Source organism: Martes martes (genome assembly GCF_963455335.1).
Source record: "Martes martes genome assembly, chromosome: 9".
Taxonomy (NCBI): domain Eukaryota; kingdom Metazoa; phylum Chordata; class Mammalia; order Carnivora; family Mustelidae; genus Martes; species Martes martes.
Genome location: NC_137896.1, coordinates 102704965 through 102775336, shown reverse-complemented (window position 1 = coordinate 102775336; position 70372 = coordinate 102704965). Strand labels below are relative to the sequence as shown.

The window sequence follows — 70372 nt, the reverse complement described above, 5'->3', positions numbered from 1 at the left end:
GTGAGCTTCAGTGCCCATCCATCCCCGTATGTGGGTGATGGCAAGCAGTAGTGGCCTTTGGACAAGATTGTGGGAGCAGAGTTGGGTCTGAGTGCCCTCCCAGTTTGGAGGGACTCTCCCTCTGCCTCCATGACCCCAGACCCAGCAGAAGTTCCAGCTCAGGAAACAGGTCAAACCACAGTCTCTTATCTCGCAAGTCAGATTGACTGTAGCCAGACTAATCCTGACTCATGAAAGTCAGGACCTTTGTGACTTCTCCTGGTCAATGGCAAAAACAAGTGAGAACTTCTGCTGAGTCAATGGGAAAAGAATGGACCCAAAAATAAACCAGCTATGACAGCAACTTAACTTCTCTGAAGACATTGAGTTACCCTAGGTGACAAATGAAAAAATGGGAAGTTTTGTTTTCTTTAATGAACATTTCTGTAAATCATGATGTTTCTACATGTAGATTTTATCCTCTCTTTTAAAGCTCCCAGAACAGAAGTAAAACTGCCCTTCTGTTTAATGTAAGCCTGTCTAAATTACCTAAATTAATTATATTTAAATGTAATGAGGGGTGCCTGAGTGGCTTAGTTGATTAAGCGTGGGACTTGGTTTCGGCTCAGGTGGGGATCTCAGTGTCCCCGGATTGTTGGGCTCCACGCTCAGTGTAGACCATATTTGTCCCTCTCACTTCCCGCTCTGCTCCTTTCCACCTACCCCAGTAAATAAATAAAATCTTTAAAACAAAAACTTTTTTAAAAATAATGTTTAGGAGAGGCTGGGTGGCTCAGTCGTTAAGCGTCTGCCTTCGGCTCAGGTCATGATCCCAGGGTCCTGAGATTGAGCCCCGCATCGGGCTCCCTGCTCAGCGGGAAACCTGTTTCTCCCTCTCCCGCTCCCCCTGTGTGTGTTCTCTCTCTTGCTGTGTCTGTCTGTCAAATAAATAAATAAAATCTTTTTTAAAAAAGGTAACGATTATTTCTAGATGCTGTAACCCAAAGACCACTACCTCAGAATATTTTCATGTACATCATCTACTGAAATGGGATTCCATGTGTAGATACTTGAAAGAGCAACTTGATTGTTCTATACACTAACCCTTCCTACCTCTTAAGGACATGAGAATATGAAATTAATTCGTGGACTTATTGAGACTGCACAGTTATAAATTCTAACCAAGGCAGTGTTTTCAAACAACAGGACTGTGAGGCCACATATAATCAATTTATCCATTTACTAATATTCCCTGAGAAGGCTTTTTTCTGGACATTGGGATTTGCAAAGAACAGCCTTGCTGTCTTGAATAACAGTCTAGAGGAGGGAACACAGGGCTTTAGATGAATACTTTCTTTTAAGAAATATTCCTCAGAATGCTCTGACTTGCACATTTTGTTGAAGCCAAGCCTGCAGATGATGTTTAGACTCTAACAAACCTCAGAACTAGAGAACATGTGCTTTCACTGGAAGCAGGCCCTCAGGCCCTGCCCTGTCAAACTTAAAATTAAAGGGCCATTTGCAGGAGTTTGAAAACCAAAGTTCCATTATACCGCAATGGTTTGGGCAGTACAAGGGAATGTAGACTGCCACTTAAACTCCACAAGTCCTGATGGCTTCTTTTAACATAGTTTCTCCAAGGATAGAAAATAATTTATTACATAAATCCGTAGTTTTCCCAATCTTTTTCTTTCTATACTTCATGTTAGAGTATCTCTACTGATCTATCTTCAGATTCGCTTGTTCTTTCTTCTGCTGGCTCACATCTGCTCTTGAGTCCTTCTGGAGAGTTTTTCATCTCGGTAATTGTACCTTTAAAAAAAATTTTTTTTGTTTTTATGTTAACTCTGCCCCCAGTGTGGGGCTTGAACTCACGACTCCAACATCAAGAGCTGCATGCTCTACCAACTGGGCCAGCCAGGTGCCCCTCAGTAATTGTACTTTTAACTCCGAATGTACCACTTTTTCTTTTAATAACTTGTATTTCTTTGTATTCTCTAGTTGATTTCTAGTTAAAAAATTTTAAGCATAATTTTCTTTAGTTCTTTGAACATATTTATAAATAGATGCTTTTTAAAATAATAAAATGCCTACCAAATCTGTCATCTGGGCCTCTTCAGGGGCAATTCCTACTGACTACTTCTTTTTCTGTGTATGAGTTAACTTGTTTATTTGCATGTTTCACATATTTTTTGTTGAAACTGGATATTTCAGATTATGTATAACAGCAACTATAGATTCTAATTTGTTCCTCCTTCCAGAGGTGGTTGTTATTACTATGTGTTTTCTTATTTGTTTAGTGGCTTGCCTGAATTAATCCTACAGACTGTTTCTCCTCCAATGCTTGACTACTGATGCCTCTGCTTAGTTAATTTTTAAAAATTATTCTTGTTTTCATTTTCTAAGTCTGGTTTTAAGGGATGTCAGCCCTGGGTCAGCATGGTTTAGATTACTAAACATTGCTGTACTTAAACATCTTGTGGCAATAAAGCCTCTACCTTTTGTAGAAAGGTATTTGTTTATATACATATATATAATATGTATATAAATATATAAAACAATATTTGTTTGTAGATCCGTCTACAGCTTATAGAATATATTCCAAATTCAGGAAATTTACAAGTCTGCCCTGCATTCACAGTGTTCCCTGTTCAGCCAGTGATAAGTACTTCACCAAATGTGAGTGGATTAAACATTCTAATTGAAAAGACAGAGATCATTAGGCTGGATAAAAAGGGACTTACATCTAGAAATATAAATAATTCTTACAACTCAACAATACAAAGACAACATAATTTTTAAAAGGGAAAAAATACACAATTTTTAAAAGGGCAAAGGATTTGAATATATACTTTTCCTAAGAAAATATATAACAGCCAATGAACACATGAAAACATATTCAACATCATTAGTCATTAGGAAAATGTAAATCAAAACCACAGTGAGGGGCACCTGGCTGGCTCCATTGGTGGAGCATGCAACTCTTGATCTCAGGGTTGTAAGTTCAAACCCCACACTGGGTGTAGAGATTACTTACAAATAAAACATTTAAAAAGGAAACAATGGTAAGATACCATCACACAGGTACTAGAATGGCTATACTCCAAAAGACAGTTAATGAAAAGTGTTGGTAAGGATGTGGAGAAATTGGAACCCTTGTACATTGCTGATGAGATTACAAAATACTACAGCAGCTTTAAAAAACAGTTTGGCAGTTCCTCAAATAGTTAAAATATAGATTTACATTTTGACCCACCAATTGCATTCCTAGGTGTATATCCAAGAGAATTGAAAACAGGTTCACACAGTAACTTTATACACAAATATTCATAGCAGTGCTACTCATAATAACCAAAAGGTGGAAACAACCTGAATGCTCATTAGTGGATGACGAATGGATAAACAAAATGTGGAATACCTATACCATGGAAGATTATTCAGCCATAATGTACTGATATATGATGCAATGTGGATTAACTCTGAAAATAAGTTGAGTAAAAGAAGCTAACCACAAAGGACCACATATTGTGTGATTCCATTTATGTGAAATATCCACAATAGGCAAATCCATAGAGACAGAAAGTAGATTAATGTTTGCCTGGGTCTGGCAGAGGAGAGGAAAAAAAGTGACTGTTAACGGATTCAAGGTTTCTTTTGGGGTTGACTATAATTATGATTATAATTATGGGTGTTTATAGATTTCCATCTAGTTCTTCCTTCATTCATTTTAAACTCTGTTATTAGGTGCATAAGTATATAGGATTATTGTTTCCTTCAGATGAAGTGACCCCTTTAACATTACAACATTACCTTCCTTATATCCCTGATAATATTCTCTGCTGTGAAATCTACTTTGTCTGATGTTAGTGTAGTCATTATAGCTTTCCTCTTTATATGGTTAGCACATCATACAACTTTTCATGCTTTTCAATTTTAACCTATTTGTGATTTTATATTTAAAGTGCCTTCCATGTAGGCAACATATAGTTGGTTTTTCTTTTTTTTTTTAAACCGATCTGACATCACTGTCAGATTTAGACCACTGGCATCTAATATGCCACTTAATTAGACCACTGGCATCTAATGTGATTATTGATACTGTTGGGTTTCAAGCAACCATCTTGCTATTTGTTTTGTATTTGTCCTATCTGTGTTTTATTCCCTTTATCTATTTTTTCTGCCTTCTTTTGGAATAATAAAATACTTTTTATAATTCCATTTCACCTCCCATCAGTTTTTGTTCTTCTAGTGACTATTTTAAGATTTATAGTTATATGCTTAACTTATCAGTCTCTGTTCAAGTGATATATCATGTAACCCATATAATAATATATTTCCACTTCTCCACTCCTGGGTATTATGCTATTGAGCCAAAATCAACAGTTGCCACTTAACTGACTGAACCACCCAAGTGCCCCCTTTTTCTTTGTTTTTAAAATCTTTTTCTTTATCACTGATTTTATGCATTTGCTTATGATATACTTTGGTGTAATCTTTGGATTTCTTTTGTTTGTCTTTAATTATCTTCTTGGATCTGTGAGTTTATAGTTTTTATCAAGTTTGAGAAAATTTCAGCCATTATTTATTCAAAATTTTTTTCTGACCCTCCCTTCTTTTGGGATTCCAATTACACATATATTGGGCCACTTGACTACACACTGATCCTCGCTGCTCACTGATGTTTAATATTTTTTCATTCTTTTTTCTTTTCTAAGATTTTGATTAGTTTTTATTCCTATGTCTTGAAGTTCACTAATGTTTCCTTCTACAGTAGCCAATCGGTCATTAATTCCATCCAGTATATTTTTTATCTCATGCATTGTATTTTGCATTGCCAGAAACTTAATTTGGTCTTTTTTCTATTTTTCATGTCTCTACTTAACTTTTGAACATATGGAATTAAGTTACAGTAACTTTGGGGGAGCCTGGGTGGCTCAGCCGGTTGGTTGTCTGCCTCTGGTTTAGGTCATGGTCCCAGCGTCCTGGGATTGAGTTCTGCATTGGGCTCCCTGCTTGTCAGGGAGGTCCACTCCTCCGTCTCCTATGCCCCTGCTGTGTGCTCTCTCTCTCACACTGTCTCTCAAATAAATGGATAAAGTCTTTTTTAAAAAAGTTACAATAATTTTTAATATTCTTTTCTGCTCATTTTGACATGTCAGTTCTAGATCAGTTTCAATTTTTTTTTCTCCTCTTATGTCTTATATTTTCCTGATTCTTTGCATACCTGGTAACTTTTTTTTTTTTTAAAGATTTTGTTTATTTATTTGGCAGACAGCGATCACAAGTAGGCAGAGAGTCAGGCAGAGAGAGAGGAGGAAGCAGGCTCAATCCCAGGACCCTGAGACCATGACCTGAGCCGATGGCAGAGGCCTTAACCCACTGAGCCACCCAGGCGCCCCACATACCTGGTAACTTTTTTTTTTTTTAAGATTTTATTTATTTATTTGACAGAGAGAGAGATCACAAGTCGCCAGAGAGGGAGGCAGAGGGAGAGGGGGAAGCAAGCTCCCTGCTGAGCAGAGAGCCGATGTGGGTCTCGATCCCAAGACCCTGAGACCATGACCTGAGCTGAAGGCAGAGGCTTAACCCACTGAGCCACCCAGGCGCCCCTACCTGGTAACTTTTTTTTTTTTTTTAAAGATTTTATTTATTTATTTGACAGACAGATTACAAGTAGGCAGAGAGGCAGGCAGAGAGAGAGGGAGGGAAGCAGACTCCCCGCTGAGCAGAGAGCCCGATGCGGGGCTTGATCCCAGGACTCTGGGATCATGACCTGAGCTGAAGGCAGAGGCTTAACCCACTGAGCCACCCAGGCGCCCCCTACCTGGTAACTTTTAATTGGATGACAAACATTGTGATTTGATCTTCTAGGGTGCTGGAAATTTTTTTTATACCTATAAATATCCTTAAGCTCTGTTCTTGGACACACTTTCTTGGAAACTATTTGACCTTTTAGGTCTTGCTTTTAAGATTTGTTAATTGGGTTTAAGAGCCTTATCTAATTTGGGACTGTTAGTCTCCAATGTCAGGGCAAAAAAATTTTGAGAACTCTAGAAAATGCCCTATAAATCTATGAAATTTCCTAGGTTAGCTGATCAGAACAGGCACTATTCCCAGCCTTTCTGGTACTGTTCCTTCTTGGTGAATCTTTTCTTGGCATCAGGCAGTTTCTTCACATGTAGAAACTGATCAGTTCTTGCTGAAGATTTGAGGGGAACCATCTAGAGATCCCAAGGTTCCCTCATTGTACAGCTCTTTCCTTTCCATATTCAGTCCTACAAACTAGCATTGGATCCCATCTTCTAACCTCTGGGAATCTGCTAGGTCTGCTTTGGTTTCTCTTCCCCGTATTTTGATCTGGAAACTTTCTTAAGCTAGTAAGCTGGACCAATAAGAGAGCCTGAATTAATTAATCTATGTATTTATTTAATTCTTATGGAATGTGATAGTTGTCCATTACCTGCTGTCCAGTGTCTTGAAAACTGTTGTTTCATATATTTGGTCTGTTTATTGTTGTTGTTTTAGGCAGGAGGGTAAACTTGGTCCCTACTGCTCCATCTAGCAGAAGTCTCTAATGAATTTTTTATAAACTTTTTTTTTTAAGATTTTATTTATTTATTTGAGAGAGATAGCAAGAGAGAGCATAAGCAGGGAGGAGAGGGAGAAGCAGGCTGGGGCTGGATCCCAGGATCATGAGATCATGACCCGAGCTGAAGGCAGCCACTTAACTGACTGAACCACCCAAGCACCCTAAAAACTTTTTATTACGGAAAATTTCGAACTTACACAAAAATAGGATAGTCATGTAAATATCCCTGTATCCATCTCCAGGTCTTAGAAAATGTTCAACTCATGGCCAATCTTGTTTTATCTGTGTCCCCACTCACTTCTCTCCTTCTTATATTTTAAAGAAAATCCCAGACATCATATAAACTTATGTTAATATATCAGGGTGAGTTTCTGCAGTGGTTCCTGTCAGTGCCCTGCCCACATTCCTCCTGTTCTTTCACTTCAGTGTGCCTGAACTGACTCTAGCTCTCATTGCCTGCATCTCTTTGCTTAAAGGCTTTCCTCAAAAGTGGGGAGAACTACTGTGTCCTGCTCATAGTAGACTGGAACTGCCAGTGTCATTGGTGCACCCCTCCCCGCACAGGGACAGACCATAACCAAGGACTAACAGGTATGAAGATATGGATATCTCAGCTCCTTCATCCCTTGTGAGATGATTACGAGGTATGCGTTTCACACTTTCTCCTAAGTTTCTCAATGAGATTACATTCCCTTTGCCCACAGTAGTAGCTGATGTGATAATGCCCCCTTTATTATCTGTATCATCTCTGTGTCACATTTGCTCACTCCCTGTATCAGTTTTTCCGGGCTGCCATAATAAAGTACCACAGACTGGGCGACTTAACATAATTTATATTTTCATGATTGTAGAAACTAGAAGTCTGACATCAAGGTGTCAGAGTTCAAGGTGTCAGCAGGCTTGGTCTCTTCTGAACCTCTCTCCTCGGCTTATAGATAGATGACTGTCTTCTCCCTGTGTCTTCACGTGGTCTTTGTGTGTAGGTGCGCACCCCTGTGTGCGCAGAGGCACACGCACGCGCATATCTTAATTTCCTCCTCTTATAAGAATGCCAGTCATACTGGAGTAGGGCCCACACATACAACCTCGTTTTCACCTTAATTACCTCTTTTAAGGCCCTATTTCCAAATACAGTCACATTCTGAGGTATTGGGGGTTAAGACTTTAGCATATGAATTTTGGGGGGAAATTCAGTCCATAACACTCTCCTACTGGTGTTTCTTGCATCTCTCAAATGAGCTACTTCTCAAATCTTTACCTCAGGGTCTGCTTTTGGGCAAACTCAAAGGAAGGAAATCTCTAAAAGATAAAGGACTCTTGAAAAAAATAACCAAATTACCCCCATACACTTTTAATATCCATGCTTCAAGGCTTTACCTGTTCTGCCTCATATAATTGGTTTTTTACATGTGCACATCTTTTTACATTTTTACATCCTCACCAGTGATGGCAGAGACTATGTTGCATTGATCTTATCCCTATCCAGGCAGTGCCTTGGATGCAGGAGATACCAATGCTGCTTGATTTGCTCAAGTCAATGACAGTAGTTGTTTTTTTTTTTTTTTAAGATTTAATTTAATTTATTTATTTGACAGATAGAGATCACAAGTAGGCAGAGAGGTAGGCGGGTGGGGGGCGGGGAGCAGGCTCCCTGCCAAAGCAGAGAGCCTGATGTGGGGCTCGATCCCAGGAACCTGAGATCATGACCTGAGCCGAAGGCAGAGGCTTAACCCACTGAGCCACCCAGGCGCCCCAGTGACAGTAGTTCTAGTCTGCCTTGGAAGCTAAGTTTTAATAGAATAGCCACAAAATCTAAATGACAAAAGTACTTGTACTTTAATAATGTAAAATCCTTGCTGAGTCTATTATCAGCAATCTGTACAAATGTGCAATACCTAACACTAAGGCACACAACATTTGTTGACTGAATTAAGGTTTTAATTATTTTAATCACATATATATGTATACATACATATATATATATAGAATCATCAATTGAAGTTGGAAGTTAAAGACTGGATTACAAAGACATTTATAGTAGACATGAATTTACAGCAAATATCTTTCAAACTGCTAGTGCCACCTACTGGGGAGGATTGGCCAGTGTTCCAGACACCTATCTCCGTGCTCTCGAATTCTGATGGTTGTATAACAAGGGACCTATATGAAGCATTAGTAAACAATAAAAATCTGACACAATAAAAAACATTTATATATAATTACAAGTTTCTTGTGAAAAGGAGCTATCACAAATTCAATCTTCACATTTATATATGCACATGAACCTCAACTCAGAACTCTGGACTAGACCCTCAGTAATTACTGGCTGAGTAAGTGACTAGAGTGACTGATAAGGCAGAGAGAGCCTCTTCACTATAAATCAGCTCTATTTTTAGTTATACCAATATTAATCCGGGATTGTATTCTCCCTCTGGACCTTACTTACATTTGATAATAAAGGAGTTCTCTTTGACAGCAAGCTTTCAAAGATGAAAACGCTGGGCGAAGTACACAATAAGACAGACGTAAGCCCTGCCCCTTTCAGCTTTAAGTAACCAGGAGGCTTTATTTGTCTGAAAATTACTAACTGTGCTACCGACGTTACGCTTACAACACAGTGCCTTGGGTTCAGCTGACCCTGACCTCAAAGTACTTTCCAGACCACTTTCCATGAATTTAGAGAACAGTTTGTTTCCCTTGAGCTGAGAGGACTGGGGTAGGAGCATGTGCAGACGATGCAAGAAACTGAGACACAAAGAGAAGAAGTTTGACATGAAACCGCCCCATACTCTCCACTAAGCTCGGACCACAACCACAGCGAAATCTAGGACCTGAATTTTCGGCTTCAGGCTGGCCCTGCCTCCCAGCCCGCCCGGGACCCATTATGGTCCCGCCCACACCCCCGCCTATTCCCGCGGCCCCGCCTCCACACTCGGGCCCGGCCCTGAGTCCCGCCTCCTCTCCCGGCCCCGCCCCAAATCTAGCCCCGCCTCCCCACTCCGGCCCGGCCCCGAGGCCCGCCTCCACTCTCTGACCCGCCCACGCCTCCTAGCCTTTAGCTTCTTTAGCTCCACGCCTGGGCCCAGGCCTCAGCCCCGCTTCGCGGGCCCGAACCGCGCCTCCTCGCCCAAGCCCAAACCCCTCGTCCACCTCCCAGTCAGAGACACACCACCCGACCCGAACCCGCCTCCCGGGGGCGGAGCTCACCAGGTGCGGACCCGGGGCGTGGCGGGCGTCTCGGAGCGCCAGGTGCGGCTTCCGTGTCAAGATGGCCGCCGCCTGCCGCATCGGAGCCCGGCTCCAGCCCGGACGCCGCCTTCTTGTCGGGGCCCCGCTGCTTCGCGTCGCCCTCTACCTCCTGTGCTGGGCGCCGGCGGCTGTGGGCGCCGTCCCGGAGCCCGGGCTCTGGGCAGCGACGGTCAACGACGTAAGTGGAGCGTGGAGACCGAGGCGTGGCGCGTCTCGGGCCCTACGGGTCCTCGCGGAGCTCGCTGTGACCCCCAGGCCCGGCCGGGGACTTGTTCATTTGGTCTGTACCCGGCCTGCTCCGGCTTGGTGATACGGTCCCTGAGTTTTTCGTCCGTTATGGACGGGGAGAGACCCCTTCTCCGGCCCGACCTAGGCTGTGGGGAAGCCTGTGCATGAGGACGGCTCTCCCTTCTGAGCGCTGGAACTGTTCCTAAGGATCGCCTTCCCGAAGTCCTGGCTCCTGTTGGGCTCTGACGCGTTCTGGCTCGCCCAAGTTCTTGTTTATTCAGACCCGAGACCCAGATCCCTTGGCACTCGCTCGGGCCCGCATCTTTGCCATTTGACCCCACCTCGGGCCCGGGTGCAGCCGCAGGGCCACACCCGTGAGGCCACTTTAGACAGGACTTTCCCAGGCTTCACTCAGCATAAACTTAAAAGCCTGTGTGCCGTTTTTGTTTTGTTTTTTGTTTGTTTGTTTCTTTAAATAAGGAGGAAACATGGAGCAGCCACCCCACCCCTTTTTCGCTCTTCTGGGGTTCCTGAATTTCTCTAGGGCTCCTATCATAGTTCTGGGAATGTGTGTGGAGATGAGGTGGGATGGGTGATTAAGGAGTGCTTGAAAGGCTAGTCTGGAGGCGTGAGTGTATGGAAACTTCCTTTCCAGGACAGGCCATTTGAGAACTTGGTATCCAGGAGTCACATGAGATGATGTAGGAACGACGCAGGAGTAGAATTTTGGAAAGCCTTGCTGAAGAGAGACAGGAAATCAGGAAGAGGCCTTATCCCTTGCTTTTCTAGTCGGATGATTCAACCAGCTCTGTTTTAAGATGACTATTTTCCACATGCATTGCAATGATGTTTGAGCCTTAAAGGCAAAAGTTACATTTTGATTTACTCAAACAGAAGAAATTAGTACCAGAGGCCGCAAATAATTCCTAAAGCATAGAAACTGTACAGGAAGGAGAGTAAGTTTCTTTCTGAATTTTAAAGACCGGTGCTACCATTTCTTCCAGGATTCTTCTGGGTTGGCGTCCCATTATATGTGTCAGTGACAGAGCGTGCACATCTCTATTATTGAATTTCTCTGAACAGTAAAAAGCAAAACTCAGAGAACCACACTTGTGGTTTCATGCTGCTTCTTTAGTGAATGACAATATCATGAACTTAAACAATACTGGAAGTGAACGAGCCATGCACAGATTGTTAAACTACTTGACCATTATCTGCAAAACTCTTTGCCAGCTATACTTTGGGTGGTGAAACTCCAAAGGCCCTGAAGAAAAAATGACTTTACTTTCTGCATTAGGAAGGTAAATTTTTCCTTGGGTCCTACATCAGATCAGTAGCAGTCCATCAATTTCTTCTTTGTGGAGAATACACTGATTCCCCCCCACCCCATTTCAAGCTGTTAGAATTTGTCCTTAAGAATAAGAAAGGAGAGGGAGGCTCTTATTTATTTGTATTGCGAATGTATCAAGAAGTGCTTCTTTCAATTGTAAAGCCAACAAATAGTTTGATCATCTGCTGTGCACAGTGTACTAGACTGGCCATTGCTGTTGCAAAGATGAATTTAAACAACAGTCTCTTCTCTCAAGAAGCTCCCATAGTAGTAGAGACAACAGATTCATGAGTAGTTATATACATGGCAGCATTCTTGGACTATTAGTGGAGCACTGGGGGCGGGGTGGGGGGGGAGTGTCGCCTAACTCCACTTTCTAGACTTGATGTCTGGTTGGGTCTTTAAAGATGAGTGGGTGTTACCTGGATGAAGGAGAAGGAGGAAGTAGAAAAGTAGCAATGCAGGAAATTCTTAGTGTTTCTGCTGAATGAGGTTCTGGTTGGAGTGTTAAAGGGGACTTAGGCTACTCTAAGCCTCCCACAGCTTAGCCCTAAACCTGTTGCCAGGGGTCTAAACTCCATGACCCCTAGGGTCTGAGGCTAGTGATGTCACTGAGTAAAGTGAACTAGAGTCAGGGGATGCTGGGAGAGCTGTGGCCTGTAGATTATGTGCTCCTTCTGAAGAGGTCAGCTGCCATTCAGCTAGTGGATCTTATATGGCAGTGTAGACAGAATTGCCAAGTCTCCTCTTTTTTTTTTTTTTTTTTAAAGGGAAAACCAGAATCCATATTTTTTATCATGTCGGTTAATCCAAAACATTTTTAAAAGTTCCGATGTGGGCCAAACAGACCCCATTTACAGGTTTGCTTAGGCCACCAATAACAGATTTTGGGTGTGAATGAAGGAGAGCCATTGAAGGATTTTAGGCACAAGTACCAATCACTATGGCTGCTATCTAAGCATGAATTACAGACTCAGATCTGGTGGCAGAATTACCAGTTAGGTTATTGCAGAGCAGGAGGCAGACAATGTTGAGAGCCTGAATTAAAGCAGTGGTGGCAGGGATAGAGAAGAAGAACTTAATTTGGGAAGTTTTTGCAAGATAAAGTAGATATGCCTTGGGGATTGGGTGATGGAGCTAAGCAGCTAGAAGGAGTCAAGGCTGGGGTGACTGAAGATGGCATCACCTGCAACCAACATGGGTAGTGTAGAAAGAGTTAGAGAGGAACAGAGAGGAATGTGTCTGCTTTAGGACAGGTTAGTATGGAATGTCTCCACTAGGGTGGACATGACCTTGAGGCAGTTGGGTATGTGGATCTGGGGCTCAGAGGAGGGGGTCTGGGCTAGAGGATTTGTTGTTATTGTTGAAAATGTTGGGGTGGAAGGTTATCAAGAAAGAGCTGCCTATCATCTGGGGTTTTCATTCCTAACCACTTGTTCATTGAACACAATCCCTTCTCACAGTGTTTTCATTCTTGCTTAGGGTAGATATTAAATAACTAAGTAATGGATTATTTCATTTTAATTGTGGCAAGGGTCATGAAGGATGGGTCCTAGAGACTGTGTAAGGGAGGACCTGACCTGATGTGGTGCCTGGTGGAAGACTTCCTTAGGAAGGGGGTCTTGAACTGGCCTGAGAAACTTCAGAAGTCATTAACAAGGTGGACAAAGAGTGACAGGGAGGGGCTCTTAAGTAAGTTTACAGCTTGTCTACTAAGGTCCTGAGAGCCGGAAGGAGTATCCTGCTCTCAAAGCATTGAGAGAAAGGTGCTGAGAGGTGGGCAGGCCTTGATCACGCAGGGGTCTGTGAGCGGCAGTAAGAATTGGTTTGTTATAAGCACACATTGGGAAACCATAACAATTTAGGAACAGGGATAGTTGTTTTACCGAAAGCACATTCGAATAGATACCGAGAAAGCAACTGCAGATGCACAGATGGGTCTCCTTCCTGAGCAGCAGTAATGGTACAGGGCAGCAGCCCTTACCTCCTGTGTGTTGGCTTTCTCCAGCTGAGGCACTTGAAGCAAGGGCATTCCGGAGCCTCTTAGAGAGTAGACACATGGGACAAGACTTTAAGCAAGTGGATGATGGGACCAGATTTACATTTTTAAAAAATAATTGCTCTGGTCATGGGAGTGCTTGAGTTAGAAGTGTATATTTTCCAAGGTAAAACTGTACTACTAAATAGAGAAAACATTTTTTTAACTAAATCTTTCTGTATTTTCTTGTGTTTCATTTTAGAAATCAGGACCTTTGATATTTAGAAAAACTATGTTTAACTCTACTGAAATCAGGTTTTCTGGTAAGTACAATAAGCTAATATAATACTAACAATAGTATATAAATGAATAACATCATGTAATATATAAGCTGATATATTAATAAAACTAGTATAACATATATTTTAAGCTATGCAGATGTTTTGTTTTTAAGTGGTTCTAACATGTTCAGTGTTTCTTTTGTTTCGGTCAAGTCTTGGTTATTTTCAAGAATGGATTTTTCTGATCCTGTCTCAAGAAATGTAATATGAATCATTATTTAAAACTTATAATTAAAGTATAATAAAGTAGCCTTCAGCAAAGAAAAGTATTTCACTTCTGTGAAATTTTACTCTGAATCCCAACTTTTAAAACTAGATAAATTCCTTTTATGAATATATGAAATGTCATGATTGTGGTAAAGCCTTTGTCCCTGAAACTTTTGTAAATATGTGCATGGTCATAGAATACAATAAAAATTACTAGACACTAACATTTTAATTAGGATTTTAAGTACTGATGTGTAAGAACTATCAAGTCATAGATTTTGAGGTTTTTAATATTTTTAAGGGGTTTATAGCAAATCTTATTCACTATAGTCTAACTCCTCTTAGTGTTTCCAGTAACTTGACTAGGTAAGTCAGTTGCTAGGGTCAAAGTTTTGGAATAAGGAGTAGTTTTTTATTGGGTAGAGTTAATTGGCTTCCTGGGGATCCAAAGCCATGCCCCTTTTTTCTATCATACCGTATTCATTCATTCACAGATCATTTGTTGGGTGATTCTGTCATATGTGGGTCTTTTCTGAGGGAAGTTGGCCAGCCATGAACTAGAAAGCAGAAGTAGTTCAGAGCAGCTCATTGGTATCATAGATCATCAGTGGTGATAGTAACTTGGTAAGAGGAAACTGAAGTCAGAGGTAGGTGATGAAAAAAATGGGGCATCCGTTTGCTTTAATGAATTCAAATCTCAGTGCCTAGACAAATAAGGTTTAGAAGGTACAGACAAGCTTTGCGCAGTGGCAGTATCGTAGTCAATAAGGTTTATCTGAGGCGCAGTTATTGCTAGAAGGTGCAGACAAAAAAGTTAAATGGTGGGGGGAAGGCTATGTACCAATGAAACGTAATTTGATTTAAAAAATCAACACATAGAGGCTGCTGGGAAGATGGCAGAGTAGGAGGACCCTGGGTTCACCTCTGGTTACATGGCCACCTAGAAAACCCCCACATCGGCATAAATAATCCAGAAAGCAATTGGAAAACTGGCAGGACAGACTCCAACATAGACAAGAGGCCACAGCGAAGCAAATCCACCCCCTCCGATTGCCTTTGGCAAGATCCGGTCAAAGCAGTGCCACAAGCCTGGCAGTATGCGCACAGCCCAGACAAAGGCCAGCATCACTCCAAAGTGAGTTCTGCTCCAGGGAGAGGGGAAGATAACCACACACCAGTCTGACTGTAACCCCAGCAGTGGGCTGGGGGCAGGCAGCTGGTCTGACTGCAGGCCCCACCCACCAACAAAAGCTTCTCAGGTGACAACACAGGGAAAGTGCCCGAAGTTTAGTCCTACTTCATCTCCTATAAACATCTGGTCTGACTCAACTCAAGCTCAAGGCAGCCCACTAACAACGTAGGCAGCAGACTCTGCCCACAACAGGCAGAGAGCCATTGCAGGCTGGACTGAAGGCAAAAACAGCTCCACCACAACAGTAGGACACCCCTGTAGCAACACACATAGGAGACACCACCCCTGAAGCACCGTTTTCTGGTAAAAAGGAGACATTGCACTGCAGGACCTCTTCTTCATAAAGCCACTACTTTCAAATGTGGGAGATGTAGCTGACTTTCCAACACAGAGAAACAGATACAACAGTAGACAAAATGAGACAGAGGACTGTGTCCCAAATGAAAGAGCAGAACAAAATTAGAGCAAGAGGGGCACCTGGGTGGCTCAGTGGGTTAAAGCCTCTGCCTTCGGCTCAGGTCATGATCCCAGGGTCCTGGGATCGAGCCCCACATTGGGCTGTCTGCTCAGCGGGGAGCCTGCTTCCTCCTCTCTCTCTCTGCCTGCCTCTCTGCTTACTTGTGATCTCTGTCTGTCAAATAAATAAATAAAATCTTAAAAAAAAAAGAGAGAGAGAGAGAGAGCTACTAAAAAAAAAAAAAATCAGAGCAAGAGACCTGAACAAAATGGAGATAAGTAATATGTCTGACAGTGAATTTAAAGTAATGGTCATAAAGATACTTGCTAGAATTGAGAAAGAAGTGCAGAACCTCCATGAAACCCTCTACAAAGAGATAGGAGATGTAAAAAGAACCAGTTAGAGTTATTGGACTCACTAAATGGAAATAAAAATAGACCATGTGGAATAAATAACAAACAAGAGGAATTAGAAGAATGGATCAGCCACCTGGAGGTCAGAGTAATGGAAAGTAATCAAGCTGAGTCGATGAGAGGGGAGAAAAATATGAAAAATGAGAATAGACCCAGGGAACTCAGTGACACTGTGAAGCATAACAGTCGTATGATTGGGATCCCAGAAGGAGAAGAGTGAGGAAAGGGGGCAAAAGATTTGTCTGAAGAAATAATAGCTGAAAACTTACAGAATCTGGGGAAGGAAAGAGAAATTCAGATCCAGGAGGTACAGAGAGCCCCCAACAAAACCAGCCTGAAGAGGTCTCCACCAAGATACAAAGTGAATAAGATGGCCAAAAGTAGTGATAAAGAGAGAATTTTAAAAGCAGCAAGAGAAAGGAAAGTGGTGACATACAAGGGAAACACCATATAGCTATCAGTGAGTTTTTCAGCAGAAACTTTGCAGGCCAGAAGGGAGCAGCCTGATAAATTCCAAGTGCTAAAAGGAAAAAATCTAGAGCCAAGAATACTCTATCCAGCAAGACATTCATTTAGGATAGAAGGAGAGATAGAGTTTCCCGGAAAAACAAAAGTTAAAAGCGAAACCAGCCATGTCCCTGTCACACATTATCCCATCAGCTTGTGGGCCCCAAATTCACAGTCCAGCCATTCCCCTGCCCAAGTGAGCATGCACGGCCTGCCACCAGCTCAATGCCAAGTCAACATGACTTCACCTCAGATTGCCAAGGGCTCAAACTGGCACTTTTCCCCTCAAATTTCCCCTCAAATTCCACAAAAGTGGGCATAATTATAACAGCGTAAGGAAGCAACCCAAACAGTGACCTATTTATGTGGAATATGTAATGGATAAAAGGAGTGTGCTAGGGCTCCTGGGTGGGTAGCTTAGTTGGTTAAGCAACGCCTTTGGCTTAGGTCACATTCCTGGAGTCCCAGGATCAAGGCCTGCATCGGTCTCCCAGCTCCATGGGGGGTCTGCTTCTCCCTCTGACCTTCTCCCCTCTCATGCCCTCTCTCTCTCAAATAAATAAATAAAATCTTAAAAAAAAGAAGGAGTGTGCTAGGCTGAGAACATCTCCAGCAAGCACATCAAAGAACAATACATACAGCATGATTCTGGTTAGTAAAAGAAAGAAACCTGGGAAAAAAATAAAACAAGATGAAATCAGAGGAAAACAAACCGTAAGAGACTTTTTTTTTTTTTTTTTAAGATTTGTATTTATTTATTTGACAGACAGCAAGAGAGGGAACACGAGCGGGGGAGTGGTAGAGGGAGAAGCATGCTTCCTGCTGAGCAGGGAGCCGATGCAGGGCTTGATCCCAGAACCCTGGGATCATGACCTGAGCAGAAGGCAGACGCTTAACCAACTGAGCCACCCAGGCACCCTACATAAGAGACTCTTAAGCATAGGAAACAAAATGAGGGTTGCTGGAGGGGTGTGGGTGGGAGGATGGGGTAGCTATTGATGGACATTAAATAGGGCATGTGATGTAATGAGCACTGGGTGTTCTATGCAACTGATGAATCGCTGAACTCTACCTTTGAAACTAATATTACACTATATGTTAATTAATTGAATTTAAATTTAAAAAAGGAATCTCCCCCCAAAAAATCAATAGGTAATGTTTGTGATCAGCTAAAAGTAGACCACACTCAAGATGGTGGTATTAACATATCTAAAGAAAGAATGAGGCAGCAGAAGGGAGTTAGAAGCAAAAGCATAAGAAAATACGAGTGTTAAGTCAGGTTAAAGCAGAGGTCTAGCAGCACCGATGGGAGAGAAGTCTTCTTGAACTGTGACTGTAGGTATGAGAGGTCACTGGCAGGTGTAGGTGCAGCATCCTTCTGAGCCACCTCGTTCTGGTGTTCTGCTCATCGAGCAACTTTCAGCAACTTACGATATGCAAGAAAGTATGCTGAAGGGAGAGAGTTAATCAGTCATTATACAACCACTTTACAGTTACTATTCATTTTAAGTGAGTATTTGGGCTTTCTAGATTATACGTCTACATTGATGGTGTGGTGAAGGAGTGAGACCAAGTCTCTGTGTTCTCACAGAACCAGATTTTAGTGCTTGCAAAGCTAAGAATTAGTCCCTTGGATATGTATCTGGCTTTCTCTTAGGTGACCCCTCTTTTGCTACCCCATTCAGGATGCAGTCTTGTGGAGTCACTGCCGAAAATTTCTCAGTGTAATTCACCATATAAACAGAATAAAAGAAATACGCTATATAATCATCTCAATATGTACAGAAAAGCATTTGAAAAAAGGTAATTCCCATTTATGATAAAAACTCTTAGAATTCTAAAATTAGAAATAAAAGACTTCCTCAAACTGGTAAAGGCATCTATGAAAAATCTATAACTAACATAATGTCAGTTTTCCCCAGATTTTCTATAAATTCAATCTCAATCAGAATCTAAGCTGACTTTTATGTAGAAATTAACTAGCTGTTTCTAAAATTTATATGCAAATACAAAAAACCTAGAATAGTCAAAGCACTTTTAAAAAAGAACAAAGTTGAAAGACTTCTATCTGATTTCAGAATGTATATAAAGGTACTGTAATCCTAACAGTGTGGTATTAGTATAAAGGTAGAACGTATAGAACAGTGAGACAGATCAGAGAGCCCAGAAATATACCCACATATGTAAGCTCAATTGACTTTCAGTAAAGGTGCCAAGGTTAATTCTTTAGAAAGAAGTTAGTCTTTTCAGTAAATGATGCTGGAACAACTGTATCTATACTGAAAAAAATCTCTTCTCTTACATTGATCATGGATTTAGACATTGTCTCCACCTCTCTGTCCTTCCCTTCTGGGACTCCATTTGCCCTTATGTTAGACTGCTTGATATTGTCTTATAGGTCACTGAGGTTTGTTAATTTTTTTTAGTCTCTTTCTCTGCTTCATTTTGGATCTTTCTATTGTTTTGTCTTCAAGTTCAGTGATCTTTTCTTGTCTAGTATTTAATCTCATTTAATCTCTATTGATCTTATACAGTGAATTTTTTACTTGAATATTGTATTTTTTTAATTTCTAGAAGTTTGGTTCCTTTTTTTCAAATATCTTCTTTCCCTCCTCAGTATTTTCATATTTTCCTTTACATTGTTGAGCATATGGAAAATGTTTATAACAACTGTTTTAATATTCTTCTCTGCTAACCATCTTTGTCATTTCCACCTTTGTCATAATGACTAATCTATCATGATTATGAATCAATTTTTTCTGCTTTTTATATCTGATTTTTGTTTGGATGGTGGATGTCATGAATGTTACTTTTTTTTTTTTTTTTAGATTTTATTTATTTGAGAGAGTGAGAGAGTACAATCAGGGAAGGGCCAGCAGGAGAGGGAAGCAGACCCCCCACTGAGCAGGAAGCCTGAGGAGGGGCTTGATCCCAGGAATCTGGATTGTGACCGAGGCAGGTGCTTAACTCTCTGAGCCATTCAGGTGACCCATGAATGTTACATTCTTTTTTTTTTTTAAGATTTTATTTATTTATTTATTTATTTATTTATTTATTTATTTGATAGACAGAGATCACAAGTAGGCAGAGAGAGTCCAATGCAGGGCTTGATTCCAGGACCCTGGGATTATGACCTGAGCTGAAGGCAGAGGCCTTAACCCACTGAGCCACCCAGGCGCCCCTGAATGTTACATTCTTAAGTGCTGAGGTGTTGTACTCCTTTAACAACTTTTTTCTGGCAGACAGATAAGTTTCTTTTGGGTCAGTTTGATCCTTTCCAATTTTATGTTTAATTTCTTTTAGGGTGGACCTGGAGTAGCTTTACTGTAGGGCTAACTTAGCACCACTTCTAAGGTATGACCCTGCTACATTTCTCCGAATGCTTGGTATATTTAATGAAATTAATATATATTAATGTCCACGCTGGTTAGTGGAAGCTCAAATAATTCCCAGCCCTCTGTGACCTCTGAGAATCACTGGACTTCTTCCTATGCAAGGGCTGGCTACTATACAGACAGGCTCAATGGTATCCCTGTCCAGATTTCATTTACTTTTTCTCTAGGCAGCTCTGAACTCTTAGGTGTTCTGCTTCAGTAGTTCTACCAATCTCAGTCTCAGGTTGGATTCCCTCTGGTTACCAGTCTTCAAGATGGCTCACAGTGATCCCTGCCTCCTGGTTTTTGTGACTTTATATAGTCCTCTACCATATTATATTAAGGTTGGTCTGACCAAGAGAATATGGCAGAAGTAATGGCATATCGCTTCTGAAACTAGGCCATAAAAGATACTGTGGCTTCTTCTTTTCTCTCTCTCTCTGATGACCTATTCTAGGGAAAAGCAGCTGCCATGTTGTGATAACACTCCCATAGAGCTTTTTCTAATTCTAGACTTAATCCTTTTCAGTCTTTCTAATCATGTTACCCTTCTACCTGAAACATACAGTAGTGCTTTGTAATATTCAAAATAAAGGAAAACTCCTTAGCAGAGCACAGTACCCCTTACAACTTTCCTCCAGCACTCTTTTTTTTTTTTTTTTTAAGATTTTGTTTATTTGACAGAGAGGAACACAAGCAAGGGGAGTGGGAGAGAGAGAGAAACAGGCCTCCCGCTGAGCATGGAGCCCAGCGTGGGGCTTGATCCCAGGACCCTGAGATCATGACCTGAGCCAAAGCAAATGCTTCACAACTGAGTCACCCAAGCGCCCCTTCTCCAGCACTCTTACCCAGCTTCAGCTCTTCCCCCTTTCCCCAGTCTGTGTTCTGACTATAGCCAACTATTTTGTGGTGTTCATGGACATTTGCATACTGTTCCCCTCTCTTCATCATCTAGCTAATTCCTGCTCTTCACTTTAAAGGCCGCCTCCTCCAGTAAGCCTGTTGGTACCCCTTCTTCATGCTGTTCTAGACTATGTTAGGTGCCCTGCCCAGGGCTCCCTTGACCCCCTGTTCTCAGACCCTTATTCTATCAAAGGTGCCTATTTAATTGTTAACGCTTCTCTCCCCAGTACCTCTTATATCAAGGACAGGAGTTGTTCTAGTTTACCGTTATGTCTCTTTCTGACACACAAGGGATGCTCACTCAGTACTTTTTGAGTAAGTCAGTGACGAGAACAGTTTAGAGTGACTTTAGAGTAAGCGGTGACGGCATATTCTGTTACTCAGTTGATTTTTAACTCTATAGATTTAATATAGCGATTATATGAATAATATTATAACAACTTTTGGTTAACTAAAATAATTTAATTTAATGAATTTATCTCATTTTACAGTGACTTTGGGAGAAATTAGGTAATATTTTACTCACTATTTCATTAAAGTAGCCTATTTTAAATTGCATTCTTGAAACCTTAAGCTTATATTGGAGCATATATATGATTACTGTAAAACGAAACTTTCTTTTTCTAAACAGTTAAGTCATTCAGTTGTTCTGGGCCTGTGAAGTTTGCCATAGAGTGGCATTTGAAGCATTATAACTGCCAAAATGAATATTCTAAGCTGGAGGTAAGTAAAATGCAAATTTCTAGTGCATATAAAACTATGAAGGGGGGCTCCTGCATTGGGCTCCCTGCTCAGCAGGAAACCTGCTTCTCCCTCTCCTGCTCCCCCTGCTTGTGTTCCCTCTCGTGCTGTGTCTCTTTCTGTCAAATAAATAAATAAAATCTTCTTTAAAAAAAAAAGCTATGAAGGAAAAATTATGAGTATAAAGATTTATTAGCTCATCAGGTGAGGAGGCCAGAAATATAGATTGTAGTTTTGAAAGTGCCACAGATTTATTTTCGGACTTGGGCAAGAAATGCTCTAATTGTATCAAAGTATATGCTTTCTGAGGAGGAAACATCTTTTCGTTTCCTTTTGTCTTATGAAAAATGTTAATGAATATTTAAACCAGATATGTAAGAACCATTAATAAAGGGGTTGTGGGTCCCATACAAATAAAAATCAATGTAGTTTAAGGAAGTAATGTAAAATTTTTACTTCATCCAAAAAAATTAGTTATAGGGCACCTAGAACTTTAGGGAGGCTGAGTAGCTTTAGTGAGTAGAAGCAGATTGCAGGGAGGTGAGAAGAGAAAAGGAGACCCCCAGGGAAGGGAGGGGGAGCATGTGAGAGGAGGGTGTCCACTGGGCTCCTGTGTCCTTCAGCAAGGTGTTTCTTTTGACAGTGCTGATGGTTGCTTACAGCCACTTCCTTGTGAGCTCCTACCTTGAATGATGCATAGGTTTCCATACTTTTATCTGTATTATCTTTTCATTTGGGATGAAAGCTACCATTTTCCTCAAATAGTGCCTTTGTGACTTTATCCCCAAATATTTTACCCCTTCATTCTAAATATTTCAGTGTGTGTTTCCTAAGAACAAAGATATTCACTTAGATTACACAATACAGTGATAAAAATAAAGGAAATTTAACATTGATACAAAACTATTATCTAATAGTTTTTTTTTTTTTTTTAAGATTTTATTTATTTATTTGTCAGAGAGAGAGAGAGCATGAGAACAAGCAGGGGGAGTGCCAGGTAGAGGGAGAAGCAGGCTCCTTGCCGAGCATGGAGCCGAATACAGGACTTGATCCCAGGACTCTGGGATCATGACCTGAGCTGAAGGTAGACACTTAACCGACTGAGCCACTCAGAATTCCCTAATAAACAATGTCCCCTAAACATCCTTTTTAGCAGTTTTTTGTGGTTTTCCTGGTATAAGTTCCTGTCCAAGATCACACTGCCATTTCTGCAGCTTTTTTTTTTTCATCTTTCCTGACATTGATATATTTGGGGTGTACAAACCATTTATTTTTATAAAATGTCCTTCGGTTCCAATATTTCTGATATTTTCTCATGATTAGTTTAGGTTAGATTAGTACTGGCTTGTCCCATTTTTGGTAATGCTAACTTTGATCAGTTGGTTAAGGAAGTTTCTACCAGGTTTCTCCACTATAAAGTTACTACTTTTCTCTTTGTTGTTAACAATAATTTGTGAAGAAATACTTTTGTATTTGTATGTGAATATCCTGATTTTTTTTTTTAAGATTTTATTTATTTATTTGTCAGAGAGAGAGAGTATAGGCAGGCAGAGAGGCAGGCAGAGGCAGAGGGAGAAGCAGGCTCCCTGCAGAGCAAGGAGCCGGATGTGGGACTTGATCCCAGGACACTGGGATCATGACCTGAGCTGAAGGCAGCCACTCAACCGACTGAGCCACCCAGGCATCCCGAATATCCTGACTTTTCATCAATCCTTGTTTTAATATCCTTTGATTCTGGCCTGATGAATCAGTTATTGCTCTGATGATTGCGGAATGGTGATTTTTCTAATTCCATATTTTCTTTTGCTTTGTTAACATTCTGCCATCAGGATGAGCTCTCTCTTTTCCTTTTATTTTACCTGTCAGTCATTTAACTGAGCAATCATCAGCATGGACTCATTGATTTTTGCTTTGTTACATGGGTTATAATATATTATGATTTTAAATTTATTTTGCTCAAATTGTCTCCTATTTGGCCAGTAGAAGCCAACTTAACCTTTTCTTGATGACTGGAAGCTGCCATTAGGAGCCTGGTTTTATTCATTCATCTTTTTTTTTTTTTTTTTTTTTTTTTTTTTTTTAAAGATTTTATTTATTTGACAGAGATCACAAGCAGGCAGAGAGGCAGACAGAGAGAGAGAGAGGGAAGCAGGCTCCCCACTGAGCAGAGAGCCCGATGTGGGACTCGATCCCAGGACCCTGAGATCATGACCTGAGCCGAAGGCAGCAGCTTAACCCACTGAGCCACCCAGGCGCCCTATTCATTCATCTTTGATGTAACCTTCTTTGTGGTAGTTAAATGCTGGTTTTCTTTCTCTCTAAAATCTTTTATATGTGGAATCAAATGAAAGTAGCCTCAGGTCAAAGTATTTTTTACTTCTCCGTATACCATTTCCTGTGGTAATACCTTAGTCACTTTTCTTCCTCTAAGATTATGCTTATATTATGTGTTACTGGATCTGAGTGACTTGGAATGGCTAACATGTTATGATTACCTTGTCATACTTAAAATTATATCCAAAACATTTTTCTTTTCAGTACTCTGTATGTTTTCAAGTGCTCCAAACTGAATAAATCTTTGCTATCATTTAGATACTAAGTTTTACTTATCTTCTTCAATAAGAAGTATAGAAATAAATTATAACGTAGTATTTTACCTTGGGTAGGAGGAGCTATCACAAAAACAGGATCCTAGTGTTGATGAAGACTTTTGTGGCCATTATTTCAAGAACATTGAATGTTGGACAACAAAATATGAAAACTTAGACTGCAACAGTGACTTGCAGGTGTTTCCCTCACTGACTGTGAGTATCTGTCTTGCCATATCAAAGTAGAATGTACTTTACTCCCAGTGAATACAAGTATTAAATTCTATTTTATCAATATTTTGATAAAGAAAGGTGCTTATTTTGTTAATTTTAAATGTTAACAAGTAAGATCCTGGCACCATTACTCCATTTCGTTGTACCCTTTACAGAAACACCCTTGAAAAAGAACCCTTTCATCATTTTTTCCTGGTCTGCTGTCAGTTCCTCCATCATTCTCTCTCTCTGTCTACTCCAGTGAGACCTTTGCCCCCATCATTCCATCAGAATACCTAGTCACGCTTACCAGTGAGAAAGCTCTGTCAGCTTCCTTGGCTTATCAGCAACCAACCTACTTGAACACTCTTTCCTCCCTTATGCACTTACTTCCTCACAGCCTGGAAGATTTGATTCTGAAATGTTAACAGCAGTCATCCATGGGTTGTGAGGCTATGGGTCATTGTAACTTATATTTTTACTCTGTAAATTCTGAAATGAAAAATTGAAAGCAAGTTTTTGGTGAAAATAATAAAGGTGTTTTTAAGATTTGTAATAATGAATACGTAAAGTTTTTATTTTACTAAATTTATTTAGTTAAATTTATTAAAAATAAATTTATTTTATTTTATAAAAATAAATTAATTAAATTTATTTTATTACAAATAAAAACATAAAGTGTGCATAGCAGAGGTGTATGGCTTGATGAATTTTCAGAACCTGAATACATCAGTATAGACCCAGATCAAGTATAGAATATTTTAGCCCCTAAACCTCCCCCGCAATACCTTCCCCACCAAAGGTAACCACTATCCTGATTTAAACAGTAATTTTTCAAAAGCAGGATTTTTTTTTTACTCATGTTTGGGCTATAAACTTTTTTACTTTTAATTTTTTCTGGTTCTTTACTTTTTTCAAAGCAATTTTTCTTAATTGTTAAAGCAGTTTTCCCCATAGAAATTCAGCAATATAAAATGGAATTGTTTTATTCTTTTTTTCCAGAATAAGGAACTAATTACAAATACCAGAAATGTTTCAAACCAGGAAAGATCAACAGTGAGTCATTTTATTTGTTTTTAAATCAAATGTTTACAAGTTCTGGTAAGCCTGAAAAGAATCTGTGATGGATAGATACTTGGAGAGCAATATACAGTAGGGTGATTAGAAGTAGGGGGAGAAAAAGAAGCATTATTTCAAATAGTGTATTTTTTTATGTGTATCTGTATGAATTTTGTGTTTACTTATTTCTAACTTTAAAAATTCCTTTGAAGTTGTAATTTAAGGTTAACTTCTTTGCTACCTTTCTTTCAAATGCCTAACATAACAATGGGCTGGTCCTGATCATCATTAAGGATGTAAAGAAATAGGAACCATGAATGTAGCTCCAGGGGAGAGAGAATTTGGTATTTGGAGGAATTCCTAAAAGTCAAAAGACCAAGAGGTGAAGAGGCTTGGAAGCAGTTGAGCGTAGGGACAAGGTGGCTTTAGGAGGGCTAAACATTTGCTTTGATGCCATGCCTCTAAGTTTCTAAGTTTCTTAAAGAGTGGTTTCAGAGTGGAAAGATGTTCCACTCTGCAGTGGCTGGGACAAAACTATGCTCTGCACAGACTCTGTTGCAGGTGGAGTAGTAGGAAACAAAAGGGAAGGATAGGGAATATTCTGGAAGGATGAATGTGAAGTTTGATCCAGTTATGTGGGACATTGCAGCATTCCTAGGCATTACAGGGGGCAATTTCATTTCCTGACAGGACGGCTAATAACATAGATGTTAGGGAATTTAAGTAAGTGAACCTATGTTCTGAATCTGTACAGCCTTTCTAACAATGTTACCTTACTTCTTATTCCCCCAGTTCAGTTTAAAAACAGCCACATTTAACAACTGAATGCTTGATATTAGAATGAAATATGGGAAGTGTAATATGAGAAAAAATATTTGAATGATATTATTAAGTAAAACATAGAATGATAGCTTTCGGGGGAGATCCTTTAAAAATATTAAAAGGGGAAAAACTGAACAGTAGAAAAAGCATTTTTCTTCCTCCATTGCTTTGGGTCTGAGAGGGGCAGGTATAGGGGCAACCCTTCCACAGTCTGCTATCCTTCCACTATCTACCATTTCTTTCCGTTGTTTTAAAACAGTAAAAAGTAACCCTGTTGAATTACTGAAAGTTGTTTTAAAATGTGGTGGACAGTTGCTTAACTGTAGCTTATATAGCAACTTTAAAAAAATAACATAAAGGATTTTTTTCCCCTGTTTCAGGATGTTGTAGCCAGAACACAGAGAGATGGGTTTCATATCTTTATTGTTTCTATCAAAACGGAAAAAACAGATGCAAGATGGAATTTGAATGGTATAGTTAAACTGCATGCATTTTTGCTGTCTGCTTTTACTGTATTCTATATTTTTGTCGTTGACCCAAATCTACATTTTTTTCTTAAAAATGTTGCTCAAGGGGTGCCTGGGTGTCTCAGTGGGTTAAGCCTCTTCTTTCAGCTCAGGTCATGGTCTCAGGATCCTGGGATCAAGCCCTGCATTGGGCTCTCTGCTCAGGAGGGAGCATGCTTCTCCCTCTGCCGTGCCCCCTGCTTGTGCTTTCTCTGTCTTTGTCTCTGTCTCTCTCTCAAATGAATACATAAAATTAAAAAAAATTATTTCTGTTAATAACAAAAATAAATAATCTGTTTATTTAAAAACTTTATGCTTATCTTAACTGTAATATTTTTTAATGGATTGGAAATTTTAAATTAGGGTAAATTTTTAAAATTTCAAACCATAGTGGGATATAAAATTCTTCATCCTTACAGATTTAAAAAAGAATTTTCTAATATAGAAATGGGTAGGCAACATTTTAGTTGTATTTGAGGTAGATTATATTGTCTCATGAAAATGACCATCATCGGAGGTTTAAAATTTTTATTTTAAAGCATCTGTGTATAGCTTAGGAGTAGAAGGAGCTTATCTGGCAATTGTGGCTTCTGTGGGTCTGTGAGGTCCCCGCCCACCCCCGTCCCCCAAGGTAGGCCCGCTGTGTCTCATTAAGCTCTGTGGTTCCTCTCCTAGTACCCAATGCAAGAGTGGGCTTACAAAAGGCAAATTTTTTCTTCGAAGACTTTTATTAATCCATTTGACAGAAAGAGATCACAAGTAGGCAGAGAGGCAGGCAGAGAGGGGGAAGCAGGCTCCCTGCTGAGCAGAGCCCAATGTGGGGCTCGATCCCAGGACCCTGAGATCATCACCTGAGCCGAAGGCAGAGGCTTAACCTACTGAGCCACCCAGGCGCCCCACAGAAGGCAATTTTTAAGAGAATGAATGCTTTCAGAGATCTTAGAATTGCTTCGGCTGTCATTTTCTATGAAATTATTTTTAAGATTTTATTTATTTATTTGTCAGAGAGAGAGAGAGAGCGCAAGCACAAGCAAGAGGAGAGGCAGGCAGAGGAAGAAGCAGGCTCCCTGCTGAGCAGGGAGCCCTATGTGGGACTTATCCTAGGACCCTGGGATCATGACCTGAGCTGAAGGCAGATGCTTAACCAACTGAACCACTCAGGCATCCCTCGGCTTTCATTTTCTAGAGTGAGTGTCTGCTGGACCAGTAGTAGTCAACAGTATGTGAAGGTCCTGGGCATTTGCAAACTGCTCAAGTTCATCCACTAGGAGCACAGAGGTGAAGATAGTCTTTGTCTTTTAAGAGTTGCACAGTCCAGTGGGAAGGCAGAAAGTACTGAGCGGACACAGGCATTGCTTCAGAGGAGCCAGAGAACTGGTGTATGACAGGGGAAGCCGGTGGAGGTGGCTGCTCTGGAAGAATGGGAAGTTGGGCCTTTCCTAGAGATGACATAAGGGGCCAGAGAAGAGAGCCAGGGACATTGGGGCCACTCTGTCACCTAGACTGTGTGTTCCTCTCACCTTCCCAGGTATTACGTCTCTTCCCCTGATACCAGCAGGCAGTTTGAAGACCCCACCAGTTAGTAACTGGAGCAGTTACTGAGACAGTTTGGTTCTGTGTTTGGCACCCCGCTTATAATTGTTGCCTTGTACAACAACCCCAACCAGATGCTTGAGTCTGATACTTTATCCCAAGTTACATTAAGGAAGATGGAGTCCTCAGTGAGGTCAGTGACTCAGCATGGGGCCAGTCAAAGGCCAGTACTGCTCTGCTGTCTGCCTAAGATCAGACTTGGTCCAGTTTGACACCAGCATGCGTACAAATAAAGGTATCTTGATGAGCTGACGTGCCAGTGACTAGTAATTATCCAGCATTTTGTGTGTGCTAAGTAAAAATTCAGCATTTGTTAGCTCAGTTTGTACTCTTAGAGCCTTCTGGGAAATGAGCTTACATTTAAAATGTAATGGGTCATTTATTTCTTTATTTTCTTTATCCCCATCTTCACCAGTTTCTCTTTCTATGATTGGGCCTCATGGATATATTTCTGCATCAGATTGGCCTCTGATGATTGTGAGTATTTCTTATCATTTTTTCCTTTTTAAAAAATGAATTTTTTATCCTAATTGGTAATTTTAACAATTTAAAGAGTTCGTGATGGTATCCTTTAGTAGCTAATGCTTTGGCATACACTCTATTTCTGATTCCAGAGTGACAGGAAAATAAAAGATTAGATAACTTGAATGAAGAAGTGTCCATTTTCAAATGATCACAAGCCTCAATTGACTGAATTGCTTTTCTTCCTACAGTTTTACATGGTGATGTGTATCGTTTATATTTTATATGGCGTACTCTGGCTGATGTGGTCTGCCTGTTATTGGAAAGATATATTAAGAATTCAGTTCTGGATCGCAGCTGTTATTTTCCTGGGAATGCTTGAAAAAGCAGTTTTTTATTCTGAATATCAAAACATCAGCAGCACTGGGCTATCAAGTAAGCTGTGACTCTCTTTGTAAATGCAGTACGATCCAGGAAACCCCTAGCATTTGTGAGCAGAGCTGTGGGAGGCCTCCTTTGTACAGTGGTTTGGAAATAATCGCATTAGAGATGAAGAGGACGAGAGCCACGAAGGGAATGTCAGAGTGGGGCTCTGATCTAGGCTAGCAGATGACTGTCCTCATTTTCTGTTCCCCTGCTTTCCTTCACTTTCCTCCTGGGGAGAAGAAAACTCCCGTTCCAGTGATTGACTTAAAACAGCAAAAGTTCCAGACAGGGGCACTTTAGGTGCTACTAGTCCTTTTAACATATTTCTCTGTGTTTTCCCCATATTCTTTCTTCTCCTGTCTCCTCCACAAAAGAAAAGAAGGAAAATTGGACCCCAGGGAGTAAAATCAGTAGTGCGGGGATGGATGGTGCCTGCAACCATCTAGTGTTCTCTGTCTCCTCACTGTCACAGAGAACCTCACGTGACCATTGGAGGCCTCGCACAGTTTACTTAAGGAAGGCAGGGAGTTGGGCATCTCAGATGTGTGTGTCAGATTTCTAGAAGGTAGTGTGCAAAAAGGCCAGAGAAGTAAAGGTACAGTTGCATCACCAAAACTTTGGAAAGGGAGGTAGCTCGAAAGGGTTGAAAGCTCTCAGGAATGTGCTTCTGAGTGATCCATTAAATTAATCTTTGTACTGACTTTCATAGGGTGTGGTTATGTCTACTATTTATTTTTGTAATACTCCAGAAAAAAAAGAAGAGTGCGTTGGAGTATAGATGAAATGGATTTGGCATAATGTTGATAATTATTGAAGCTGAGTATTGGGTACATAGGAGTTGATTATACTGCTTTCTTTATATTGGGGAATATTTATAATATTCCAAAATGAAAGGATGCGTACAAGATAAGGAAGAAGGGACAAATATCCGGGGAGGCATAATTAGAGGTCTTTTTATACCATGAAAAGTTTTAGTGCTGTTTACACGCATGTGTGTGTGTGTTTGCGTGTGTGTCTTTGCTCTGAACCGAACCAGGAGGGGTGAGGCTGCCGCTCATGGTTGATGGGGAGAACATTCTTGAACATTAAGTAAGGCAGTTGAGCTCCTTTGCTTTTAGTGGTTGTCATCTCTTATCTAGGGAAGGTACAGCGTGGCCTGACTGTCAGTGAGGAGCGGCAGCCTAAGATACATGAAGGGATGAGAGGCCACTTGCCATCCTTGGGGACTTGAAGCCCTCTTTCTGAGATGACACAAGAAGGCCTTGGAAGAGAAACCACAGGCTGCTGTTGGTGTCTTTGAGGAGTCCTGTGAAAAGGAGAGGTGCCAGAAGACCGCAGGGCTCCTGCTGTTTCTCATTTTCCCAAGTGGGAAGGAAGCCTGTAACCCAGGCTGTCTTGCTTAGCACTGATCCTGGAAGGATAGACTTTGGAAAAAGCGCTGCAGGGACAGGAAACAGTGATTGTTGGACCCAACATGGGGACCTTAAGGATAGGTCATGTCACATTGACTTGCTTTGTGCTGCTACACTTAGTATAGCTGGACTTCTTCAAAGTATTTGACAACTGTGATTTCTTGTAGACAAGGTGGAGAAATGTAAGCTGAAAACTGGCTATGCGACCATGCGTAAAGGGTTTGTGCACGTAACTACCCGTCAGCGTTTTGTTAGTGTAGAGCTGTGTTGTCCAGTGTGACAGCTATAGACCACATCTGGGTGTTTGAAATTAAAATAGCAGCTTACTTCCTCAGTTGTCCTAGCTGCATTTCAGATGCTCAGAGCCACATGTGGCCAGTAATTACTTTATTGGTAGATGTAGAACATTGCCATCATCCCAGAAACTCCTGTTAGACAGCACTGGTCTGGAGCAATGGTTCTCATCCCCGGGTGTACATAAGCATCACTGAAGAACTTTAAGACAATACTAGGGCCAGAGGCTGTGGTTGGCCTAGGCCTATGAATTGGTTCTGTTGAGAGGCGTCCCATGTGATTGTAGTATGCACATCCAGGATGGAGAACCACTGGGTTAGAGGGAGGTTTTGAATAATGTCTGCCTCACAGGTTTCAGACCTTGTTGCTGGTTTCTCCTTATGATCCACTTAATGTTCCTTGCAGACCTATGCATATGCAGAGAATACTCGCTAAAATTTCATGGGCAGTGTGATGTTGACAGAGTTGTTAATACTGGGGGTATAGATAATAATTTTAGATGGACCCTTCTCACCTGGAAGTATTTGAAGTATCAAAGAGTTTTAGTATCCTGAATGGAAAGGTGAAACTTAATAGGCAAGACCTTGATCTTGGGGTTGAAGTACAAATCACAGCAGAACCAATGGGAAACTTTTAAAGGATTTAAAGGGTGAAGCTGATGAAGAGTAAACTCAGCACGGGCGATTATAGGATGGTTGCCTTCCACTAGCTCCTACAACCTTGGTAACAGCAGGAGGACTAGCAGTGAAGACGTGGAGGTTCCTGTTTGGCAGGTCTAGCTGTACCAGGAAGGTTGTATAATCGCTTTCCTCCAAGGGGGAAATAGTCCAGACTAAGCAGCTCATGAAGGAATTTGAAAACACACCACCCTTAACCATTTGTCATCCTAGATCTCTTCACATTCCACATGCTGTCTTGGAGGGCTCAGCCGTTGTTTTCCTCCTGAAGTTTAATCTCCTGGCCCGATGTTTGTCCTGAGCTGCAGACCTAGTAGTTGGTCACGTGCTATTTCTTCTGAATGCCTTACAGACTTCTCAGTCTCTGTATGGCAGAAAAGGAACCCACCTTTTCTGCCCTTGTACTTGACTCACTGTAGTCCAAACTAGACTGGCCGAGCCAGTCAACCTTGGCGCCATCCTCTTGCCACCCTCTTCCTTTCCCTCTAGTTCCACATCTGTCTGCAAAGCATTTGATAAGGTCTCTTATGATTCCTTGTGGATAAGTTGGAGAATTGTGAGCTGAAAACAAAAATAAGTAGGTAGATTTACTACTGGTTTCTCAATGTCTGTCTTGTTTTTTCTGTCTTCCCTGCCAGCACTGTGCTCTCATCATCTCTTACCTAGATTTCTGGAATAGCCTCCTTAGCATTTTCCTTGTCTGTCACCCAGTTCCTTTCCAAGCCATTAAGTAGAGCAATCTTGGTAAAATAAAGTGGTCAGTTTTATTCCAAGAGTCAGGAGACTTCTTTGCAAAGGCCATATAGTAAATATTTTTGACTTTATGGGCCATCAGTCTCTGTTTCAACTAGTCAGCTGCCATTATAGCACAAAAACAGCCACAGTCAACATGTAAACAAGTGGGCATGGCTATGTCCCAATAAAACGTTATTTACAATGGCAGATGTAGGGCCAGATTTGGCCTATGGGCTATAGTTTACCAGTTCCTTTTTTACTCCCTTGTTAACTGTCACTGACTTCTCACTGCCCTTAGCATAAAATCCAGACTCATAACATGGCCTGAAAACCCTGTGTGATTATCCCTGCCTCTCTGACCACCTTTTTTCTTGACGTCCCTCATTGCACTGTGCTGCAGACATCCTGAACTTTGAATTCTTGCAGTATGTTTTACTTTTCCTCTTTTCTCCTCTGTGCCTTTTCATGTACCTTTAATTTTGCTTTGGCCCTTATTTCCCCCAAATAGTTAATTTTTACTAGTCCTTGAAATCCTGACTTAGATATTACTTCTTCTGAGAACCCACTTGTACCTCCCTCAGGTGTGGATTAGGTTAGCTTCTTCACAGTCCTGGGAGATACTGTGTTGCCTGTAGCACTCATCACGCTGAGTTGTGTTGTTGTGTCTGTTTACTTGTCCTAACCAGAATATAATCTCATGAGGGCAGTGATCATGGTGTCTCTTTTCCTATTATAGTCACACAGTAGAGGCATAAGTGAATAAATGATGAAGGCAACTTGGAGAAAAGAAAGCTCTAGAGGACCTTATGGTTTTCAAATATACACAGGACAGAAAGAGTGATATAGTTCTTTGTAGCCTCAACGGGAAGAAAAAGAACAGAGGGAAATTGAGGGAGACAGCTTTTAGATTGATGTATGCAAGCAGTGCCCAATAGTGCTGGCAAATATGGGGTCAGTGAATTCTCCAGGAGTAACAAATTCCCCTCCACTGAGGCTTTCAAACATCAGATGGATTAGTTGACCTTTAAAGCAAATATGGCCAGTTCATCTGGGGTCCGAATGTAGTTATACACAGTACATATTTAGAATTTTGGTGGCAGGCCTCTAGATGTATACAGAATGAATTCTTTTCTTTCCTCCCCACAGCCCAAGGTTTATTGATATTTGCGGAGTTGATATCTGCAGTTAAAAGGACATTGGCTCGCCTCCTCGTGATCATTGTGAGTCTGGGCTACGGCATTGTGAAGTAAGTACTGGCGTGTTGGAAAGATACCGAGCTTCCAGCCTTGTGACTCCTCCCATCTACATTATGAGTCTGTGAAACTGGACACATCTCAGTATCATCCTACAAACCCCGTAGGGAAACACCTGCAAGAACGTGTTTTTAAGGGATTTCCATGTACTGACCACTTTACACTGTCCTCAGATACAGATCTTGAATTTGAATTTCAGTGGCTTTTTTTTTTTAAAGATTTTATTTATTTATTTGGCAGAAAGAGAAAGATCACAAGTAAGCAGAGAGACAGGCAGAGAGAGAGGGGGAAGCAGACTCCCCGCTGAGCAGAGAGCCCGATACAGGGCTTGTGGGGCTCGATCCCAGGACCCTGAGATCATGACCTGAGCCAAAGGCAGAGGCTTAACCCACTGAGCCACCCAGCTGCCCCTCCAGTGGCTTTTTATAGTTAGATGAATAAGTCATCAACTTTAAGGATAGGAAAATTTTAAATGATTCTTAAAGTTCAAACCATTTTCTCTTTCCTAGACACATAGTTATGCTTTTTTTGGAGCATGGAGCTCCGTGCATGGAGCCCCACACGGGGCTTGAACTCACGACCTCGAGATTAAGACCTGAGCTGAGATCAAGAGTCGGATGCTCAACTGACTAAGCCACCCAGTCACCCCAAATTATGCTTTTACGATTGTGTTTGAGTATTGTAAGGGAGAGAGGACTAAACAGGTCAGCAGATTTCAGACTAAAACCTGGCCATCCAGGCAGGACCCTGCTTCTTCCAGACCCTCTTGGGCCCCATCTTTTCTCTCCCATGCCCATGAGTCACTGGGTATGACCATGGAAGAGCTTGTCCTCTTTATCCTCGCTGCCCTTTTGTTTGGACTGTTCTCCTTCTTTAAAACTCTCCAATTCCCAGAAGCTCAAGCTTTCAAACTAGAGCACCTGCTTTATCTTCCTACTGCGGTTGCCTTTCAAGTTCCAGATTTCTGCCCTCATCCCTTAACTCTCCGAGTACTTGCTTCTCTCTGTTTCTCAGCGCTTCATGTGCCAGAATTCCCTGTGATTTTGTATCCGTGTGGGTGTTCCTGTGAGTAACCCGATCTCACCTCCCCACCTCAGCTGCTCTCACCTATCCCCTCACCTCAGTTATGATTCCCACTCCACTTTCTAGACTTTATTATTATATTTAACTGTACTCTCTTTATCATTGCAAATGTTAATCCTCTTTTCAGCTGTCATCTTCTCTGTTTCCCATTTACTTTTCCTAACAGATCAACTCACTTCATTCTTTGATCCTAGTGTGGCTTCTGGCCTGTTGATCCTGTCATCCTCCATCGATCCGACAGGGTGCTGAATACCCACGTACACCCAAAGCCCTCTGCCTTTCTCCTTGTTGGCCTCCCTTGAGCCTCAGGCTCATACCCGAGCAGCAGAATCTGCCTGACCACAGTGTGGGCTCATTTCCCTTTTTCATAACCCAGAACTCTAAGTGTGCTCTTAGTTGCCTCTGGCAGTTTCTGGATCCTCTTGCCAGTTGGCAGTCCCTTTCCCATTCTACAGAAGTCTGTTTTACCCCCTTCTCTCCCCTCTAGCCTCGGACTCCCTACCCATGTCCATCTTAGCTGACCTTGGTTCTTTTTTCCCCAAGGAAATGGAAGCCATCAGAAGGGAGTTCAGTGCATTCCTGCCACCAAATCTGTGCCATCCCCCCACATCTGGACCATGTATAGCGTTTTCCTCCTCTTGAAAGGCAGTGGTTAAGTCCTGCCCCTGCCCCTGCCCTTGTGCTCTGGATCCCATCACCTCTCATGTGTCCGGCGGCCGCTCCAGCAGCCAGCTGTGTTTCCTCCGGGTCATCCGTTTTCTTGAGGGGCATCACTGCCATCAGCATGCTGTTATTTTGGTCATCTTCCGAAGCAAACCTCCCCCCATCCCAGCTGGCCCTCTCCTCTGCTTCCCCTTCATTTCTCTTCATCCCTGTGCAGCATCATTTCTCAGGTGCATTGTCTGTACTTGCCACTTCAACTTCCCTCATTTTCTTCTGAATATACCCTAGTGAGGTTTTTGCCTCCACTCCTCCATCGAGACTGTTCTTGTCAATCACCTGGACCTCTGTTGCCAAACCACATGGCCTTGTTCAGCCTTTGTGCAAGGGCCCTGTGGCAGTTTGAGTCTTGGAGCCCTGGCTCCTCCTCCCCAGCTCCCCTGCTGGACTCTGTCTTCCTGAACTCCAATACTGAAGTGCTCCAGGCTCAGGCCCCAGACCTCTGTTCCAGCGACTCATGTCCCTGGGGCACGCTCATCCAGTTTCTTGGCTCTAAGGTCAGGGCACACCCAGAGTGAACCCACCTCTCCTTTCTACAGCCACCACCCTGGTTCCAAACACCATCATCTCTCCCTAGATGCCTTGAGTACCCTCCTAACTGGTTTCCCTGCATCTGCCCTGGTCTCTGGTCAGTCTTTTCAGACACAGCATCAGCCGAGATGATCCTTTTTAAACATAACGAAGATCTCATTGCTTTCCTGCCCATCTTGCTTAATAAACCCAGTTCCCTTCTGTGGTTTCTTAGATGGCTGACTTCACCTGCCATTCTCCCTTTTTGAACACTCTGCCCTGTCCTGCTGACTTTCTTGCTATTGCTGTTCCTTAAACACAACAGACACTTCCCCACGATGCGGTAAAGGCCTCTGCCTATAAGTGTCTTGCCCTGGATCCTGGGTGTGGTTTGCTTCCTCACTCTTGCCTCTGCTCACTGTCCTCTCCCAGGGAGGCTAGCGCTGTTGGGATTCGCAATGGGGTGCACACCCTCCGTCACTCGGACCCTCACCCCTCTTACAGCACTGCTTGATGCATATATTAGAATTTGTTGTCTCTTCCCCCCGCTTTAATGTGACTTCTGCGGAGTAGGAACTTTGCCTGTCTTGTGTCCTGCTGCTTAAGGCCCCACTATAGTTCTTGGCACATAGTAGGCCCTCCGTAAATATACACTGAATGCACACACATATACTTGTACGCTTGAGATTGATGTAGTTAGGAAGATTTTGGCCAGGAAACCTTCTTTCCATTGGGTATTTATTGAGATTCCTTCTCAAATGCTTTTTGGGGTCTTGGGCGATTTGTTTGTTTTTGGCCTTAATACAGTATACAGAATACAGAGTCCTCGTGTGGAATCTTATACAACCCACAGTTCTAGTTATGAACTTTAGAGCACTCATGGTTCTCACAGGTGGAAGGTTCCAGTTAGGGGACTGTAATGAGTCAGAATTTAGATGAACTAAATCAGATACAGAGTCTTAAATATAAGCTGTGGCTATTAGTTGAATTTTTAGTTGGATTTTGTTTTAAAGTGACTATTAAGTATTTTTCCAAAATTAGTTTTCTCTTCGAACTACTCTGGCTAGAGGGTTTTTGAGCTGAAATGTTTGTGCTCTGATTTGCAGATTTCGTGAAATTTCAGTTATGTTTTCAAATTGCTCATCACAAAAATCACCGTCTTTGCCTTTTCCCAAATCATTGATATTTTTAAAGAATCAAAAATGTTATTTTAATTTTTTCAGTGTAAAGAATGGAAGTTACAGTGTGTTAGCCCTCTTGTTTTGGGCATTGAGGGAAGAAAGGAAATAGAATTCAATCGCCTAATAGTCCTGTTCTTTTTCTGCCCAAGTCAGAAAATCAGTGGATTATCTAACAAAACATATCCCAGAACAGTTTTTAAGTAATGTTCATGAAAGAATTAAGTTACTGTTTCTGCCAGGGACACTTACAAGTTGGCTCTTAGCCTCCTAGTTTTCCTCAAGCCCCTCTTCCAGCCGGTGCAGTGAGGACCTGGTTATGCTAATCCTCTGGCACCTGGGCGGTTTCAGCATGTTGCTTCGTGGGCATCAGTACAGCTTCTAGGCCTAGAGCAGGAGGCCTGTTTCTCCTAAACCTGTTTGTGCCCTGTTCCTGGGAAATAGGCTATTTTTTTAAAACTGAGGAAGCAGAGGCTGGATGCGGGGGGCAGACTGATCTGACTAGATGATGACTTCTCTATGTTGGAAATGGGACCAGTTACTATATTCAGATGCATTTTACTTACTGGTGCTTTTTCTTTTTCTTTGTTTCCTGTTTTCTCTCTCTCATTCCAGGCCCCGTTTAGGGACAGTCATGCACCGGGTGGTCGGACTGGGGATTCTTTACTTTATCTTCGCAGCTATTGAAGGCGTGATGAGAGTTATTGGGGTAAAAACCACGTAATTCCACTTCCATCCCTTTTTGTTATTGCTATGAAATATGGTTTTACTTTCTATCCCCTGATTTGAACTTTTAAAGATAGGACATTTACGAAAAAGGTCCAATTTGAGTTTTTCTGTTCCCCCTAAGGAATATTTCCCTTTTTAAATACTTCCTGAAAGAAGTTAAAGTCCAGACAGAGCACTTCTTAAAGTCTGACTGATTATGAAGGCACCATTTGATGTCAGCTCAGGAATTGGTTCCATCTCAAGAACGCTCACAGTTATTCTTTATAAAGAACATTTGTCTTTGTCATTATGAAGTCTGAATGCATTCATTTCTTCCTTAACCCTTGGTCTGAACACGTGGAAGTAAACAGAATTAACTGTACCCTTCACACATGCAGACATTACAGCGCATCACTCTAAAGTCTCATTTGGTTATAAGTATTCTCTGGCTCTTGGGGACTCAGTGTGGGGATTCAGCAGGCTCCCTTCTTAGAAGAACCAAGAGAAGGTGGCATCCAGGGGAGATGACTCGGACAATGTATGCTGCAATGCTTTACTCTTTAAGAGGAGCAGAACATTTATATCTGGGAAAACCCCTAGATTTCTAGCTCTCGGTTTTTCTTAATAGTATGGTTGATGGCTGAGTGATTAATCAGCTTATTATATTTTCCTTTATTCAAAGGTCCTAGTAATTTTTACCCAAAATGTTTTTTGGACTGGATTTGTAAATCAGATCACTGCACGGAGTGAATGATCTTGTGTTGCGGATTAAGTTTACTTCACGTATTTTGATCTTGAAGCAGGCCATTTGTTCAATTTGTTAAAAGCCTCACTCTCCTTCTTTCTATTATCTTTGATACATCTGCCTTCTATATTAAATACACCTGCGCTTTTCATCTTTGACTCTTTGAAATGTACATTTATTTTTACTTTTACAGACTAGTGAAGAGCTTTGCATTTATGTATATAATTTACAGGAACTAGTCTTTGCTAGAAAGAAAAAAGATAAATATCCTACCTGCAGATATATATATATACACATTGTATTTCTTTAAAATTTTACATAGCCAACAACTTCGATAAGTTTTTAAATATGATTTTCTGTCAATTGTGATCAAAGTGTTTCACCTATGGTTTGTTTTTACCATTCCACACTTCCTTTTCTTTCTTTTTTTCATGTCCCTTCATGGATGGTAGGAAAGATCAGGAGTCCACTTTATTAGTGGCCCTGGCGGTAGGTTTGATTTGGAGAGGGGAGACGTGACACGTTTTATTTGCCATTTCATAATACAGTTTTACATTGTCATTGAACAGGTAGTTGTTGCTGCCAAAACAAAAATTTCCATATGCTTAGATACAAATTTTACTAGGAATAAAATTTTTATGTGAGTTTTGTAAAGGGATAAAATGAACTAAATTGTTTTTCTTTTTCATATAATTTCTGTGATACAATGAAATGTTTACATTCAGGTTTTTCCCTCCATTTTTATCTTTCAGGGTTCTAACCATTTAGCCGTTATTTTTGGTGACATTATTTTGGCAGTTATTGACTCCATTTTTGTATGGTTCATATCCTTTACCATGTCCTAAAGTAGTTTGCTGTACTATTAAAATCAGGTTAGTTTTAGTTTGTATTTATAATAATAGAAAGAAATGTAGGTATACATTATTTTTAACATCAGTATAGGAATTTAGTTAAAGGTGAAAAAGCAATAATTCCCCAAACAAAGAATATCTTTTATTTTTTCTGTTAGTTCAGCAAACTTAAGTACTCACTGTGTGCCCTGTGCTGAGGAGACAGAGAAGAAGAAGGTATTGTCCTTGTGTTTAAGGAATTCACACTCTGGGAGGGAAGACAAAAATATAACTAGGAGCAATATAGCAATAGTAATTGCCATTTTAAAGAGGTGCTGTGCAAACAAGAGGAAAGAGAAAGTAATTGTAGTGCAAAAATCAGGGAAGACTTCATAGAGGTGGTGACATTAAATTGTGACCGAGGGAACAGATTGGGTTAACTGGGAAAAGAATTGGGGGAAAGGCATCCTGGGAAGAATTGAGGGGAACAAATAGTTGGAAGCATGAAAATACAGGGGCAGTGATAGAAAGTCCCAGAGTAGCTTACCTATAAGTGGATGTATGTGGGAGAGCCATGGAAGGCGGGGCCAGAAGGGAAAGATAGAATGACGTGCTCAAGAGTCTCATGTTCTTTCTTCAGGGAGAAAGGAAAGGGAAATCAAAGCTGCCCAGGTGAGCAGCATGGTGAAATCTGTGTTAGAAAGAACTCAAGAATGACATTTTAAAATGACCTGGAAGGGGGCACCTGGGTGGCTCAGTGGGTTAAGCCTCTGCCTTCAGCTCAGGTCATGATCCCAGGGTCTTGGGATCGAGCCCCGCATCGGGCTCTCTGCTCGGCAGGGAGCCTGCTTTCCCCCCTCTCTCTGCCTGCCTCTCTGCCTACTTGTGACCTCTCTCTGCCAAATAAATAAAATCCTTAAAAAAAAAAAAAAATAAAATAAAAAAAATAAAAATAAATAAATAAAATGACCTGGAAGGGGTACCTGCCTGGCTCAGTTGGAAGAGTGTGCAACTTTTCTTTTTTTTAAGATTTTATTTATTTGACAGAGAGAGCGAGCACACAAGCAGGGGGAGGAGCAGAGGGAGAAACTGGCTCCCCACTGAGCAGGGAACCTGATGCAGGACTTGATGCCAGGACCCTAGGATCATGACCTGAGCCAAAGGCAGATACTTAACCAGCTGAGCCACACTGGTGCCCCAAGAGCCTCCAACTCAGGGTCTCAGGGTTGTAAGTCCGTACCCCATGTTGGGAATAGAAGTAATTTAAAATCTTATATAAATAAAAATGTAAATATGACCTGGAAAAGGAGATCCTAGAGTCTAGAGATAGGAAGTCTGATAAAGAGTCATTTGCAATAGTCCAAAAAAAGAGATGGTGAGGGTTAAAAATAGGGCAGAGGGAATGGAAAAAAGACTCCAGAAGATAGACTTAGTAGAAATGGGTGAGCCAAAAAGGGAGAGAGCTCCAGAGAGGTCTTGCTGTCTCAGTGGGTGGCTGGGGACAGTGTTGCCATCCCCAAGGCAGTGAACTTAGGGAAGGGACCATGATGGATGAAGTGTGAGCTGCCTAAGGCATTAGTGTTAAGCAGAGAGTTGGAAATCCCTGTCTGCGTTTGTAAGAGGAATTGGAACTGGTGATGAAGGTTGGAGGTCATCTTCATGTGAAAGAAGGTTGCAGCCCATGGAAGTGACCCAAGAACACGTAGACCAGTAAGAGAGGAGAGGACCAGGATGGTGCCCAATGAGGGTGGAAACGTGCATGGAAGAAACACCCGGGTGGAGGGAGGTAGAAGAACCTAGAAATCGTCCTGGGGTGAAGCTTCACTTTGGTAAAGAGGGGTGGTCAGCAGTGGCCAGTACTACAGAGAGATGAACCGCCAGGGTATGTGTGACTTTGGTCATTCCAGAGGTCACAGTGGGACAGCAAGAGAGCAGCCTCAGTGACGCTGGTGAGGCAGATGCCATGTTACAGCAGGAGAAGTTTTGACGCCTGGTAACCTTGAGGACCCGCCTCGCTGCTTCAGTGACTCCACTGGAGTCTGTTTAACTCCGAAGCAGAGCCCTCTAATACGCATTTGAGGAAATGGGAGGAACTCTAAAGAAACTGTGACCTGGTCAGAGCAGAATGCAGTGTTACGCATATCCCGGAACACTATTTTTACCTCTTTCTTCTGCATTTACATCCTCTTTGAAACTCTTCTCTATAGATAGATTTTATTTTTACCAAGTTTTTTGTTTTTGTTTCCATTGTCTTCGATACTTGTCTTTTTGCTTTTAATATTAACTATTCTTTTGTTTCCTTGTAATTTCTTTCCATTTTCTCATCTTTACCTCTTGCAGGAAGGCCAGAGGGCTTGAGTTTGCCTGTGTTCCTCCTCTGCAAGGAAGCCCCCCTTTCTGCAGGCATGCTAACAGACATGGCCTTTTTGAGTCCCCTGTGGGTGGTTTCTTCCAAACCCAGTCTGTCTGCTCTTTAAACTCCCTGTTTGTGAATTTTTAGTATGCTTCCAAGTTAAAAACAAAAGAAAAAAGCCTTTTAATTTACTATCCGTACTCTCTAAAGCAGTGGTTCTTAGCCTTGTTTGGGTACTGGGACCAAAGATGCCTTTGAAAGCCGAATGACAGCTGGGGAGCCTCTTTTCACAAGATTAGAAACACAAACCCCACAAAAGTTTTGCCTACAGTGGGGCATTTAAAAACATCCAAAATTATATCCATGGATTCCCTACTGTCTGAGGAGTATCTAGTTAAGAAATAATACCTGATTTAAAGAGTTGTTTCTGACCAAACTTGCTTAAAAATCTGTTCTACTTCTGTTTGAAGCTACTAGTTTAGAATACAAGTTTGTTGAAAAAAATTATACTTAAATACATCTTTTCCAAAAATGATGCTAAGCTTACAGTAATGTAATTTTTATATTTCCCACGTGAAAACACATTTAAACACATTGAGCTGTTAAAAAAGGTGAACTACATTGCTCAGTTCTGCCCATGACCGTGCTCTGGCCATGAGAGCTAATCCCCAGGGGCCGTGGTTCCTGTTCTGCCGCAGCCGCACTCATTAGGGATGCTTGGCTGACCCGAGGAGAAGGGGCAGGTAGGGCGAACTTACATGCTAACAGGATGGGCTGAATCACGCATGGTGAAGGTGAACCTAGCTGCTAGTCTCAGCATTGCCAGCTCCGGATCTTCACTTCCTCCCTTCTGTCATTGTGCATTTAGAAAGTGAGCTTAAGATATGTGCTTAATCTGGAATTGTTATATATGTTTGGAACCTTTAAGAAGTTAGCGAATATGTTTTTCAGTCAACTAACTGAGCTATAGACATGGCATTTTTAAAAATCTGTATTATTTTTTTTCCTGGTAATTTACTGATACGTATTTCAAAGATTTGTTCTTAACCATCCACAAGGTAGTTCACTGGGAAAAAACAGTAATGCAGCTTGGCAGGAACTTCCAAAGACAAGCAGCTCTAAAGGCCCAATTCCATCGAGATTTGAATGAGGGTAATTTATCACCTTTATGGACAGTGTTAACTTTGGACCATTCCAACACATAATGCTCCAAATTGGAATGGGGAGATAAGAGAAACAAGGAAAAAATTTAGTTTGCTTAATGATCAATATTTTTAATAAAGCAGTTTGAAATAAGAGTCATAAAGAAATCCAGAAATTAAAATTATCTTAGTGTTTCATGGTGAGATGAAGAAACTTTTCCATTTCAGCTGGCACCTGATTTTCCTATGTTTGCTTTTAGATGGCTATTTGACAGAGAGTAGATTTTTTAAATTATTACAAATGGCAAGCAAAAGAAGCAGGTCTACATACAGAACTGAGCACTTGCCTGACAACCCTGCTTTGCTCGATGAACCTAACATAGCTATCCTGTAACAGTCCGGTTCTGAAGTAAAACTAGAAATAACCTGAAAAAATCAAAGCCATTGCTTTTCTCATGAAGCCCCCTTCCTCTTTTTTTCCTGCTTGTTTTAATTTTGTGCTGTTTTGCTGCAGGCAAGTGACTCTGATCTTGTGCTTCTGGCCAGTCTCCCTCTCTCTCTCCTTGACTCTGGCTTGTGCTGGTGGATATCCTTTTCCGACTGCAACAGCACGTTCCCGTTGCTTCTCACCTCAGGATAACCAGGCCTGTTTGCTTTTGTCACCACTTTCCTTTAAGGGGAGAAACGATTTAAGCTTTACTTAAATTTAACGGTGTCTTGGTAAGGGGAGGTTTAGGCAGTTTTGAATTTGCTTCTGATCTTTTTTATCCTCGGCTTCTCAGAAATGCTTTTGAATTATTCAGTGTGACCATATTTTTAACATAGAAAATTCATTTCAGTCAAGAATTTTGAAAAAAAAGTATTTCTCTTGATAATGTTAAATGAATACAGCATATTTACATTTTTTTAAATTCTGACAGTAGCCTTAATTGGTTGTATTGTGTTATTTTAGAAATTGATCTTCTTTTGTTAACTCACTGGTCATTTAGAAAGACTAAATAGCAGTTTTGTGAGTACTACCACGAAGTTTCTGATTCATGAAGTATTTGAAATTTAAAATAGGCATAAATACAAAGTTTGCCACTTCTGTTCCTTTGCTCCACTCTGTTGTTTTTGGCATATGGTTCAGGAACAAAGCTGGTGGTGTGCTCCAGAAGAAGCAACTCCCATTTACAAAGAGAGCCCTGGCTTGAATCCCGGCTTCATTGCCAAGGAATCAGTGGAGAAGCCTCTTTTTGATTCTTCATACTTGACAGTGTTGAGCTTTACCTGACCCCTGTGCTCCTGGAAAACAGCCCTGGTTAAGAAAACCCCCACCCTTTCGTGTTCCAGGAAAAGGCTTACTCCAAAGAACTTACAGGAGACATAAGTCCAATAGGACTTACATGAGACTCCCAGATGCCCCCTTGTTACCAGTGACAAGGCCAGACCTGTTTCCCCGCTGACCAATCTGGCCAAACTAAGCAGTCTCCCTCCCTGGACCAGACAAAGCAGTCTCCCTCCCTAGGTCCCTGAGCCTTTGTCCACCACAGCCCTCCTCAGTGGCCCCTCTTGAGAATCTGCACACCTCAGGGAAAGTGACTCCCTGAGCAGCTGCCCAGTCACGCCATCCTCTTCCCCACACCTGCTTTCTAGTCTTGTTTACCCTCCCTACAAAAACAAAGCCCTGTCTGGCCTGACCTGTGGGACTCTTACAGATCTTAAGAGTTGAAAAATCCTCCCCATGGCAGTAAACCTCCTCTGCCTGTTGCAGTAATCTCTCTCCTGACCCAAGTCCAGATTTGTTTTATTTAACATATTTCATTTTTCTGTTTATACAGTGGAATTGATAGATGACCTCCCTTCTTACTTATGGTCATTCAAAGGATAAAAAGAGAGTAGACTAGAAAGAACAAAATAAGAAACAGAGACAAAGGCATAAGCCTAAGGGCATGTCATAATGTGATCTGTAAGAGTCACTGGCCTAAGGGGGAAGAGGGCTCGTTGTTTAGTGTATATACTGCTCTATCCTGTATTTTGGGAGCTGGGCATTGAAGGAGAACATCATAGGGCTTCTTTTTGAATTCCCTAGAATTTAGTTAGTTCAGACAGTGGTAAAATGTAAAGCAAGATTTGTGATAAAATCAGTATCGTGGTCATACAATATTGGCTAAAGTAATATTTTTTGTGTTTTTACAGGAACTATATTTACCAGTACTAATTTTAGAAATGTAGTAGGAGATTCTTATTTTGTTTTTAAACTGTTTGTTACTATTTAAAATGTCTTTCCTTAACTTTTTGCACATATTTATAAGTTTGGCACAAACTATGAAGACTCTAAGACTAAGAAAGAACACAGTGAAATTTTCTTTATACAGGCACTTTACAAATACTCTGATCTTTGCCGTACTGGGTAAGTTATTTAATTTTCTTATTATAAAAAATTATTTCAGTATTATATGTTCCTTCAAAGGTGACTTCTTTGGTGTGTTTCAGCTTCTATAGTGTTTATGGTGTGGACAACCAAGACATTTAGAATTGCAAAATGTCAATCAGTAAGTATAATCTTCCTATTTAAACAGTTTTCATTTTTAATTATACTATTTGGGGAAGTTCTTCATGATGCTCTAGTATATAATTTGTGTTAAGGTTTTATTTATCTGATTAGTTATAAGGCTGAAGTAGGCATTCATGTTAATTTGATAAAGAGCTCTTCTTAGTTTTTATTTTCTTAAAAAAACATGTACTGATTTGGAAGATGGACTGGTTAGAAAGGTTTCATTCATGTTTGTCGTTGTACACTATTTAAATGGGAAATCTATCTGTGTTTATCAAAAAATTTAACATTTCATGTTTGAACTGTCCTTATAGGATTGGATGGAACGCTGGGTTGATGATGCGTTTTGGAGCTTCCTTTTTTCACTTATCCTTATTGTAATAATGTTTTTGTGGAGACCATCAGCAAACAATCAGAGGTACCTAACATAGGAAAATGGAAGTTTGGCAAGCATTTGTTGATCACTGCTCCTGTGTTCAAATAAAAACCCATTTATAGAAACTGAGGAAGTAGTCCTCGCCTTTAAAGGAGTACACAGTCAAGTAGGGAGATGAACATAATGCAAGAGAGTGAAATAAGATTTGTATAAACTAGGAAGTCCAGGGGAAGACCGAAGAGGGATGAGGAAGCCTCCTGGAAAGGCAGCATCTTCCTCGAGGAAAGAAGCAGAACCAGAAAAGCTGAGCTGAGAAAAAATGTACATTTTCTGAGGTAGTGGCAGAAAACATGGTATACCTTGGTGGTCATTGAGGCATTTGATTTTGGTTAATACTGCTTACATTGGAGGGAAGTAAAGCTGAAAAGGAAAGGTGGGGCCAATATCAGAAGGAGCTCGAGTCGTATGTTCAGGTTGTTCCATTGGCTGCATGTGATGGGAAAGCCCATCTGCCCTCGCCTCACTCCTCTTCCCCAGGGAAGGGGCTGTGAAGTTTCTTGAATGCCCTTCTAGGGAACTGAAAAGTATGTACTGTGTGTGTGTTTCTCCTTCTCTCTCTTTTTTTTTTTTTTAAAGATTTTATTTATTTATTTGACAGAGATCACAAGTAGGCAGAGAGGCAGGCAGAGAGAGAGGGGGAAGCAGGCTCCCTACTGAGCAGAGAGCCCGATGCGGAACTCTACCCCAGGACTCTGGGATCATGACCTGAGCCGAAGGCAGAGGCTTTAACCCACCCAGGTGCCCCACTCTCCCTCTCTTTTTAAAAGTACATAGTAATTGGGACACCTGGGTGGCACACCTAGGCATCCAACTCTTGGTTTTGGCTCAGGTCATGATCTCAGGGTCATGAGATCAAACCCTGAGTCAGGTTCAAGACTCAGTGCCAAGTCTACTCTCTCCTTTGCCCCACCCCATTGTGTGTGCGTGTGTGTGTGTGTGTGTGTTTACACGCGTGTGCGCGTGCACGCGCGCACACACACACACTCTCTCTCTCATAAATAGATACATCTTTTTTGTAAAAGTATATAATAATTATGCAGAAATACATACATACACATACATACTGCTCTTCACCTTCTTGTTTAAGATGTATCTTTCCATATCATCTTGTATAGATCTACCCCATTTTTTTTTTAAAGTAGGCTCCATGCCCAGTGTGGGGCTTCAGCTCACGACCCTGAAGTTGAGAGCAGCATGCTCTACTGATTGAGCCAGCCAGCTCTCCCTCGGTCTCCTATATTATTTTTAATGGCTCTTTGGCATTCCATGATATGAATGTAGCCTAATTTATAGAAGCAGTCCCTACTTATTAGGCACTTTGCTTCTAGGATTACTGTTATTATCAGCAATGCTTTCTGAATGTATTTTTGACTTAGCAAATCTGGCTCAGTCAGTACGCTTTATTTTCACCAGTAAGATTAGCATTTTACCTTTTGTTAGGGGCTAAGTTTACAAGTAGTGGGCAGGGAGGGTAAACCTGACAGGGAGAAAAAAAGTAGAGCAGGAAGTTCCCTTCCCTGAACATTGAAGAACTGCTTTCCAGAAAGATCTTACCAGTTACGCTTTCACCAGCAGGGCTTGGAGCTCCAGCTTCACTGTTGCATTGCTAATAATCTTTCCTAATTGAGAGTAAAAATAGTTAAATATTTGTTATTTGAGTTTATAAGAAATTTTTAAAATGTAAATATTTTGGGGGGCCTGGGTGGCTCAGTGGGTTGAGCCTCTGCCTTCGGCTCAGGTCGTGATCTCAGGGACTTGGTATCGAGTCCCGCATCGGGCTCTCTGCTTGGCAGGGAGCCTGCTTCCTCCTCTCTCTCTCTCTGCCTGCCTCTCTGCCTACTTGTGATCTCGCTCTGTCAAATAAATAAATAAAATCTTAAAAAAAAAAAAAAGTAGGGGCCCCTGGGTGGCTCAGTGGGTTAAAGCCTCTGCCTTCGGCTCGGGTCATGATCCCAGGGTCCTGGGATCGAGCCCCGCATCGGGCTCTCTGCTCAGCAGGGAGCCTGCTTCCTCCTCTCTCTCTGCCTGCCTCTCTGCCTACTTGTGATCTCTCTCTCTGTCAAATAAATAAATAAATAAAAATATTTTTTAAAAAAGTAAATATTTTTGTATGTAATGATGCTTTTAGATATCAACTGAAAACCGAACAGGTTTAAATGTACTAGTAAAACTACTCCTTGTTTCTGATGTAGATATGCCTTCATGCCGTTAATCGATGATTCTGATGATGAAATTGAAGAATTTATGGTACCATCTGAAAATTTAAGTAAGTGACATGTTTTCTTATTAAATGACCGTTGTATTGTACCTTTACTTATGATGCAAAGTCAGATACATTTTTTTCCTATTAAAGTAATTTTAAAACTATATCTGCCCAAACCCCTTTTATGCTAAATAGCCACAAAAGGAAGTCAGTAATGAAATTTTCATGATCATTAATGTAGTTTGAGCTTTTGTTACCTGTTTGCTTTTAAAGTCTAAGTATTTTTTTTAATTTTTAAATTTATTATTATTATTTTTTATAAACATATAATGTATTTTTATCCCCAGGGGTACAGGTCTGTGAATTGCCAGGTTTACATACTTCACAGCACTCACCATAGCACATACCCTCCCCAATGTCCATAACCCCACCCCCCTCTCCCGATCCCCGTCCCCCCAGCAACCCTCAGTTTGTTTTGTGAGATTAAGAGTCACTTATGGTTAGTCTCCCTCCCAATCCCATCTTGTTTCATTTATTCTTCTCCTACCCCCCTAACCCCCATGTTGCATCTCCACTTCCTCATATCAAAGAGATCATATGATAGTTGTCTTTCTCTGATTGACTTATTTCACTAAGCATGATACCCTCTAGTTCCATCCACATCGTTGCAAATGGCAAGATTTCATTTCTTTTGATGGCTGCATAGCATTCCATTGTGTATATATACCACATCTTCTTTAACCATTCATCTGTTGATGGACATCTAGGTTCTTTCCATAGTTTGGCTATTGTAGACATTGCTGCTATAAACATTCGGGTGCACGTGCCCCTTTGGATCACTACGTTTGTATCTTTAGGGTAAATACCCAGTAGTGCGATCTCTGGGTCATAGGGTAGCTCTATTTTCAACTTTTTGAGGAACCTCCATGCTGTTTTCCAGAGTGGTTGCACCAGCTTGCATTCCCACCAACAGTGTAGGAGGGTTCCCCTTTCTCCGCATCCTTGCCAGCATCTGTCATTTCCTGACTTGTTAATTTTAGCCATTCTGACTGGTGTGAGGTGATATCTCATTGTGGTTTTGATTTGTATTTCCCTGATGCCGAGTGATGTGGAGCACTTTTTCATGTGTCTGTTGGCCATCTGGATGTCTTCTTTGCAGAAATGTCTGTTCATGTCTTCTGCCCATTTCTTGATTGGATTATTTGTTCTTTGGGTGTTGAGTTTGCTAAGTTCTTTATAGATTTTGGACACTAGCCCTTTATCTGATATGTCGTTTGCAGATATCTTCTCCCATTCTGTCAGTTGTCTTTTGGTTTTGTTGACTGTTTCCTTTGCTGTGCAAAAGCTTTTGATCTTGATGAAATCCCAATAGTTCATTTTTGCCCTTGCTTCCCTTGCCTTTGGCGATGTTCCTAGGAAGAAGTTGCTGTGGCTGAGGTCGAAGAGGTTGCTGCCCATGTTCTCCTCAAGGATTTTGATGGATTCCTTTCTCACATTGAGGTCCTTCATCCATTTTGAGTCTATTTTCGTGTGTGGTGTAAGGAAATGGTCCACTTTCATTTTTCTGCATATGGCCGTACAATTTTCCCAACACCATTTATTGAAGAGGCTGTCTTTTTTCCATTGGACATTCTTTCCTGCTTTGTCGAAAATTAGTTGACCGTAGAGTTAAGGGTCTACTTCTGGGCTCTCTATTCTTTTAAAATTTTTTTTTTTTTTTTTTTAATTTTTTTTTTTTTTTTTTTATTTATTTATTTGTTAGAGAGAGAGAGCGAGCGAGCACAGGCAGACAGAGTGGTAGGCAGAGGCAGAGGGAGAAGCAGGCTCCCCGCCGAGCAAGGAGCCCGATGTGGGACTCGATCCCAGGACGCCGGGATCACGACCTGAGCCGAAGGCAGCCGCTTAACCAACTGAGCCACCCAGGCGTCCCTGGGCTCTCTATTCTGTTCCATTGATCTATGTGTCTGTTTTTGTGCCAGTACCACGCTGTCTTGATGATGACAGCTTTGTAATAGAGCTTGAAGTCCGGAATTGTGACGCCACCAACTTTGGCTTTCTTTTTCAATATTCCTTTGGCTATTTGAGGTCTTTTCTGGTTCCATATAAATTTTAGGATTATTTGTTCCATTTCTTTGAAAAAAATGGGTGGGATTTTGATAGGGATTGCATTAAATGTGTAGATTGCTTTAGGTAGCATAGACATTTTCACAATATTTGTTCTTCCAATCCAGGAGCATGGAACATTTTTCCATTTCTTTGTGTCTTCCTCAATTTGTTTCATGAGTACTTTATAGTTTTCTGAGTATAGATTCTTAGCCTCCTTGGTTAGGTTTATTCCTAGGTATCTTATAGTTTTGGGTGCAATTGTAAATGGGATTGACTCCTGAATTTCTCTTTCTTCTGTCTTGTCTTGTTGTTGGTGTAGAGAAATGCAACAGATTTCTGTGCATTGATTTTATATCCTGACACTTTACTAAAGTCTAAGTATTAAAGTAGGTATACTGTTTCACACTAATAATTTAGCACATTTTGCTTAGCTCCTAATAATCTTCTTCTTAATGAGGATTGCTAAATTTCCTTAAATCACCTCTTCTTGCTTTTCAGAATTATAGATATCTGTTCATTCCCATAGCATTTCTGATTACAGTTTTAGTGCTATTTTCATCTTTCAATTAATTTCTACATAGCACTTTATCATTTTATTAATTTTTTAAAGATTTTATTTATTTATTTGACAGACAGAAATCACAAGTAGGCAGAGAGGCAGGCAGAGAGAGAGGGGGAGGCAGGCTCCCCTCTGAGCCGAAAGCCTGATGTGGAACTCAATCCTGGGACCCTGGGATCATGACCTGAGCTGAAGGCAGAGGCTTTAACCCACTGAGCCACCCAGGCACCCCTCATTTTATTAATTTTACCATAGTACTTGAAATGTTTGTTAAGGCAACATCAATACATAATTCAGTTGCTGAGAATAAGTAAGTGTACAACTATAATGTGTTTATGAATTGTAACTCTCAATATTATTAAGCAGTCAGTACCACAGTCTGATGAGTAGAATCAGTGCAATCCCAATCAGAATTCTAACTGACCTTAAAAAAATAAACAAACGGTTAATATGTTATGGTTAATGTTAAAAACGGTTAATGTTAAAAATAACGGTTAATTATTTTTTTAAAGATTTTATTTATTTTTATTTATTTATTTTAGAGAAATTTTTTAAAAAAATTTATTTTAGAGAGAAAGACTGAGAGAGCATGGGGTTAGGGCAGAGGGAGAAAAGAATGTTAAGCAAGCACCCTACTGAGCATGGAGCCTGACATGGGGCTTGATCCCAGGACCCTGAGATCATGGCCTGAGCTAAAATCAAGAGTCAGGCGCTCAACCGACTGTGGCATCCAGGCGCCCCAGTTAATCTGATTTTAAAATATGTGTGAAAAAGAAAAGGACCTAGAAGAGCCCAAACATTCTTGTAGTTACAACATGGGCAAATCTTGAAAACATTATACTAAGTGAAAGAAGCCAATCCTACAGATCACAAATTGTGTGATTCCAGTTAAATGATAAGTCCATAAAAAGTAAATCCATAGAGGGGCGCCTGGATGGCTCAGAAGGTTAAGCCTCTGCCTTCGGCTCACATCATAGTCTCAGGGTCCTGGAATCAAGCCCCCCATCGGGCTCTGCTCGGCGGGGAGCCTGCTCCCCCTCCCACCGCCCCCCCCACCCCGCGCCTGCCTCTCTGCCTGCTTGTGATCTCTCTTTCTGTGAAATATATAAATAAAATGTTTAAAAAAAGAAAAAAAGGAACATCGTAAAAAAAAAAAAAAAAGGTAAATCCAGAGAGACAGATTAATAGGCATGCAGTTTCTTTTTAGGGTAATGAAAATCCTTTTTTTTGTTTCTTTCTTTCTTTTAAGATTTTATTTATTGGGGCACCTGGGTGGCTCAGTGGGTCAAGTGTCTGCCTTTGGCTTAGGTCATAATCCCAGGGTCATGGGATCGAGCCCCACATCAGGCTCCCTGCTCAGCGGGAAGCCTGCTTCTCCCTCTCCCCTCTGCCTGCTGCTCCCCCCTTCTTGTGCTCTCTCTCATTCTCTGTCAAATAAAGAAAAAATCTTTTTAAAAAGGTACCATTTAAAGATTATTTATTTGTCAGAAAGAGAGAGCAGGAGTGAGGGGAGAAGCAGAGGGAGAAGCAGGCTCCCCTCTGAGCAAGGAACCTGATGTGGGACTCGATCCTAGGACCCTGGGGTCTTGCATGACCTGAGGAGAAGACAGACGCTTAACTGACCGAGCCACCTAGGCATCCAGAAAATCTTCTGAAATTAGTGGTGATGGTTGTCCTGAAATCTACCGAATTGTACACTTTAAGATGGTGCATTTTATAGTGTGGAAATTCTATCTAAATAAATAAAATTAATGGACTTACAGTAATTTCAAGACTTATAAAAATTTCAAGTTATACTGATCAAGATAGTGTGATATTGGCAGAAGGATGGAGAAATACAGTAGTGTTTCAAAATAGAGTTCAGGGGCACCTGGGTGGCTCAGTCATTAAGTGTCTGCCTTTGGCTCAGGTCATGATCCCAGGGTCCTGGGATCAAGCCCTGCATCAGGCTCCCTGTTCAGTAGAGAGTCTGCCTCTCTCTCTCCCACTCCCCCTGCTTGTGTTCCCTCTCCTTCTGTGTCTCTCTCTGTCAAATAAATAAATAAAATCTTAAAAAAATAAATCCAGAGATAAATCCACACATATATGGTCAGTTGGTACTGTTGTCGTTACTGCATTAAGTAATAACATTCTGAAGAATGTACTTTTATGAGTACCCAATTGATTTCACATAGTAGGTTTCTAAAGGTTTTGTTTTTTAAAAGGTATGCAACAAAGGCACCTGAGGGACCCAGTTGGTTGAAAGTCCTGGTCTTGGTTTCAGCTCAGATCATAATCTTAGGATTGTGGGATCTAGCCCCAGATCAAGCCCCTGCTAGATGTGGAGCCTGCTTGGGATTCTCTCTCTTCCTACCCCTCTGCCCTTCCCCCCTCTATAAATAAATAAATAAAATTTAAAAATATTAATAATAAAAGGAATGCAATAATTAAAGTAGCTCCAAACTGGAAACCATTCACCAACTAATCTTTATAAGAGAACCAAGATGTTCTATGAGGACAGAATAGTATTGTCAACAAAGAGTGCTGGAACAACTAGATGAACACATGGAGGAAAATTCACCTAGAATCCTTACACAAATATCACATAATAATTAATTCAGGATGGACCACAGACCTAGATGTCAGAACTTAAACTATAACTCTTCTGCGGGCACCTGGGTGGCTCAGGCAGCTAAATGTCTGACTCTTAATTTCGGTTCAGGTCATGATCTCACGGTTGTGAGATTGGGCCCCATGTTGGGCTCTGCGCTGGGTATGGAATGTGCTTAGGATTCTCTCTCTCCTTCTCCTTTTGCCCCCCCCCCCCAAAACTATTAACTCTTCTAAAAGAAAACAAAATATCTTAATAACCTTAGGACATAAGCAGTTACCATACAATTTTAAAAACTAGTAAATTGACTTTACAAAAATTAAAATACTCATCCAGAGAAACAAGAAAACAAAGGGCCAGGCTTAGACTTGAATAAAAAATTCTCTGTACATATATCTGAGAAAAGACTTGTATCCAAAATATAAGTAAAATTCCTATCAATCAATAAAATATAACTCAATTTGTAAAAACAAAAAAATACTTGACACTTTCCCAAAGAAGACAAAGGAATGACCAATAAGCATGTGAAAAGGCGCTTGGTATAATTGGTTATCAGGGCAACACAAATTAAAACCAGAGTGAGATACCACCACATATCCTCTAGAATGATTAAAATTTAAAAGACTGACAGCATGAAATGTTGGAGAGGATGTGGAACAGCTAGATCACTCAGACACTACTGGAAGGAATGTAAAGTACTAAGACTTCTTTAAAAAACAATTTGGTTCTAAAAATTAAAAAAAAAATTGGTTCTTAAAAAGCTAAACCTATATCTGCCATACAACCCAGTCATTCTTTTTTTTTTTTTTTAAGACTTTATTTATTTATTTGAGAGAGAGAGAGAATGAGAGAGAGAGCATGAGAGGAGAAAGGTCAGTGGGAGAAGCAGACTCCCTGCTGAGCAGGGAGCCTGATGTGGGACTCGATCCCAGGACTCCAGGATCATGACCTGAGCCGAAGGCAGTTACCCAACCAACTGAGCCACCCAGGTGCCCCCAACCCAGCCATTCTACGCCAAGCTATTTACCCAGAAAAAATTAAAGAAATGAAAGTGATATTCATAGAAAGACACTGATGTACACTATTATTTTCCAGCAGGTTTATTCTTAATAGTTTAAAACTGGATATAGCCCAGTGTCCATCAACAGATGAATAGATAAAGTATTTGTGATATACCCACACAAAGTGGCCCACACTATAAAGTAGCCCACACAGTGGGCTGCTGTTCCATCTCAAAAGTAAGCAGCACTGCAACATAAATCTCAAAACCTTTATGTTGAGTGAAAGTAGGCAAATCCAAAAGAATACTGAGCCCCTGGATTATGGTTCTATATGTGAAGTTCCAGAACAGGCAGAACAAGCCGTGGTGATTATGTAAATCAGAACAGTGATTGCTTCTGGTAGGATTAGGATTGACCAGAAAGGAATTTAAGAACCTTCTGTAATGTTGGAATGTTAAAGGTCTCACCTGAGATGGTAGTTACATAAGTGTATATGCTTGTAAAATCCTAGACTATACACTTAAAATTTGTGTATTTTATTATCTGTATTGCACCTTAATTTTAAAAATCAGTGTGTTGCCCCACTGAGAGAATAGATCTCAAATGTTGGGATTTTAAATGCCTCCCATGGAGGGGCGCCTGGGTGGCTCAGTCGTTGAGTGTCTTCCTTCAGCTCGGGTCATGATCCCAGGGTCCTGAGATTGGACCCCGCATCGGGCTCCCTGCTTGGCAGGAAGCCTGCTTCTCCCTCTCCCACTCCCCCTGCTTGTGTTCCCTCTCTCGTTGTGTCTCTCTGTCAAACAAATAAAATATTTTTTTTTAAATGCCCCCATGGAAACATTTTTTGATTGAGGAATCTCATTTTCATTCATTATAGTACTTCATGATTATAACATACCAATTGACCTTGTTTATGGAGAAACACAATTTGCAAATTATTTTAATAATTAAGATGAATACTTACGGGGCATAAATTACATGTCAGGCACCTTGTATACACTAACTTGTTTAATGCTCATCAGAACCCTATGAGGTAGAGATCAGTATTATCCCATTGTGTTGCTGGGGACACGAATCACAGAAAGTTAACTGCTTTGCCCAGGGTTGCATAGGGAGAGCCAGAATACTAGGTGGGGCCGTCTAATTCCAGGACTCATGCTCTTAACCTCTGCTCTGAAACTGCTGGCAGAAAGGAGAGCCTCGGTCATATAGGCAGAAAGAAAACCCTCTTCCCTATTTTATTTTGACCAGAGGTACATTCCAAAATGTACACATCAGAGAAGTAAAGACATAGACAAAGATGTTTTATTATTAAATATGATACTGCAAATTCTACAGATTTTTATTTTTATTTTATTTTTTAAAAGATTTTCTTTATTTATTCATGAGAGAGAGAAAGAGACAGAGGCAGAGGGAGGAGCAGACTTCCCAGAGAGCAGGGAGCCTGATCCAGGACTTGATCCCAGGACCTCAGGATCGCAACCTGAGCTGAAGGCAGATGCTTAACCGACTGAGAAACCTGGGTGCCTCATCTATAGATTTTTTAAATCTATAAATTTTAAAATGTATTGAAACTATCTAAGGAAATATGTATTTATGTTTGCTTGTATGTTTAAATTCCTCTAAAACTGGAATTCTAAACTAGCATCTTGAAAACCTCATTGTTATTGGAAACGTTTGTGAAATCTATTAATTTTTGCCATTCCTCTTACATTTCCAAGTTGCATGTTAAAGTCAGCACCCTGCCTGAAGCTTCCAGTATTAACTCTTCTTTAAATATACGCATATGTGAATAATTAGTATATATACAAATCTCTCTATAAAAACATATCTTTGTTGGGTTATTAAATGTGAGATTATGAAAGAAAATAACATTTTCTAATTTATATATGTCTCTCCATAATGTTTCTCATTATAGCTGAAGGAATAAAATTAAGAGTCTCAAAAACGGTTTCCAATGGAACAGCTAAACCTGCTACTTCTGATAATTTTGTGAGTATAGGATATTTTAACAGAGTCTGTGTCATATTCACTGACTGTCAGGAAAACTTTTTCTACTAAGATTTTTTGCATGACATTCAGTGTTAAACCGAGCAGCGACACTAGTTAAGCCTGCTGGCCGTTACTGCGGTAGACACGGGCCACGAGGGCCATTCTTGGACCAGCTGCACGAGTGTCACTGGGAGCCTGTTCAACTCGTGGGCTCAGGCCCACCGCAGACCTACTGAGTCTGAATCTGCTTCTTCACAGGATCCCAGAGATGACTCACATGCACACTAAAGATGGAGAAGCTTTGACATAGTGGAAGCTTGTGTTAATTTTTCAACATTTTTGAAGTGATTTTTGAAGCCATTTCAGATAACATCTGCTATCTGTTAGGAAAGGACTTTATGTATTGCCTGTGCAGTTAACAAAATTAGCATTTGTTATAGGACTGTGGGAGCTTGAAGAAAATGGTAAAATAGAGAGTAGAAATAAGTTTTTTTAAATATTTTATGCATATTAATTAGGCACAGTGAGAGTGCCTCTCATATAGTTTTATATTCTGCTTTCTTATAATTATATATGTTGTGATCAACAGAGTATGAAATTTATGTATGCTTATAAATTTTGACAGTATAGATGACCCAGGAGTACAGTTTGATCTGTTGGTTTTGGTAAATTTTTTCTTTTTTTTTTTAGATAATAATTTTTTTAAATGTGTTTTTTAAGTAGTTTTATGGTGATTTAAACTTTTTAAAAATTACAACAGTTTTAATTATCTGGTGTTAGAGCTATTAAAGTTTAAATTCATTAAGATGTTTTCCTTTTGAGATGCCAGGGTGGCTCAGTTGTTGGGCATCTGCCATTGGCTTGGGTTTGTGATCCCAGAGTCCTGGGTTTGGGCCCCGCTTTGGGCTCCCTGCCCAGCGGGAAGCCTGCTTCTCCCACTCCCCCTCTTTGTGTTCCCTCTCTCACTGTGTCTCTCTCTGTCAAAATGAATAGAGTCTTTAAAAAAAAAAAAAAGGTATTTTCCTTTTATTTTAGAGATATATGTCAGTTTATTTTATTTTTTTTTTAAGATTTTATTAATTTATTTGACAGAGAGAAAAGGATCACAAGTAGGGGAAGAAGCAGAGGAAGAAACAGACTGCCCACTGAGTAGGGAGCCTAGTGTGGGACTCGATCTCAAGTCCCTGGGATTGTGACGGGAGCCGAAGGCTGACACTTAACTGACTGAGCCACTCAGGCATCCCTGTCTCACTTTATTTTAAAACTCCATGGTTGCAAACACATCAAGGGAATACTTTTTCATTTCACTAATTTAAGGGCAGTCAGCTATTAACCAGAAGCCTTATCTCAAGACTTATTTCTACTTGAGACTCACTCAGAGAATTGGGGTTCCTATTAATACTGACTCAGCTGCCTTGTTTCTCTCCTAGGTGAGCAAGATATGATTAATACTAGAACCAGAGTATTCCATGTAGCCAGATCACAAAGAAACATTTTGATTTATTTAATAAATCAAAATACTTAATATACCTTTTATTTTTCTTTCTCCCTGTGAGATAACCATAAGTAAGTCTCTGTTAAGAAACGGATACCCTGACTGACCTGCTTTCCTTTTCTTGTCTCCTGCAGAGAGATGAGCATAAATAGAAGTGACAGAAATAAATAGGCTTTTGTAAATTTAGTAATAAGCAACTACTTGATTTTTAACAATGACTTCAGAGGAGCGGTCATCACTAGGTGCTTATCGTTTTGTACTCCAGTTGCACCGTCTCTTGGATTGGATGTAACAATACCACATTTGGCTGTTGGGAGCTCTTGAACTCAGTCATCCCTGAGAACTACAGAGAGTTGGTTCAGAATTCAACTTACTGAAATTTGCCCCAGACAGTACAAAATTCCAGTTTGGTTTTGCTTTTGCAAACCAAACAGTCATCTTTTTCTTTTGAAAGATTATAAACTCAGGATATAAAAACTTGAACAAATTAGGAGGCATAATGAATGCTAGGAGTAAAAAAACAATAAAAATCAATATTCTTGCTTTTTCTGTCTTATAAATCAACTGTGTTTCTACTATGGTTTTTCAGGACAAAGAAATAAAACCTGTGAATCTAACGAAAACCAAGAAGTATGAAATTCTAAAATCCAAATTTTTGTTTCTTTGCCTGTTTAAGAAAATACTGGCATAATTTCTGTGTGGCATACATGCCAACTTCTTAGGAGATGTAGAAATGAAAAGGATCGTGCATGTCAATTTAAATGCTTAAATTTATATACATTATACCTTAAAATTCTACTTTCAGGGATACTAAGCAAATGCTAATATATAAATATTTATTTCTACAGGATGAAGATTTGAAGTGGGTAGAAGAAAATATTCCCTCCTCATTCACAGATGTGTAAATATCCTCTGTTAAAGTTTGACTCTAAAATTTAGGATATCGTATAAAGAGATAATTTTCATACTTTGTCATGTGCTTTTCAAATATCATACCTCTATATGTTTTTATAAGCCCCCATCACTAGCGAATGACCAGTTTCATATCATGTTTGTTGGTGAACTGAGGTGTTTATTTCCATTGGCTGTGTCCCTCCAGGAATGAGAATTTGTAGATCACAGACTATGCCTATATTCCGCTTTAGTACATACACTGGCCTTTTAATGACATTGTTGTCTGTTTTTGTTTTGTTTCAGAGCTCTTCCAGTGTTAGTGGATTCAGACGAGGTAAAACATTTTTTGCATATTTTCTTGGTCCTGTTATTTTCACAAAGTAGAAGTGTATTTCAGAAAGAAATTCTGGAACTTTATAAAATGATGACAAATTCAGCAGGTTGGAAGACTGCACTGATTTGTCAGTAAAGTGTAAAGGAGCTCGATCCCCATTTAAAACAGGAGAAAGATAAGCACTTGTTGGTATGAAGGAAGGGAGAATTATAAGATTTTAAGTCTATGATTTTCTAACTTCTTGTATATTGGTAAGAGTTTAGAATACTTTAAGATGGCAGTTTGTCTAAATTAATCTATACTTGACATATTTTGGGGGGATATTAAATAGAGTTTCTATCTCATATTCATTTATTAAGCTGGAGATTTGAATAGAAGATGTGGATTTGGGAAGGTTTGGGGGAGAAAAATTAGTTACAGATCATCTGGACATTGGAGTGTGGCGCATGACGGGAAGAAGTCTGAATTATAAGAATTAAAGGGTGGATGTGGGGAACAGGAACTTACAGGAGGGAACTGTAGAGGACCATGAGTGGTAGCCTAGGCGTGATTTAGGTGGTGGCCGGGGAGGAGGAGAGAACCCGTGGCTGTGTTGACAGAAGGGAAGGGCGGTGACCGGCCACAGCAGGCTGATCTGATGGTAAGCGGCAAGTTTTGAGGAGGCTGCAGTAGACACGAACCTGGCTACAAAGGAGTTGAACTTGAGGATTTAGAACTCTACAGAAAGACACGCCCTGGAGAATTGCTTTTAAAAGGGCACTTAGAGGATTCATATGATAAATAATTTTGTAATTTCAAAATACATGAATTTTGTAAAGTGAGGCAGATCCCCAGAGGAACTCTGCCTCGGAGATCCATGTTAGCCCCATCCCTGCGTCTCCCTGCTAATTCTGAACTCAGACGTTTCCCAGCTAGCAGGCTCTTCAGGTTTTCTGAACTTGCCAACGGATATTGAGCATACATCACTAGAAGTGTGTATTATCTGGTGTTTATTTTCTGTATCTAATATTTTTGTGTGTACCAGTGACTATACTTGGTCCCCCACAAAATCGTGACCATTGAGAGATTAGAGAATTTTGTTATGTTCTGGAAGGAGGATCAACATTTGCAAGTATATCATCTTTTTTCGTTGTTGTTGTTGTTGTTTAAGGAAATCATGACCAGATCTGAAATGGCAGAAAAAATGTTCTCGTCAGAAAAGATAATGTGATTGAAACCCATAGAAGTGAAACCTAGTTAACGGTGAAGGCCTTCCTCAAGACTGAAAGCAGGCTTTATTTTGATGGAGTGCAACAAAGTTTCATTGCATTATCTTGGAAACTTATGTCTTACAACTAAGAATTCAGGTGGTATGAGGGTTCTGCGACCATTTTCAGCTGCTCTGGAATGTCGGCTTCATGTCCATCAAATTGCCTGGATTTGGAAATAATGTAAGAAAAGCATTATGATTTAAAAAATATGCCCAAATCCCCTTAGCTGAGTGGTAATAAGGGCGTGGATTCGGGTTTTCTCTTTTCTCTGGAAAATATGACGATTCCAGACTTAAAAATATTTTTTACATAAACACTCCTACTGTTCGTCACTAACCTTTGAGGTAGATGATGTGATTCTTCTGTAGTAAAGCAGCGTCTCCATCTCTTGGGTGTATAGTTACTAGATGCAATAATAATTTTCGTTGACTTTTGTACTGAAGTGATTTGAAATTAAGTACAATTTGGTTAGCCTTAGAACATGAGCATGTTTATATGGTTAGCTTTGGTGTGTGTGTGTACGTATACATACGGGTCCACACAAAGTCCTTGTTTGTGAATATTCACCATGCACACCAGATCAGAGTTGGGTCCTCTCTGAGCTCAGGGGAACACAAGTACACAGGAAAGAGGTCTTGATGATCACTTCCAAGGATTTGCTCTGTCATTGTCCTCTCAGGCCATATGTGCACGTGCTGCTGTGGAATCTGTCTGGGGCAGGTGCTAGACATGTGGCCATATCACAGTTCCTCTCTGGCAAGCTGGGGAGCTCACTACCAGTGACCCTTGTAGACGCCAGAACACCCTTTACATCATCTTGGTTTATTCGGTTTCATAATGAAACATGTATTTACCTGCACAGTATGTCACTATTAATCTTGTAATAATTCCTTAACCTTTAACCATGTTTTACACATCACTTTGTTACATTATGTATGTAATATATGATTTGAGAATTTTTTGTTTTAATATTTTTTTAAGTGCAGAACATTCTAAACTTGAAAAGTAGTTGAATGTAGAATGTTGGAAATGTGAATGTTTTGCTGCTTTCATGACCAAAGATACAGGGCTAGTGGACATTTAGAATAGGAATAAAAATTAGAATCTTGTTGATCTTTGTTTGAATTGAGAATGACTTCAGAGAATTTTGATTGAGAAGCATTTAAAGTCTTAATCAGTACAAACACTTAAATATAACTGTTAATTTATTTTCATTGTGAAGCTACAAAATAGAAGTTTTTCTTTCAAGCCTGCCTTTTCGATTTATTTCTCATTTACTCATGTAATAGGAGTTAGCAAAAAAAAAAAATCTAGCAATAACGTGTCTTGAAAGATACTTTCAAATTTATTTTCAGTAGGGAACACTGAACGGTTTGGGGCATCCTTCCTAGGAAAAGAATGTCAGTTAAGGTGGGGTCCATTCCGGTTTGGTGTATTTTACCCTGGGCCCAGCTGTTGCAGAGCTGGAGGTGACCCTGCCTTCTCATTCCTAACATTTTTCTCTACTACCACCTGGATTTTGAGGCAGACCCCCAACTCATCATGGCTCCAGCTGAAGTTTGAAATACAGGGTCCCGGGCTTCTAGCCTGTAGGAGCTGCAGAGGTAGTGGGGCAGATGTGGTGGGGTTGGTGGTGAGCGTATAGAAACATCTCTTTCCTCAGGGAAAGATAAAGGATGTGATGGGTGTAGCTCAGCTCCAGGCTGAAATGCAGACTTTTCTCATCTTCCAGAGTAAGCAGGATTCCCTTCTGATAACCTTGTCAGAAATGTTGTTTTTCAAAGGGCATGTATGGTATCTGTCACTTTCAGTGATGATTGTGTCGTCAGTTGATGTCTCTTGACCTGAACTGAGTATACCTGTGGAAGGTCCTCTTAGCCCCCTCAGAGAAACAGGAGGGGGTGTCCTCGGGCTGTAGCTGTGCTTCCTCTGAAGGACACTGGGGAAAAGGGATACCCAGGGCCATTGTCCAGCTTATTATCCCAGCTGCTGCACAAAGTGTCCAGAAACTGGTCCTCAGAGCTTTTGAGTTTATCAGATCAGTTTATTCTTGGGTTGCCATCAAGATGGGTCTCACTGTAAATGAAGGAATCTGGGAGAAGTGTCCAGTTTTATGTGTTTCTAGAGAAAATGCTCAAGTGTTCTTATGTAAGTCATGTTAGATTTATATGATGTGTGAAATTTGCTTATAAGGAAATTTTCATGATTTGTGTTAGATTAGCATTTAATTGTCTGCTTTAAAGGATACTTAATTTATTTCAAAAATAAGGAAAAATAGAGGAATCGGTGTGAATTTTTTAAGACTGAGAGATGATGTTCCTTTACTTTTCCTATAAAGAAGATAATTTTTAAATCTTTCATATCCTATAGAGAAAACCAACTTTTCCTCTGTGATACAGTACATTATGTTTGCACTACTATAATGTCAAGACTGAAAGTATAAAAAATGTACATATAAGATTAATTTTTATATCTTTTTTTTTTAAGGGGTTTGAGGTGCCTGCCTGGCTCATTCAGTAAAACATACGACTCTTGATCTTGGGATCATGAGTTCAAGCCCCACGTTGGGGGTAGAGTTTACTTTAAAAATAAATAAAAGGGGTTGAGTCTATTGCACTAAGCTATACATGACTAATTTAAAGTGGCGAGATGTTGTGCTAGATTTAAAAAATAACTAGTTTTCTTAATGTGTCTTTGTATGATCAACAGCATGCCATAAGCAATACAAAACACCAAGCCTTATACTTACAAGAAAAAGGGTTAACATACTGGTAAAGTTCTAAACATATCAAATGTACATAAGTGACAAAGGTAGGATTTTAAGGAAATGTCAGTATATAGAGAAGCTCAGTACTGCATTAAGGAACTTCTTTCGAACTAGGAAAGCATTCCTGTGTTTGAGGAGAAAATTTAGCGGTTTGAGAAGTTATATTTTTCTATTTAAAAGGGTTAAATTATTGCATAATTTGGAAAAGGTTGCTTTGAATGTAGGACAAAACTGTTTCAAAGATTTTTGTTTGAAAAGTTTATGTATTTTGTGCCTTAATATTTGTTCTGACTTTTAATAAAATGCTTTCTGAAATTCTGGGTGATTGATTCTAGTATTCTGTTAGTGCTAGATTATGTGAAGCTGCAGGAAATGTAGGCCCAAATAGATCCCAGGCTTTAAACAAACGTCTTAAGACAGGAGACGCACTAATTAACAAATACGGAAAAGTGTTCAACCTCAGTAGTGAGCAAAGAAATGCAAAATATGGGGCGCCTGGGTAGCCTCAGTGGGTTAAGTGTCCGGCTCTTAGTTTTGGCTCAGGTCATGAACTCAGGGTCCTGAGATTGAGCCCGTGTTGGGCTTTGCACTCAGCAGAGAGTCTGCTTGAGAGTCCCTCTCCCTCTCCTTCTGTGCACTCTCTTCTCTGCCCTGCTCCCCAATAAATAAAAAGGGGCACCTGGGTGACTCAGTTGCTTATGCATCTGTCTTCAGCTCAGGTCATGATCCCAGGGTCCTGAGGTTGAGTCCTGCTTCGGGTTCCCTGCTGAGCAGAGAACCTGCTTCTCCCTCTCCCTGCGCCTACCTCTCTCTCTTGAATAAATAGATAAAATCTTTGTATAAATAAATAAATATGTTTTTAATGCAAAATACAAGATGGAGAATTTTAAAAATTAACAGGTTTATACTAACATTTGTAAAATCTGCTTGCAAAGTCTGATGAACACACTCAATTATAGTAATATACTTGATTCAGTCTTTGAGAAAAGAAGTTCAACAACATGTTTATAACCTTTGGTTCCTGCCAGTTCTGGTGATGTTTTTAAAAATGATTCAAACTATAGAATAAGGCTTCTGCATAAAAATGTTTATTAGATGATTATTTAAATGGAGACAGAATTAGAAACAAACTAAATATCAACAATAGAATATTAAATGAATTAAGGTCTAACCAGCTACTTTATGGGATACTGCAACCATTAAATTATGAAGAATTCATTACAATAACAGAAAATTATTTATAAGAAATAAGATACAAAGTCACTGTTGTGAACTATCCATGAAAACACAAAGTAGAGAAAGGATTGAGTGGAAATGGACCACAGTGGCATTCATGGTTAATGTTTAGATTTAGCTAAGCTGTGGTCACAACGTGATCCAACATTTCAGAAGGTTAAGACAAAAAGAGGTTTATTTCCTGGTCATGCAACAGTTCTGGGGTGGGTATAGAGGTGGGCAAGACGAGCTTCCCCCACACATGGCTCAGGGACCCAAAGTTTCTCTCTGGTGAGCCCTCCAGCTCCTAGGGCCAGTCATCTCCATGTAGCTGACAGAAGGAGAAAGGACAGCCTGGGAAGTTTTGTGGGGTGAAACCAGAAGTGCTGCTCATCACTTCTGAGCATATTCCATGGGTAGTCACATGGCCACACAGATTGCCAGGCATCTGGGAAATAAGAGCCATGCGCTGCCTGCTATTCTACTCTGTGAAGGAGAGGATGGATTTGGGGGGGGGACGGCTAGTGGCTCCTGCTACAGATTCTTTGGGAGCAGTGGACAAGGAAGACAAAAACTTCTGCCTTTCTATTTTCTAAGGTAAACATATGGAGAAATATCTAAAAAGTGATAGCCCATAGTAAGCTATATGATTATCAGAAAATCTAGAAACGCGCATGGTCTCAGAACACAACTTAATCCATTAAAAAATAAAAATCCATCCTGCCCCAAGTAAGTAGATGGAACATGGAGAACATTCTTGGACATTCTCCCAGCCTTGGGAGTGACCAAGATGGGTATTCCCTGGAGGAAAAGGACGTCTGTTGTAGTAATAGTGCTGATAGTTTAGGAGGGGTTGGGAGTGCTCACAGAGTGGCAGGCTCTGTTAACCATCATAGTGTCTGTAGTCAGTAAGGTGGGTGTAGCCTGTGAGTTTATAGATGAGAAAACAGACTGAGCATAGCTAAACGACTTGTCCAAAGTCACCCTCCTGGCGAATGGAAAGCTGGTATAATATTGGTGTTAATTACCCTCGAAGGGTTTCTATGAAGTCCTGGCAGGGAGGAGGTACGTGGTTGCTTGTTAGAGGATTAAGGTCATGTATCTAAAGTGTTTGGTGCTCAGGCCTTCACAACACAGCGACGTTACCAAAAAACGCATTGGCGATTGTCATGGAGGCTACGGAGACCCAGCTGGCTTAAAGTCCTCCATATGAAACTCACATTCCAAGACTTATTTACATGTGTTGCAATGGTAGCTTCCCAGGGCAGGCTATTGCCCCTTAAGTGATAGTGGATTTACTACTTAGTACCTTTTTTTTTTACTTATTTATTTGACAGACAGAGATCACAAGTAGGCAGAGAGAGAGGGGGGAAGCAAGCTTCCCACCTAGCAGAGAGCCAGATGCGGGGTTCGATCCCAGGATGCTGGGACCATGACCTGAGTCAAAGGCAGAGGCTTTAACCCACGGAGCCACACAGGCGCCCCTACTTACTACTTTTTACTATTTACTACCATTGCTAAATTCCTATTAATATAAGCTGGTATGGTACTGAATTCAGATGTAAATAATTTGGGCAATATTTCCTTTAAATCACTGAAAAAGTAGTAAGAAATTGCGTGGAAGTTTATGTACCAGAAAACTTTTAAAAGCTGTCCAGCAGATGGTGCCAAAGTAATACCCCTGAAGACTTCTGGTCTGTAAATCTTGCCTTTAACATTTTCTTTAATTTACTTTCCAAATGCCATTAAACAAATTTAGAGATGAAATTAAAAACAAAAAAACTTTGTGAAAGTGGCCACAAAGAGCACTGCCATCCCCAGAAAAAAATAATCAATGAATTATATTATTATCAAATGCATTTGTGGATTTCAAGATCTGTGAATTGGACCAAACTTCCCTACAAATAACAACTCTAGGCAAAATTTCAATGACAACTACGTGAAGACACTGGCAACAGACACAAAGCAGGGGGCCATAGGAAGGGACTCAACAACACTTGGATGAAGGGGACTACACTGGGTGATTTCCCCATTTTTTAGGGCTTTTTCACCACTAGCAGACCACAGTTCTTTCCAGATATAAAGCTTAAACCTGGATATAAACCGTGATCTTTTCCTTGCTGAATTGGAAGAAGGCAGAGATTCGAACTGCAGTAGCCGCGAAGAGAAAGAGAAGAGAAACCTCCCAAATCACAGGTTCCCCTGGACGATGCATGTGTGGGACAGACGCCACGCAACCCATCCAAAGCCAAGAAAATAGAACTGAGATTTCTGCTAACACACGGGACAAAGTTTGACTAGAGTCCAACCCAGTAAACCACCTGCTTACAAAAATTATGTGGGGGTGACGTCAGAGATAACGGACTAAGGACCTCTGGAAGTTTGTCCCTTCATAAACAAACAGTGAAAATCTCATAAAAACTTTCAGAATTAACTTTCAGAACTCTGGAAATTAACCAGTCTTGCAGCAACCTAAGGAAAATTTACTCAAGAAAAAATGCCTGAATTTCAGTAAGAACACCAAGCTTTCCTTCCATCTGTCCTACTCCCCTACCCTGTTTCCCAGCATAAGAGTGGCCTTCTAAATTAAGGGCCCACATTCCTTACTGCAGGGGGCATTCATTCCTTGGAATTCACAGCTAGAAAGGCTTGTCTTTATTTGACCTGGGCCAGAGCTTGCCCAGTGTTAAAAACCTCTACCTTGGGGAAGTTTGTTAAAAAACATTCCAGGTGAAGTGTTCTAATGTTGTTGCTGCCCGAGGCAATAAATAACAATGGAAGCAAACAATAGACTAACCAAAAGCCTCAAAAGGTAAAACTAAAAAGAAAAGCTCCAGTGTAGTTCTGGGAATCTAAAAGGCCACATGCATATGTACGGCTTTGCACAGCAGAGTATAAGCAGGAAGTGAAGGTTAAGGTGGACTTGTAAACTGGCTGTATGAGAGCTGAACGTGTGTCCTACCCTACACACAAGCACCGTGACAAAGACCGGGAGATTTGTTGGTTCCAAGAATTTAAGGAAAATCCTGTCCAGTAGTTAGCTGACCACCAGATAACTGAATAGAGATTTCAGTGGCCATGTATTAAAAGATAGAGTTGTTAACAGAATTAGTTCAGAGACGTCACTAAACAAACATCACAACAAGCAGCAACAACAAAAACCCTGGGAAGAAGGAAAAGTCTGATTTCCAGAGTTGCCACATTATTTTATCCAGTTCTCACCAAAAAATTATGACACACACAAAGAAATAAGGGGCGGGGGCACTTGAGTGACTCAGTTGTTAAAGCGTCTGCCTTTGGCTCAGTTCATGATTCCAGGGTCCTGGGATGAAGCCCTGCATCGGGCTCCCTGCTCAGCGGGAAGCCTACTTCTCCCTCTCCCTCTGCCCCTGCTTATGTTCTCTCTCTCTCGCTGTCTCTCTCTCTGTCAAATAAATAAATAAATAAATAAATAAATAAATAAAATCTTTTTAAAAATAAGGGGAAAAAGCAATTGATATAAAATGTTCTTGAGAAAGACCAGATGTTGGACTTACTAGACAAGCACTTTAAGTCAAATATTTTAATTCATCTTTTAAAATTTATTTATTTGAGAGGGAGAATGAGTGAGAGAGAGAGGGGGAATGCATGCACAAGCCAGGAAGAGGCAGCAGGAGGGAGAAGTAGACTCCCTCCCCACCCCCAAGCAGGGAGCCCAATGTGGGGCTCAATCCCAGGACCCTAGTACCATGACCCAAGCTGCAGGCAGATGCTTAACCGACTGAGCCACCCAGGTGCCCCTAAGTCAGCTATTTTCAGTATGTTCAATGACCTAAAGGAAACCACATCAAAACAACTAAATAAAGTATGAGAACAACAGCTCACCAAATAGATACTATCAGTAAAGAGAGAACAATTGAAAAATGAGCCAAATGGGGTGCATGGGTGGCTCAGTTAAGCATCTGCCTTTGGTTCAGGTTGTGATCCTGGGGTCTTCGGATCAGGCCCCACATCAGGCTCCCTGCTCAGCAGGAAGCCTGCTTCTCCCTCTCCCTCTGCCTAAGCCCCAACCCTTGTGCTCTGTCTTGCATGTTATCTCTCTCTCGAATAATAAAATTTTGTTTAAAAAGATTTTTTAAAATCTTTTTTTAAATCTTTTAAATCATGGGTTGAGCCTCTGCCTTCAGCTCAGGTCATGATCTCGGGGTCCTGGGATTGAGCCCCATATCAGGCTCTCTGCTCAGTGGGGAGCCTGCTTCCCCCTCCCCCTCTGCCTGCCTCTCTGCCTACTTGTGATCTCTCTCTCTGTCAAATAAATGAATAAAATATTTTTTAAAAAATAAAAATGAGCCAAATAGAAAGTAAATAGAAATACTTTTCTGTTGAGGAGTATAGTAACTGAAATGAAAAACTTACTAGAAGCCCAATAGCAGGCTGAATCAGGCAGAATAAAGAATCAGTGAACTTGAATATAGGTCAATTGAGATTAATCAGTCTGGGGGATAGCAAGTAAATAGAAAAAAGAAAAACGAACAGAGCCTCCGAGGTGTGTGGGTCATCATCAAGCACATCAATATATGCATAATGGGAAAATCTGAAAGAGAGGAGAGTAGGAAAGAGGCAGAAAGAATATTTGAAGAAATAACAGCTGAAAACTCCCCACCTTGGTGAAAAACATTAATCTACACATCCAGGAAGATCAGCAAACTCCAAGTGATATAAACTCATACAGATCCATACTGAAATACATCATAATCAAACTGGCAAAAGACAAAGACAGAATTCTAAAAGCAACAAGGGAAAAGTGACTCATCACATACCAGGGGTACTCAATAAGATTAAAAGCTCTCTTTTCATCAGAAAACATGGGGGCAAGAAGGCAAGGAGATGACATATCCAAAGTAGTGAAAGGGGGGGGGAAAACACCTGTCAACCAAGAATTTAATATCCAGGAGAACTATCCATCAAAAATGAAGGAAAAATAAAGATACTCCCAGAGAAGCAAAACCAGAATTCTTTGCTAACAGTCCTGCCCTACAAGAAATGCTAAGGAGAGTGTTTAGGCTGAAATGAAATAACACTAAACAGTAACTGGAATGACGCCATAAGTGGTACCAGTAAAGGTAATTATGTAGATAATTACAAAAGACAATATATTTTTGGTTTGTAACCCCTTTCTGTTTATCATTTCAAAGAATAAACTTCTGGCTCACTTTCTTGATGTAGTGTGAAAGCATGCTGTAGTGCCCCAAGTTGGCACTCAGAAAAAATTTTGTGTAATGAGTGAATTGGACCATCACTGTACTCCTTCTAGATCACCCCCCCCCCCTTCCTGTTCCTACCCGGTTATTCTGGGTCAGGCTAACATGCTGGGCTTTGTTCCCAGGACCCTTTGTAGGTGTTTGGGGGTGGGGGGAGGCTGATGACATTTAGAATCACAGATAAGGGGTGAAGATGGGAAAGGGAGAGAAGCAACCCCGAATGAGCCAACGGGCAAAATGAGCATATGAACCCCACAGGGCAAGGAACATGGTGTGGGACACTATAGGGGACAGAGAACCCTACAGGACAGCTTTGGAATGGTTGTTTCAGGCTGGGTGCTGCTTCTGATTGGGTGTTAAATAGATTTTTGCAACAAATCTTCCTTTCTCGTTTTGCACCCCAACATTACGCAGGGAACACAAGTGTATCAGCAAAAACACTGATCCCAGAAGATGGTCATTGATTCTGTCAAAAAACTTTAAAAATATTTTCTTTAGTTGTGTGGATACCCAACCCCCCAGCCCAGCCAATCCCTGACATTCAGGAATATTCTCTTGAAAACTAAACATAGAGGAAACAGAAGAAGTAATATAGAGGATGGACCCACTTTGTATAAGTCAAAGGTTGGTTTTTGGAGACCTGAATATAGCACATTGGGCTTATTTTCACAGTTTGCTTTCAGACAGCCGTGACGGGTTCTGGGCTGCCTTGACCCCCTGTGGGTCAAGGGCGGTTGGAGACAGAGAAGGGGCAGTACTGCTGAGGCAGTGGGACCTTAGAAAGTTAATTCAGAGCAGACACCAAGCACTAAATGGAAGATGGCCATAGGACAAGAGCAACAAACAGAAATTAGTAGATAGGGGGTAAAAAAAATCCCTGTTGAAATTCAGAAATGCTTAAAAAATAGAAAAAGAGGGGCGCCTGGGTGGCTCAGTGGGTTAAAGCCTCTGCTTTCG

The 70372-nt window shown here is 40.7% G+C and overlaps 1 protein-coding gene across 2 annotated transcripts; it reads left to right on the top strand.

Annotated features, from left to right (window-relative positions):
• The first annotated feature begins 9821 nt into the window (after positions 1–9821).
• TMEM87B (transmembrane protein 87B) lies at positions 9822–63278 on the top strand. 2 transcript variants are annotated; one of them, XM_080812663.1, is made up of 19 exons: positions 9822–9995; positions 13616–13676; positions 21379–21470; positions 24155–24292; positions 25292–25345; positions 26551–26641; positions 28685–28746; positions 28983–29166; positions 33422–33521; positions 37635–37728; positions 39225–39310; positions 45092–45189; positions 45273–45331; positions 45648–45751; positions 47962–48035; positions 56147–56220; positions 58564–58616; positions 58913–58943; positions 60094–63278. In XM_080812663.1, exons 1-19 carry the CDS (start codon positions 9837–9839, stop codon positions 60151–60153), a joined length of 1674 nt encoding a protein of 557 aa, XP_080668789.1. In that variant the 5' UTR covers positions 9822–9836; the 3' UTR covers positions 60154–63278. The 2 variants fall into 2 exon arrangements, with proteins under 2 accessions (XP_080668789.1, XP_080668790.1); XM_080812664.1 differs by lacking the exon at positions 39225–39310 and adding an exon at positions 43312–43383 and having other exon boundaries at positions 9826–9995; positions 45081–45189.
• Positions 63279–70372: the final 7094 nt, after the last annotated feature.

Bases quoted from the DNA above. Each gene is read 5' to 3' on its own strand.
- TMEM87B (XM_080812663.1), top strand. From the start codon at position 9,837: ATGGCCGCCGCCTGCCGCATCGGAGCCCGGCTCCAGCCCGGACGCCGC. The intron at 39,311-45,091 runs GTCCTAAAGTAG...CATATTTATAAG, and splicing joins TGGTTCATATCCTTTACCAT to TTTGGCACAAACTATGAAGA. The intron at 45,332-45,647 runs GTAAGTATAATC...CTGTCCTTATAG, and splicing joins GAATTGCAAAATGTCAATCA to GATTGGATGGAACGCTGGGT.